The sequence below is a fragment of the Mytilus californianus genome, unplaced genomic scaffold (assembly GCF_021869535.1).
Source record: "Mytilus californianus isolate M0D057914Y unplaced genomic scaffold, xbMytCali1.0.p SCAF_17, whole genome shotgun sequence".
NCBI lineage: Eukaryota > Metazoa > Mollusca > Bivalvia > Mytilida > Mytilidae > Mytilus > Mytilus californianus.
Window position 1 is genome coordinate 8,796,135 of NW_026262659.1, and position 72,089 is coordinate 8,868,223.

The 72,089-nt window shown below is 31.8% G+C and overlaps 2 protein-coding genes and 1 long non-coding RNA gene across 3 annotated transcripts; all 3 read left to right on the top strand.

Annotated features, from left to right (window-relative positions):
* Positions 1-2,991: 2,991 nt before the first annotated feature.
* On the top strand, positions 2,992-10,747 carry LOC127726336 (toll-like receptor 4). Its single transcript, XM_052233691.1, has 2 exons — positions 2,992-3,092; positions 6,693-10,747. The coding sequence occupies exon 2, from the start codon at positions 6,693-6,695 to the stop codon at positions 9,309-9,311; it is 2,619 nt and encodes an 872-aa protein (XP_052089651.1). The 5' UTR covers positions 2,992-3,092; the 3' UTR covers positions 9,312-10,747.
* A 1,548-nt stretch (positions 10,748-12,295) lies between these two features.
* On the top strand, positions 12,296-51,944 carry LOC127726463 (chymotrypsinogen B-like). The gene is made up of 6 exons (XM_052233841.1): positions 12,296-12,364; positions 17,202-17,412; positions 19,550-19,640; positions 22,310-22,490; positions 24,048-24,181; positions 51,777-51,944. Exons 1-6 carry the CDS (start codon positions 12,319-12,321, stop codon positions 51,942-51,944), a joined length of 831 nt encoding a protein of 276 aa, XP_052089801.1. The 5' UTR covers positions 12,296-12,318.
* On the top strand, positions 34,632-46,282 carry LOC127726351 (uncharacterized). The gene is made up of 4 exons (XR_007993503.1): positions 34,632-34,756; positions 40,673-40,863; positions 41,935-42,067; positions 45,920-46,282. It is a non-coding gene; the product is annotated as an uncharacterized LOC127726351 (long non-coding RNA).
* Positions 51,945-72,089: the final 20,145 nt, after the last annotated feature.

A 72,089-nucleotide genomic window follows, 5' to 3' on the forward strand; every position in this document is an offset into this window, starting at 1 on the left:
CCACCAAATCTACATACAGTTATTCTAGAAAATGCAAGGCCCGGTTATTCTGTTGTTCCTATTTCATTTAGTAATACATCGTTACGGAAATTAGTTCTCCGAAATAATCAGTTATTTTCATTCAATGCACCGATATGCAACTTGAACAATCTGGAATATTTAGATCTTTCAGGTAATCGGGCTTCTGAAATAACACCATATGTATTTGGAGCACTACCAAAACTTAAAGTCTTATTGCTTGATAACAATGTTCTTGGCAACTCGTATATATTTCAGAAATACGATTCAATCTCTATTTTAGAAAACAAAACGGAATTAGTTTTCTTAAATATGTCATCAAATAGATTGTCTGTTTTGTTTCGCGATTTCTTCAAGAAAACTACCAGCCTCAAATATGTGTACTTAGATTGTAATTCATTTGTAGACTGGAACGTCTCAATCGAACACTTAAATAATATTGAACTGATTGACCTTAGCTTGAATGAAATCTTATACTTGTCTCAATCTGGAATGAGCTTATTGGAAAGGTCATTCTCTACCAATATAACAATTAATTTGTTGAACAATCCTTTTTAGTGTTCATGTGATTCTGTAGAATTTTACAAATGGATAACAACATACAGGTCACATTTCACATCTTTTGACAAATACAGATGCAGTTATAAAGGCAGACATTATCCTATAACGGACGTAAATAACATTTTAAAGAAAGATTGTTCATCCTACGTCGGACTAATAGTGCTATCCGTGGTTCTTATCGTATCCTTTATAGTTGTAATTTGTTCATTGTTGATTTACCGCTTCCGTTGGAAAATCCGATATTGGTATTATGTTATGAAAGGAGCGTACGGATATCATCGTCTTGAAACCGAGGATCATTTTCAGTTCGACGCTTTTGTGTCATACGCGGACAGCGATCGACACTTTCCTAAAGATGAGATGGTTGACTACTTATAAAAACAAAGAAATTTCCGGTTATGTATACATCACGGAGATTTTATTGCAGGATGTGGTATAGCAGAAAATATGACGAATGCTATCCACAACAGCAGAAAAGTTGTATGCGTACTCTTGGAGGATTTTCTTAAATCCGAATGGTGCATGTATGAATTTAATATTGCTTTGATGGAAAGGACAGTTGCAAGGCACGATCAGAACATGATAATTATGCTCAGATTAGGTCGATTGCATGGAAAGAAGATCCCCTCAGAAATAATGTACATATTAAAAGAGGATACTTATATAGAATATCCCGAGAACGAAGACGATAGAGGTATATTCTGAGATGAAGACGATAGAGGTATATTCTGGGATGAAGACGATAGAGGTATATTTTTGGATGATGACGATAGAGGTATATTCTGGGATGAAGACGATAGAGGTATATTCTGAGAACGAAAACGATAGAGGTATATTCTGGGATGAAGACGATAGAGGTATATTCTGGGATGAGGACGATAGAGGTATATTCTTGGAGGATTTTGCTGACGCCTTAAATTCATAAAAGATACAATATCAATGTCTTATAAATGAAGTTCATAGACATTAATAATAAAAGATATGTTACCTAGGAATATTTTAGGACCAATTGGCTGAAAAGGTTTCGAGATCATATATTTGAAAATATAGGACATCGTACGGTGTATATGTGTTTGAATAACGTTCACCTAAAGAAGCGAAATTTTGATGTTGAAAATAAAAAATAATCGGAGAAAAGGCTTCTTGATCATATATTTGTAAAAATAAGGCATTGTTCGGTGTATATGTGTTTGGTGCATAAAAGGAGCAAAAAACTAGCTTGTTTTTTTTTCATATTTATGGTCTCATCTGTCTTTTAGGAAATATAACAGTCAAGCGATGGGCGTACCAAATTATCAGACTAGAAGTTTTGATTAGTTTTTACAAACACAAAGTCGATGTCACTTCTGGTAGACGTTTCGTCCCCGTGGGTATCATTAGCCAGGTAGTCAGCACATTTGTGTTGCCATGAAATATAATTAATTCATTATTTTTATCTAAGTCCATAAGAATATTTTCTACTCATAGGCATGGATAGCCTATGCAGTATTTTCCAAAACTGTTTTCATTTCAATCATCTGATGAATCTTTTGTAGATGAAACGCATGTCTTGTGTACTAAATCATAAGTATCTTTGATCAATTTGTACAATGCTAAAAGAAGAACGTAAAACCAAATTTTGCATTACTACTAAAAATACTTTTTTATTATCAATTTTCTAGTTATGACATCACTAAAGTATGATAAAATGATGAAATTCAGAATTATCATAAATTTTTGGTGATGTAAGCGCCTTTTAAATATTATGAATTTATTGAACAATTATCAAGTTTTGCAACATAATATTCATTCATTCAATGTTACGTTTCCAATACATTTATAGCCTAAGCCGCAGTTGACAAGACTTTTATTGCTCTTCAAGCCCGTATTTGATTTACCTTAAAAACGTATTGATTCGCGCACGACTAATGTGTCTTTTATTGACGACACGCAGGTCTTGCGTACCAAATCATAGGACTAATATCTCTTTTAAAAATCCATTTTGTCGATGCCACTTATGTTGGACATTTCGTCCCCGAAGGTTTCACCGTTGCATCTATGTGTGCACTTCAATTATCGTGTATACCTTAGTTTACTTTATGTTTATATAAAATGTCCATCTATTCGAAATTACGATTTGTCTACCTTAGACATAGATAGCCTTAGCCGTATTTGCCACACATTATAAAGATATTCGATGTTCCATGCTTTTCAAATTCCTTGATTACTTGTTGTTCAAAACATTTTCAATAGCAGCATATATTTTACATTGATATTCATGTCAAAGGTTCCCCCCTCGGCCCCTCGTTATTTAAAATATATGAAAATTGTAGATCTATTGTGCATCTGATAATTTCAAATAGTTTTTATATCAAGGAATATAAAAGAAAATATTGTACTAGGACAACAGTCAAACATAATACTATTGAATGCCAAATTCTTCCTTATTCATAATCGCCCAAATGTATCCGTTCAAATACATCAATACATTAATAGAAGACTGCGTTTGTAAGTAATGATTAAATCAAAACAAGGTAAATATGTTTAATTTTGTATTTAGTGAGTGAAATAAAAGTTGCTCTCACATTTAATGGAATGCCATTCAAACCGAGAAATTGATTGATTAATGACCTTCTGATTACAGGCAAGGGGTAATGCAAATTTGTAATTGCATTCATTACATTTTCCCAAGTAATTGCATGTAATGTGTAATGCAGTAATTTTTGCATTACATGTACATGTAATTGTAATTTAATGCATTACTTTAGCAAAAAGTTGTGTAATTTCATGCATTACATTGCATTACATGGCATTACTTTTTTCACATACTATGTATTTTTAACAGATTGTTGGAGATTTAACAGAAGCAGAATTTAAGATTTCTTGTTTAACTAAGAACATAATCAATTGAATACTGATTTTCTATTTAATATTTATTTGTCACCATTTACATAAATTACTAGAGGGAATTTGAAGATTAAGCCTTTCCCCAGGTAGAACTTGAGAAAATGGTATAAAGACTAGAATGACCAAATTACAATTCTAAATGAATAACACAACACTGCATATCAGATTGAGTTGTTTTTTTTCAATTTATTTCATACATTTTCATACCTTTCCTGCATAAAAAAAAATTGATATTTGAAAAGCATTACTGTATTCCATTGTTGTCAAAAGATCAATGAATACCATGTCTTGATTAAATAACAGATAATTGAACATTGTTTTAAAACACTAATTAGTTCGTTTTACAATCAATCTTTTCACCATTTTGACACTTAGTCATAAATTAAGCTCTGTGTTTATTAAATAATTAGGAAAGAAATTCTCAGTAAATATTTTGATAGAAATTAAAAAAAAACAAATGTATATTTATAAAAGTAAAGTTGACATTTATTTAATAAATATCAATAATGATCAAATAATTGTTAAGAAAACAAAATGTCAAAGTGGCTTGGTACTTAAAGGTCTCCATGGTGCCAAGAAATATATCATTTGCATGATTAAAATTTAATAAATTTTTATTTATCAAGGCTAATGAACAATTTCCTAAACTGTAATATGAATAAATGTAATAAAAAAAAATATTTCAAGATATTTCTCTTAGATATTCAGAAAATTGTCAACAAAGTATTCCTGACTTTTTGTCCTATCAAATTTGTGACTTTTTGTCCTGTGACTTTCTGTCCGTTTACCTTAAATTCAATACATGGAACAGTTACTGGATATGCTAGAATCTTTTGTGACTGCATGTTGTTTTTCGAAATGTTTGATTTTTCTTTTCATTTGATAATAAATTTACAAATGTAATGTGTAATTCAATGCATTAATTTGCAAAAGTAATTGTAATATAATGCATTACTTTGATAAATGCATGTAATTGTAAATGTAATTTAATGCACGGTTTTGTCAAAGTAATTGTAATATAATGCATTACATTGCAATGTAATTCGCCCCATGCCTGTCTGATTATAACACAAGATGAGGACATATATCATGCAACAGGCGAAATAACAACCCTTATTTTCTATTAAATTAAGTAAGTTAAAAAAAAAACGGTTAAACCCACGATTATAAGTTTACGTGGATCGCAGATGAATTTCCGGCTCTGTAAATTACAAAACCGTTAAAACAGGATGTGATATCCATTTGTAATAAGGTTACTACAGGTATAGTCAAAATTCCAAATCAAATCTTTGTATTTATGATAAAGATAGGTAAACATTTTAAGTAATTTGTGGTAACGAAATCCTTGACCTAATAATTCACCAGTTTATTTACCGTTCAAACCTGGTGAGGTTCTTATTACTCAGTCGTTAGATTTCGATGTAGTAATTTGCATACTGTTGGGTTTTTGGTGGGTTTTTTTTCGTTTGTTTTTCATGGTGGTTTTAGTCAGCGAACGAGTTTAAAATAAATATACTGTAAGATTGGGCAAATAGAACATCACCGTCCATAAAACAACAGGGAACTATAATCGTGTCTTTTGTCGTATTGTTTTTTAAAAGATAATCTCGTGTGAAACTTTAATATCAAATCTAGAAAAGTACACTTTTAAGTGTTTTTGTAAAGTTTTTAATGTCAAACTCTTTGGGTAACAGCGGAAAATCTAGTGCCAATAATGACCTTTTCGGGATATAATGAAAAATGGGAACTCTGCAATGTTTCGTGACATTCAATGAGAGGCCGCTACTGATTATAAGTTCACTAGACACTTCGTAATTGTAAAATACATTGGAATTGTTTTTATTAGAAATAGAATTAATGTACAAAACGATTAAAACGGCAGATAATAAGATTTTTGTGGAAAATTGATGTGAAACGGTACCATGAAAATAAATTCCACACGTGCCAAACTCATGCTATTTTTCCACTGGCTATCTACGTCTTTTGAACGTGTCAACCCTTGGTATATGTATGCAGCCAGTTCAGTGAGGTTCAAAAAAATATCAGCACAATCGATTGATATGCATTATGTATTAATTCTTTTGAATTTAAGATTGAAATGGTAACTATATGTAAATTTCAAGCCGAAGGTTTACCGATATAACAATATTGCAACAAATCAAGATCGCACATGTATATTCAAAAGTCAAAACGTTCTAGTTTTAAAATTGCGTAAAACTCTCTTAAAGGACAACCCAGTTTGTAAACTAATTCCAACTTATCATTAACTTAGTTGTGGAAAATAGGCACATTTCGGGATTTTTTTCATTATGCTAAAGATTATTTGCAATAAGCTGAAAATAGTTGTATTGAAAGAGCTTTCAATTGTGTGTGAGCATGACTTTTCAATTCATTTTATCAATATGCAGCAAAGATAACAGCATTTCAAATTATCAATGAAACAAACTTCTAACGCATGTTTTTCTATAATAAAAAAAAAACAAGACAATATCTATTTGTATAAATATTTCTAAAAACATAAATAACAGATCGACTTTAAGAAATGAACAATTGTTGTTCGTAATAACTTTAAATCAGTGTGGTTACGGATGTAAACAAATATTTGATTTCGTTACCTTCATCAAAAATAGTATTTACTTTTCTATTGTTCCCGGGTCACCTGTTCACACAATGAGTAAATTTCCGTTTGCAAGCAAAGACATTATTTAGAGCAAACATATCATAAATGAACGTGTGTAGGATTAACACGAATCTAAACTGAGCTTGGTCATACAATTCATACATGAACAAGTCTGCTATAAAAAGGATGCAATTACTGTCCCTGAGTCTATATACAATATTTTAATTGACTACAATGTCTAAACGTAATGTATGAAATATTCCTTTCCCAAATTAAACAAAAAGCCATAAAATTAAAATAGTGCATACAAATACTGAATATATTCAGAATTAAAGAAAGTATGGTGACAGTTTTAATGTTCGAAACAAGCATTCGAGTGTCCAATAATGCTATAAATTTGAACTCGACCGTTCATCTAAAAAAACATTGATGCAATAGGTTTTGTATGGTAATTTTTCGTACTAGTTTTGTTTTTGGCTTTTGGTATTGTTTTTTCAGTTATTTTTTATTGTTATAATAGATTTATCAATCAATCGCGTGTGATAATGAGCTTTAATCGAAGAATATGATATATATTTGTTTATTCATTCCGTTTTTGTCGTTGTAGATGAAAACAAGCATGGTTATTATTTTCCTGATTTCACTTAAATCAACTTTACAGTATTCATCTAAATGTACATCAAACAATGAGTGCAGATGTATTCCACTTACAGATGGACTTTTAGCTGACTGTTCAAATTTAGGATTACTAAGGTCGCCTAAGTTTATGGAAAACGTAATATCTGTCAATCTAAGTTCTAACGTTTTAACGAGTTTACCAAGCGATGAAATCCTACCCGCAGGATTAAAATATCTAGATCTGTCATCTAATAAAATTTCGAATTTCAGTCAGGATGGGTTACCTCCATTTGTATCATTACGAGACCTGATCAGTCTTAATTTGTCGAATAATGAGTTTCCCTTAGACAGCTATACATACTTTCCAGGAGTTTTTAAGAATTTATTTGACTTGCAAATATTAGATATTTCTAATAATTCAAATGAGAATAGAAGCTACTTTTGCCCTGATGAAGTTTTTATTGATCTACGTTCACTGACAAATTTGAACATTGACGGTGTTAAAAACGTATCATTTGGGAGCAAATTTTCTGTTCTTCATAACTTGACTAGTTTAAAAGTAACAGGTCTTGCTGCTCGGGGTACAATACAAAAAGACATGTTCCAACACTTACCATTCATAAGATTTCTAGACCTTTCTTCTAGAACAGAATGGAGGAATATAGAAGATTTTGCTGTCTTAGTAATAGAGCAGGGAACATTCAAAAATCTTTCGCATCTAGAAGTTTTAGATATATCGTATAATCGTAGACTCGGATTGTGTGGATTTCGCAATGTTTCTTATGATCTTCCGTTTACATCTATTCAGATATTCAAGGCTCAATATCTTACATGCGAACGAGATGGAAGTTCTTGGTTGCTAACGAGTGATATTAAACCGTTAAATGAAACAAAGCTATTGGAACTATACATCGATGGAAATAATTTGGATAAAGCCGAGTTAACAGCTAAATTCTACTTACCCAGTTCCTTGAGAGTTTTAAGTGTAACGGACAACAGATGGGTTGTTGATGAATATGCCTACTATCATACGTTGCTAAATTTAAATAGTCTAACAACGTTTGACGCAAGTTTTCAAAACAAGCATCAAATGTCGCATTCACACAATTCTATTCGTTGCAACCATTGGCAATCGTTAAAACCGATGGAATGTCTTTGCTACAGATTGCAGGATAAGACGATTATTGACTCACAAGTCAAATCAATAACTCTTAAACAGGAGATAACGACAAAAAACATTAAACCAATCACGTCATGTAACAATATTTTTTCTGATTACACTATTGCAGCGATACCACCAAATGTAAAGACAGTTGTTCTTGAAAATGCAAGGATAGGGTATTCTATTGTTCCTATATTTTTTGCAAATAAATCGATAAGAAAATTAATCCTTCGAAATAATCAGTTATATTCATTCAATGGACCGATGTGCAACTTGACAAATCTGGAGTATTTAGATCTTTCAGGAAACCGCGCGTGTGAAATAACACCCTATGTTTTTGGAGCTCTACCAAAACTTAAAGTATTATTGCTTGATAACAATGCTCTCGGCAACTCGTATATATTTCAGAAATACGATTCAATCTCTATATTAGAAAACCAAACAAATTTAGTTTCATTAAATATGTCATCAAATAGACTTTCCGTTTTGTTTCGAGATTTCTTCAAGAAATCTACCAGCCTCAAATATGTGTACTTAGATCATAATTTATTTGTAGACTGGAACGTCTCGGTCGAACATATCAATGACCTTGAACTAATTGACCTTAGCTGGAATGAAATCTTATACTTGTCTCAATCTGGAATGGGTTTATTGGAAAAGTCGTTCTCTACCAATATAACAATTAATTTGTTGAACAATCCTTTGCAGTGTTCATGTGATTCTGCAGAATTTTGCCAATGGATAACAACATACAAGTCACATTTCATGTCTTTTGGCAAATACAGATGCAGTTATAAAGGAAGAAATTATCCTATAACGGACGTAAATAACATTTTAAAGAAAGATTGTTCATCCTACGTCGGACTAATAGTGCTATCCGTGGTTCTGATCGTAACCTTTATAGTTGTAATTTGTTCATTGTTGATTTACCGTTTTCGTTGGAAAATTCGTTATTGGTATTATGTTATGAAAGGAGCGTACGGATATCATCGTCTTGAAACCGAGGATCACTATCAATTTGACGCATTTGTATCATACGCGGACAGCGATCGACACTTCCCTAAAGATGAGATGGTGGACTACCTGGAGAAGCAAAGAAATTTCCGGTTATGTATTCATCACAGAGATTTTATAGCAGGATGTGGAATAGCAGAAAATATCACAAATGCTATTCACAACAGCAGAAAAGTTGTATGCGTACTCTCGGATGATTTTCTTCAATCCGAATGGTGCATGTATGAATTTAATATTGCTTTGATAGAAAGGACAGTCGCAAGGCACGATCAGAACATGATAATTATGCTCAGATTAGGTCGATTGCATGCAAAGAATATCCCCTCAGAAATAATGTACATATTAAAAGAGGATACTTATATAGAATATCCCGAGAACGAAGACGATAGAGGTATATTCTGGGATGATTTTGCTGACGCCTTAAATTCATAAACGATACAATATCAATGTCTTATAAATGAAGTTCATAGACATTAATAATAAAAGATCTGTTACCAAGGAATATTTTAGGACTAATTGGCTGAAAAGGTTTCGAGATCATATATTTGAAAATATAGGACATCGGACGGTGTATATGTGTTTGAATAACGTTCACCTAAAGAAGCGAAATTTGAAGTTGAAAATAAGAAAATAATCGGATATGTGCGTTTACAAGGAAAAATATCACTTCACAAAAAAAAATCATTTTGATTAAGACTATCGTTATACTGTCTCAATTTCACAACTCAATTGTGACATTTTAACTTTCGTCTACATCAATAAATGAGTTTTACACTTTTACAAATTGCTTATGTTCCTGGCTTTGGATTGCTGATCATTTAGACTGTCTAGTTCTCTCTATCTTCTCTAGTTTTTGCTCAAAACACAATATAGGGTAAAACAATCCTCGTTTATGGGCAATCACTCCTATAAAGAGTGACAGTCTACGAACTACAGTCAAACCTGCCTTAACGTTCACCTCGTTTCAGCGATCACCTGCATCTAACGGTCACTTTTAGACCCTCCCAAACGTTATATCTATATAATTTTACTCGTTTCAGCGGTCACCTGTCTAACGCGGTCAGCGGTTACCTAATTTTCACACGGAATCGTCTTTTTAACTTTTAACAACGGTCATTTTCATGTTTTAACAACCAAATATATAATCATGACGGAAAGTATATGTGTTTAGTAACGAGGTCAAAATGAGAATTGGAAACCGTTTGCAACCGAGATCGCGCAAAAAAAGATGAATTTGAGAATAATTTCTCGTCTTCCACTCCTTTAAGTTTCCATTGAAACTGTATTATCGACTTATTTCTCAACGAATATGAACTATTTCGAACGTTTTCTTCAAATTTAGAGCACTGCAATCCGCCATTTTTTTTTAATCAATGTCGAATTCTTTCAGCATTTAATCGATCTATCATAATTTTTAAGATATAAGGCAAAACGCAAAAAAAATGGTAAAAATTCGTCATCAAAGGTCAATAACTTTAATAAGGAGTTGACTAACGATTTCATCCACTAGAATGTAGAATTTGTATTGCTGATCATTTTTGCGATATAGAGTATCTCTCTATCTATTATAGTTTTCAAGATAATAGTAAAAATTAAAAATAAATAATGGTAAAACTTGTCATTTAAGAGCAATTATAACTCCTATAAGAAGTCGCATGACAGTTTTAACTTATATGGATAACTGGTAGATCTCAACATTCTGAACATTTCTGCCCATGTCAGATTTTCTCTATTTAAAACACTGGTAATGTTAAATTAAACTTCCAACTAAGTATGCTGGTAATTTGAATTTGTTGCTTGTTAATATTTAAAACTTCCAAGAATTTATAAAAGAATGTTTTTATAATAAATTTTGATAGAAAGGCCTTTGTTGGTCTTATTCTTTTAGGTTATTTAATTATGTTTTAAATATATACTGAAAAAGCGACTTTTTATGAATCGAAGAATTTGGAATCAACTCGTTAGTTAAGATGGATGGACGGCTGTTTAACGTCCAGTGGCAAATCAAATGCATATCCTGGACCATAACGTATTGACGCATTACTAGACCGACATGGTGAGCCAAATGTGTAACGTGCTATGTCACAAGGTTGACAAGAAGTCACCCAGCCGGGACACTTTATTTTTAGACTACGAGCAGACCAGTCTTTACTTCTTGCAGAGAAGCAACGATTACGAATTTCAAGGTATTTGAATTGACCCGGTCAGATTCAAATCCACGATCTTTCGCACTCCTGGCGAGCACGCTAACACTAGACCACCAAGGCGGTCCACTAGTGTAAATGTCGATTGTTAGAATTGTATTTAGTTATCTCGGACGAGTTAAAATAAAATAGCGCTGATAAATTATTTTTAAATAATTATACTCTTTGGATAATATAAATTATGAGAGCAATTAAACTGAAAGCGCCCACAAGCCTACATTTCTTGTAAAACATTGTTTGAAATTTTTATCAAAGGCTAATACCAAAAATGTCTCGGCAGCTGAGGTCGAAATTCAACGTTAATCAATGTTTTAACAGAAACGAAATATTGGCTTGTAAGCAACTAAAGACTACATTTTTGTCACAAAAAACCGAGGAAGATCTCAGGTGACATGCATTTCCGGACGCCAATATACAGATATCATTTAAATATGAAATCTTTTTTGTACAAGACTGAAATGTTGAACCGGTATTTAACATGCTAGTTCACAAAGGAACAGTCCAAATGAAAACATTTCACTCTACCCGGACACATTATTCTCATTCCGAGCCAATCTGTCTTCGCTCTTGTTTATGATTGCATCGAGTTCTACGGAGAAGCATCAAATACTAATATTATAAAGACAATGATGCGACTAGCATGGGGATCACACACGTGACCTCCTACAATCAAGGTAAGCACACTACCAGGAGAATTTAATAGGACTGTTTTCAAAGGTCAAGTGAGCAGGCAATGTAAACTGGTTTTCGGGGTAGAAATACAAGTAATGTTAAGGAATGAAGCGATCTTTTGCAAGTCATATTAAACTTAAATTCAATAACAATCAATATTAATGTTAAGTGCCATATACATCAGTACTAAACCCGACAATGTGGTAGAAATAGTAATGTGGTGCCGGTTGTATTGTTTAGTACTTAGGTACATGTACAAATGTATTTAGGAAAACAATCATCCGATGATACACCAATAACTCAAATTTTGGAATAAAAGAATGCATAAAAAAATACAATCCTGAAAACATAAACAGGGCCAGTATGTACTTTGAACATTGCAATTTTTATGAACATTGATAAATGAATAAATCAAATCAACAAGTTATTGTTATAAATAGCACGACGATCAATTATATATAACCTTGTTCTTGTTCAGATCTTAACGTTATCTTAGTACTACAAACGTGACAGACTTTCATGTATATTATGGTTATCGCTTCCGTGGTTTTAATTCCGGTAAGATGACGACATATGTATGCTGTTTAGCCTTGGTTGTTATAACTTTAGGTAAGGAACATGTAGGAATATAGAATTCCGGTAAGATGACGACTTATATCTGCTGTTTAGCCTTAGTTGTTATTACTTTAGGTGAGAAACAGGTAGGAATATAGAATTCCGGTAAGATGACGACTTATGTCTGCTGTTTAGCCTTAGTTGTTATTACTTTAGGTGAGAAACAGGTAGGAATATAGAATTCCGGTAAGATGACGACTTATGTCTGCTGTTTAGCCTTAGTTGTTATTACTTTAGGCGAGAAACAGGTAGGAATATAGAATTCCGGTAAGATGACGACTTAAGTCTGCTGTTTAGCCTTAGTTGTTATTACTTTAGGCGAGAAACAGGTAGGAATATAGAATTGCGGTAAGATGACGACTTATGTCTGCTGTTTAGCCTTAGTTGTTATTACTTTAGTCGAGAAACAGGTAGGAATATAAAACTCCGGTAAGATGACGACTTATGCCTGCAGTTTAGCCTTAGTTGTTATTACTTTAGGCGAGAAACAGGTAGGAATATAGAAATCCGGTGAGATGACGACATATGTCTGCTGTTCAGCCTTAGATGTTATTACGTTAGGTGAGAAACAGGTAGGAATATAGAATTGCGGTAAGATGACGACTTATGTCTGCTGTTTAGCCTTTGTTGTTATTACTTTAGGTGAGAAACCGGTAGGAATATAGAATTGCGGTAAGATGACGACTTATGTCTGCTGTTTAGTCTTAGTTGTTATTACTTTAGGTGAGAAACCGGTAGGAATATAGAATTCCGGTAAGATGACGACTTATGTATGCTGTTTAGCCTTAGTTGTTATTACTTTAGGTGAGAAACAGGTAGGAACATAGAATTCCGGTAAGATGACGACTTATGTCTGCTGTTTAGCCTTAGTTGTTATTACTTTCGGTGAGAAACAGGTAGGAATATAGAATTCCGGTAAGATGAAGACTTGTGCATGGTGTTTATCCTTAGTTGTTAGGAATATAGAATTCCAGTAAGATGATGACTCATGTTTACTGTTTAGCCTTAGTAGTTCTTACTCCTGGTGGGGAACACGAAGGAGTAGATTTTATCAACTCACAAGAGTGTCTTAGATCTTTAGCAACCAGACATGTCGTCTGATCTGTACATTTACCGATTGTATCCTATTCCATATTGCGACATTTTGACTGAGTATAGACATGTCAGGAATCTGATGTTCAGTAGTTGTCGTTTGTTGATGTGGTTCATAAGTGTTTCTCGTTTCTCGTTTTTTATATAGATTAGACCGTTGGTTTTCCTGTTTGAATGGTTTTACACTGGTAATTTTTTGGGGCCCTTTATAGCTTGCTGTTCGGTGTGAGCCAAGGCTCCGTGTTGAAGACCGTACTTTGACCTATAATGGTTTACTTTTATAAATTTTGACTTGGATGGAGAGTTGTCGCATTGGCACTCATACCACATCTTCTTATATCTATGTCAACCTATTAACATTTGTTAGCACCAATGATTACAAGTACTGTCAGGAAATAACGTGCGATTGCAATATCTTGTTCAAAGTGAAAATACATGAATATTGCCGAAAAATTGAGGGTCCATGGAATAAAAGCTTTAGGGGGTTTGTATTTGAATAAAAATTACATATTCGTTAAGTAAATTAATCGAATGAGGAATCGAATAACGAATGAATCATGTACTTGAAAATGGATCTATTACGATTTCGAGACAGACTCTAGGTCGGCAATTTCCATGTTTTCTATATGGACTGCGCTGCTATGTCGTTGTACATGTTTCCATAGTTATACACACTGCACAGTCAAAAATCGAAAGTGTCAAGTTGTTAATTATCGTGTTAACAATCTGATTAAGATCAGTTTAATACACATCATAGGGTAGTCCGAGCTTGTTCTAACGTCTGACGTCCTTTTTAGGACTCGCTGCGGCTGTGGGCGTCCTGACGAAATCGGGATGTTAAATTCCATGCCTCACTCAGAGTGAGTTCCATGCTTACTGCGTGTTAAAGAAACATTGCAAAAACTCTCTGATGTGATCGTATATAGCCTATTGTACAGCAAAATTAATATGCCTTCTCCATTACTGAAAAAATCAGCCTCCTGCAAACATTTGCTGCAAGTCTGTAGCGAACTTGCTGCAGACTTGCAGCGAACACAGAGTCTGTATTTGCTGCATGTTTGCTGCAAATACGCTGCAGGTCTGCCGCAAACAATTTACCATGTAAATGGGTGTTTGCTGCAGACCTGCTGCAAACATTTATATGCAAATGATTTTTTGCTGCAGACCTGCTGCAAACATTTTTATGCAAATTAATCTTTCTCCTGCGTGTTTGCTGCAGACCTGCGGCAATCATTTATATTCAAATTAATCTTTCTCCTGCGTGTTTGCTGCAAACTTGCAAGAACTATATATGTTATACAATCAACCAATGTCATGTTGTGTACACATTACATTATCTATATTACACAGCAATTCTGAAAAAGTTATGTTACATACATACATACATACTATAATTCAAATACTTTATCATTTGAAAAATTATCATAGCATAAGTTTATACTTTTTAAAAAATAATTTGAAGGTTTTTTTGTCGTTTAAGTACGTGCTGAAATGAATTGAATGCATGAATATCTAAAATTCAAAAAAGGGTCTATTTGAAATTTAGTTTGTGCATGTATACAGCTTTTTAATTTAAAATAGTCACAAGATTCAACTTGACTTATTACAAGAAAATATTTGATAAGTTATAATCTCCAAATATATTAGAGAGTACTGTATATTGCATGGTTACATACTTGAAAATGTTTTTCAAACCTTCATGCATGCAGATATTTGTGAAGGGGACGAATTTCATAAGTTTACACTTCTATGAATAATTTGTACTTACAAATAATGTCTTTGAAAACTAACCTTTTAATTTCCAAACAAAAATGCCTCCCTGAACACTAATATATATTAACATGACTCAAACACCATCAACATTTTCAAATTTCAAATCTTTATCTTCCAGGAAGTTACCAATAGGCATGCTCAGTCATTTTATGTAGTTCTTGCAATGCTCTTGCAAACATTAAGAATTGTCAAATATTTCTGCAATCTAGCTGCGAATATCCCTTATATTCTAGTTTTTCCTGCAATCTTACTGCAAACATATTTGTTTCTGCAAACTTGCCGCAAGCTTGCAGCAAAAAGCTGCAAAGTTTGCAGGAGGTTTGCAGCTAGCTGCAAACATCTGCAAACATTATTCAAAGGGTTCCTGCAAGCTTTTTGTTTGCAGCAGATCTGCTGCAAACATTTCAGTTCTGTAAGGGAGCTCTTTTTCAGAGACAGTCTTTGTCGACCTTCATGCCAATTGCCCTAGGTTGCAAAACTTTACTATCGTATTGATTGTTGATTTGTTCTCGTCCGGAATATGCATGAAATAATTGCCATAGGTTAAGCAAACATAAACCAATAAACCAATCAATCATGTTGTTGTCGCTAACCGTATATTTGTATTCAGCTTTGTTATAATCGCAGTATAGTTCTGCGTCTGAATTTGCCATTTTTATTGTTATTTTTTCTGTATATTGAAACAGGAGATGTAAGATATATACACCGATAAGACAGCAAACCAACGTAAAAAAAACCATACGACATCTAGAGGTCAGCATACAGTCTTCAATAATTAATAGGTGTCAATACAATAAATCAAGCTCTAAAAAGTACTTTTACAGAAGATATCAAAGAACTTTCATTAAATCCCAAATCTTCAAATACAAATATAACATACAACTCCTGACGAGATTCTTGATTATGTTCAGACACATTATAATGTTCCGGGGTAAACCTAGATCTTTCTTAAACTAAAACTCCACTTTTATCATAATCAGTAGAATAACAAAACGTACATTAAAGAAAATACAATAAATCACTACTGTAACAGGAAATACAATAAATCACTACTGTAACAGGAAATACAATAAATCACTACTGTAACAGGAAATACAATAAATCACTTCTGTAACAGGAAATACAATAAATCACTACTGTAACAGGAAATACAATAAATCACTACTGTAACAGGAAATACAATAAATCACTACTGTAACAGGAAAACCCATTAAATCACTACTGTAACAGGAAATACAATAAATCACTACTGTAACAGGAAAAACCATTCAATCTTATATTACGGTACAATAGGCAACAATTAACCCCAAAAACGTTAAAAAATGATACCTTATTAAAAATGTTTGCAGTCACTGAAACCAAACTCAAAGTACTTAACTGCTGTTAGGAAATTATGTCGTTCTACACTTAATATGTGTTGCTGTACTTCAATCATTACATGAAGACATGTGCAATGGCTAAATCAAATCTATACAGAAAAACAGAAGTTCATTGTATACATACATGACAACTAAAGCAAACGATTATGCTGGTTTTGTCCCAACATTATATAATAATGAAGAGAAGTGGTATGATTGATTGCCAATGAGACAACTATCCACCAGATTTAAACTGAAGTTGTGAGAAACAATAATAGGCCACCGTACGTATACTTGTAATAATAAAACTGTGAATGGAAACGGGGAATGTGTCAAAGAGACAACAACCCAACCAAAGAGCAGAAAACAGCCTAAAGCCACCATGGGGTCTTCAACACAACGAGAAAATCCCGCTCCCGGAGGCGGGCTTCAGTCTAAATCTCAATCTGTGTTTACTGCATTCTTACTGTATGCTGTATTTTGATTTCAGCATGTACATTGTGTCATGTTTTTTTATCTGATTGATGAGTCACTAAAAATATATAATGTAATAAGGAAGAAAATTTTCACAAATGTGGAACAATGATTCACGTGTATTTTTTTATCAGGAGTGACAGCAAATGGTCCTCGTCCGGCAAGGCAAAATGCCAGGAAAAATTCCAATCGAGGCTCTAGAATAATTGGTGGATCGACATCGCAGGCACATCAGTGGCCTTTTATTGCCTCCATTCAGTACCATGACGGTTATCATTTCTGTGGTGGTGTACTTATAGGTCAAAAATGGGTTCTGACTGCTGCCCATTGTACAGAGGGATTAAAGTAAACAATTTATTTAGTTCATGGTTAGAAATATGTGCATCTTAAACAGTTGAAATGTTTTCCGTGTGATCAATACGTGTTTCTATAATAACTTTCTTCAGGTACGCTCGTCATCAAAGTTCGGAAAAACCAAAAGGGTAAAAAAAGCAATCAAATCGTCTTAGGTCAATTTTGCCCCAGATAGTAGCAATCAACATTGAAGCACAATAACAAGAAATTTACAAATAAAATGCATCATTTACTTAAACACAAATGTATGTTGGTTGTGCAGCAAAACATATGTGTCGTGTGTATACATGTACTTAGTACTACATTGATTATAACGAAATGAATATGTACATCGTAGCATTTCATAACCAAAACTTATATTTTAGTCTTAGATACATTTTTTTTATTAGTTGTTATTGGCTTTGAACTAGCTGTCAGTAACTGCGAGTACTCTCAGATCTGTACTTAGTGTCCTTTTTGATGTTAGGGATGAGGGATGGATAAATACCCTGCCACGTCCGGTCTGTGTTTATGTTGAAGTTTTTCTGCTTTGTATCGATCTGATGAGTTAAGCCTTTTTCTACTGATTTTTATATTTTGTTCTTATATTGTGCTGTTACACCACTGTCCCAGGTTAGGGGAGGGTTGAGCGCTCATTAACATGTTTAACCCCGCCACATTCTTTATGTGCCTGTCTCAAGTCAGGAGTCAGTAGTTCAGTGGTTGTCGTTGGTTCACGTCTGTCATATTTGTTTTTCGTTAATTGTTTTGTTATAAATTAGGCCGTTGGTTTTCTCAATTGAATTGTTTCATATTTTTCATGTCGGGGCCTTTTATAGCCGACTATACGGTATGGGTTTTTCTCATTGTGGAAGGCCGTACGGTTGCCTATAACTGCTCACATTCACTTGATTGAACTTTGGTGTATAGTTGTCTCATTGGTAACCATACCTCATCTCCTCATTTTTATATTGTATATTTGTAAAAATTTTACACCACCGTTTCTTTCGAAAAGGTCAGAAAATATAAATTTAAAATGTCTACCCGGAGATCATTCATTTGATATATCATGCCTCGTTCGCTTTCTTCTTTGTTTTTAATTTTAAAACACTTGACAATCCTGTGCAATATCCTTAAATATGAAATCTGAAACGAACTCCTCGGGAACTTGTTTAAACTTGACCTCGCCCATAAACCATTGCTTTGGACTATGCAACGTACTCTTTTAACTCTTCATTTGATAATTATATTATTACAAGACAAACCTTTAAGGAAATAAATTAAAAAAGAAAAAAAAATATTTGAATATAAGAACTACATTCTTTTTTTTTATAGAACTTGCCCTTAGGGTCATTTTCAAAAACCTCCACACTTCGTTTGTAAATGAAAGGTGAGGATGCAATCACTGCATATAATATATTCAGGTAAAAGATCCTGTCGAAACTAGAAGGTCTGCTTTATATCCTGATCTTTTCCTCGATATTAACACAGATGGACGACTTCAAACTGAATCTATGACAAACATGATGATTTTGACTTTCCAATTGTCAACTTCCCATTTCTCAGCAGTATCATACCCTCTTCCAAATTGTATGAGGTTACTACATCTCAATTAGTACGTAACGCTCGTGCAGGTGCACACTATACGGACTAAACAGCTGTGCTCCTTACACAAAAACTGGTCCTACTGATTAATATTAAAGGAAGAACGACTGAAATCGATACTACAAAGTTTTACGTTCACCATCATGAAAAATTAAATGACCATTACGATATGCATGAGTCTGAACTCACTAGAGAAATTTGCGCGGTTTTAGATCTTTAGATACCATCATAGTCGTATAAACTGTCCTCTCCATTTAATCTTTAAAACATTTTCTGGCAAAATATTGTAAAATTTGAATGAATAATTACAGTATTCAAGCATTTATTGATTATCCAAACATCTGTTTTTTCAAAGATATATGTAGCAATTACAGATGAATTTTGAAGCAAACTGCTTATGTCGACGTTAAAGGGTCATGTTGATCATTAGTGGGGTGTGCGCTTTTCATCATTTATTTAACTTTATTAACAATTTACTGTTAGTTTCTAGTTCAAACGTTGTAAAACACGTAATTACCAAATTTCTTCGTAACAATGATTTCAGATCTGGTGATTTCCGTGTGGTACTGGGAGAACATATAATTGGTGTAAATGATAACACAGAGCAGACCATTAATGTTTCAGTCATACATAATGTTAGTACACAGAATATATCAAATAACGTTTTAGTAATAATTACTTTCGGAACACAGAACAAATCATCAATGTATCAGTAATTCATAATGTCAGTACAGCCAATAGATCAAATGCGTAGTAATTACAGAGGAGAGATCATATACATAGAAAGTACAGACAATATATCAAATGCGTAGTAATTACAGAGGAGAGATCATATACATAGAAAGTACAGACAATATATCATATGCATAGTATGTACAGACAATATATCATATGCGTAGTAATTACAGAGGAGAGATCATATACATAGAAAGTACAGACAATATATCACATGCTTAGTATGTACAGACAATATATCATATACATAGAAAGTACAGACAATATATCATAAGCGTAGTAAGTACAGACAATAGATCATATGCGTAGTAAGTACAGACAATAGATCATATGCGTAGTAAGTACAGACAATAGATCATATGCGTAGTATGTACAGATATAAGATCACATGCTTAGTGAGTACAGGCAATATATCACATGCATAGTAAGGACAGAGAATATTCATATGCGTAGCAAGTACAGCGAATAGATCATATGCGTAGTATGTACAAAGAATATATCATATGCGTAGTAAGATTAGAGAATATGTCATATGCGTAGAATGTACAGAGAATAGATCATATGCATGGTAAGTACAAAGAATATATCATATGCGTAGTAAGATTAGAGAATATGTCATATGCGTAGAATGTACAGAGAATAGATCATATGCGTAGTAGGTATAGAGGAGAGATCATATGCGTAGTAAGTACAGAGAATATATCATATGCGTAGTGAGTACAGGCAATAGATCATATGTGTGCGTAGTAAGTACACAGAATAGATCATATGCGTAGTATGTGTAGAGAATACATCATATGCGTAGTATGTACAGGGGAAAAGATTAAATGCGTTGTAAGTACTGACAATAGATAATATGCGTAGTATATACTGAAGAGAGATCATATGCATAGTAAGCACAGAGGAGAAATCATATGCGTAGTATGTTACATATTATATATAGTATGCGTAGTAGGCACAGTGAATATATCATATGCATAGCATGTACAAAGAAGATCAAAGAGTATTAACAGTTACTGCAAAGACAATAGCAACTAATAAGAAATTCATGTATCTAAAACAAATATAAAACAGTTTAAATCCAATGGATTTAGTACAAAAAAACGTCTGAAATCGTCTGATAAAACAAGACATTGTACAATGCAAAACATAGACTGACTGTAGAACTGTCTTTGTCAAGGGGTAACAAAACAAACGTGTTTTGAATAATTCAAAATTTTATTCTAAAAACAAAATCCGAAAAGTGAATCAGTAATATATATATGTAGGACTCTGAACCGCGATGGTACTCCAAATTGCGATGGTCATGCTGAAGTGCGACGGTGGCATTTTGACGTCATCTTGTTGATTGCCACGCAAAAGTGAGTTGGTGGCAACGCTAAAGTCTGGAGATGGATTACAAAAACTATATTTTCAATGTTTTTCATGTTCTTATGTCGACGTAAAAGCCGATTTGTTTGTTAGGATATTCACCTAGAGTATCATAATAAATAGTCATTACATTTCTTATCATAACTGATATGTTTTTGTTACTTTGTAAATAGGCTAGGACAAAAAAAATCCAATGTACATAAAAGCGTTTAGAAACTGACAACTACAGACGCTACATGCAAAAGTTAATGTCCATTGAAAACCAGCACTAATCTTAAACGATGAAAAACGAAGAAGCTATTAAATATCAAATACTACTTGCTAAGTCACAACGATACATGATAAACAACAAATGCATCCGGTTGATGTAAATGGGAGCACGGAAATAGATAGATCATCGTAATGTTTTACTGCAACTGGAGGAAATATGAAATTCTTGGTCAGGACACGAGATCTATCCTTTATAGTCGCTCTGGCATGGTCCTATTTCGGATTTACATCTCAAAAACTACGTTCATTGTATAAGTTAAAACGGCAGACCATCACACGTCAGCGTCCCCATCGAACTTCAAAGTCCTACATATATACAATCAGTATATATGTACACAGACCAGATGATTAAAGTAACAACTAGACATCATTGAGATGGTAGCCATCTCTGTGGGCCCCGCTGTGAAAAACATGTGGTAAAAAAATTGTATCTTTACCATAGGACATGGGGTTTTCATCTGAAACCAAAGTTTTTGACTTTGACCTTTGTCCTAGGAAGTTGTACATACATTATGACACACCCTTTGGTGTTGGTTAATACACATGTCAAGCATAAACTTTGAAATCATAACGGTTCTCAAGATATAGAGCGGACACGATCTTTATCATAGGACACGGGGTTGTCAACTGAAACCAAAATTTTTGACCTTGAACTTTGACCTAGGAAGTTGTACAAACATTATGACACACCCTCTGGTGTTGGTTAATATACATGTCAAGTATAAAGTATGAAATCATAACGGTTCTCTAGATATAGAGCGGACATAATTTATTACGGACGGACGGACAGACGGACGGACAGACAAACTGATCACTATAGGGCGACCCGCCATTCGGCGGGGTCCTAATTATGCATAAGTATGCATGTTCGCGCTAAATATCTTATATGAAAACTTTAAATAAATTTATAAAGATAGTATTTCTACAGAATCCGTTCTACAACCTACAAGCACCTGAGCATCTTTTCTACCTACCTTACGACCTATCAGTAATAGAGCTAGCACAGCCGGCAGTACTGAATGGATATGTGCGGACGATTAATCTGCCAAACTCGTGTGTAGGGTTTGATGGACAGATATGTAAGATCATCGGATGGGGAAGAACTACAAGTAAGACTATTAACTTATGTTTCATTTTTCATTGATTCATAATCTAATGCTTTGCATGTTTTTCAGTGATGGCAACACAGGATGATTATTCTGTTTAAATTTCTTAGGAATGTATTGTATTCTCAATGTTACAGGCAAACAAAAATTTGGAAACAATTCTATATTATGATATTTAGCGTAATATATTCCTGCTGACGCCAATTATGAAAGAACACTTCAAATTGACAAGTTTCTGGAAAATCTAAATGAAGGAACATTTGTAGCATAAATAAATAATTTGCATCTGAAAACAGTGAATATCTCAACTTCTATAGGAATTTAGGTTATCAAGAAGAACTCTCTTTGTGCTGATCATTCCGAAATGTTATCATAATATTAGTCTATATTTGCCGTTTTTAATAATTCTCCAACATTTATAATTTGGTCACATGTTTAGAAATACTCTACACTGTTGTTAGAATCCCAAAGCAAAATATGAATCTTTGATACTGTGAAGTGTTAAAAAGAAATAGAATATTAAAAATTAACATAGCGTCAGATGAATTCAAGGAAAATAAAATAGAGGCGAAGGATACCAAAGGGACATTCAAACTCCTAAGTCGAAAATAAACTGACAGCGCCATGGGTGAAAAAGGAAAGAAAAAAAAACAACAGGCAAACAACCTGATGTCACCAAAAGTCACGTTGCATCTCTATTAGAAATTTTTCATTGCATTTTAAACGACCATCTGGCTTAGATGCGCGTGTCTTATGTTTCAGCTGATTAAAAAAAAAAAAATAAAAAATAAGAAATTGATAAATTCAATAAACAATAGAAAAACAGGAAAAAAAACATAAAATAAAAAAGTAAGTTCTGCCTGCGATCACAGGTCTATTCATAAGTTTGGTTTTGAATAGCTTTCTATGTATTAGTAACTATGTGTATTCTTGTGTCCTTTTGTTTTGTGTTTTTCACCAACCTAACGAGTCAATATGTTTTCCCATTGTTTTCCACTATATTTTTGTTTATTGTTGTACTGTTACATCTCCTCCCCATGCTGAGGTAGGCTTGGGCTCTCAAAATATGTTTAGCCCCGCAAAATTCTGTATGTGCCTGTCAAAAGCCTGGAGCCTGTAGCACAAAGGTTTCCGTTATTTTGTATTTATCATACATTCAGCTGTTTTTGGTTTAATTTAAAATAAGCTTAAATCAAAACTTTGGTTTCACTTTTGAATAATTTCACATTTGTTATCCTGTTCTAATTTAAATAGCGAAGTAGCTTAAATTGTACGCTATAATTGCTTTGCTAACTGTTGAAGGCTGTATGTATGTATGTATGTACGTATGTATGTTCTGTATCTTCCTCCTTTAGTAGGAGCACCTCCATTGGTTACAGCTGTACTGTAACCTGTGTGTAATTGTTCACATCTTTGTCCTTTGGTCAATTGTTGATTAGTTAAGACAACTGTACACATGTGTGTGTACTTTTAAAATGTTTGCCTATATTCTTGTATTAACATTAATTTAAGTTTTCAAGAATAACTTGCTTATGATTTGATAACATATTAATTTATCAGGAGCAAGACAGACTGTCACGTTACAGGAAGGAGATGTTAATGTCATACCAATAGATGTCTGTAGAAACACGTGGGGTACTTATGTATATTATGGAAGTCTCTGTGTGTTTTCATGGGGAACAACTGCATGTCAAGTAAGTATTTTGATAATTCAGAAGAAGTGCATGTATTTTCTGATCTTGGTCTAAAAATTACGTATGAAACATTTCCCTCTTCCTTGTAAATTGTATTTACTTTTAAATCATATATTGTGTTATCACCCGTACAGCAGCTTTTGTTGTCATGGTATAGATGTTCTTCCTTTTGATTGTAAACGTTACTATGCTAAATTGGACTTGATAAAAATTCTATAAATCATTTCCTTTTCTTTAAAACAATATCGAATTAACGCCAATGGAAAAGTATACACCTATTGACTGGTTATGAGGGTAATAGCAAGTTTGTTGTCCCTGAGATACCAACTATTGCTCGAGGCGAAGCCGAGGGCAATAGTTAGTTTCAAAGGGACAACAAACTTGCTATTACCCTCATAACCAGTCATTAAGTGTTATTTTATTCATTGTAATGAACTACAAAAATAAGACATCTTGCTGAAACAACTGATGTGTTGAATTGTCTGACATCCCTCGTTTCATATTTGCCAACAGCACTGCACGCCAGAATTATGATAATACATCTTTTACAAAATCTACATTTGTATGTCATCTATTGGTATTTTTTTATTTTTTTTATTTTCTGGAAATAATTAGTCTATCCTGTCCTGTTTTTTTCGTGTTATTGAACTTGAATTCTCCTTGACAACCAATGACAATATACTTGTATGTATTGTACAGGCATATTCACTAAATTCAAATTAAATGATAATGATTATATTAGTTATATGACTTTCGGTTAAGGAACGTTAAGGGCTATTCGCCCCTGTGTTTCAAAATTACAAGCTTTAAAAATAAAACTGAGAACGGAAATGGGGAATGTGTCAAAGAGACAACAACCCGACCAAAGAGCAGTCCAAGGCCACCAACGGATCTTCAACACAGCGAGAAAATCCCGCATTCGGAGGCGGGCTTCAGCTGGCCCCTAAACAAAAATTTGTACTAGTTCAGTGAAAATGGACGTCACACTAAACTCCGAAACATATAGCCATGGTAGAATAAACAAACACACAGCAATACGCACTGTAAAACTCAGTTTAAAAGAAGTCTGAGTCCGATGTCATAATAGGTAACAGAAGATTCTAAGCAAAATGACAATGATACATAAATTAATTAATTTATAGACTGTTATAAATTATAAGTATATAAATAAAGGAAATTAAAATGCTAAAAAATTAAAGGTCCGCGTCCATGGTTTTGAGATATAAGGCATTGCAAATTTGGCGGGGAACGATTCTCTCTAGATTTTTCATACAGCTAACATTGATACTCTTTTTCCTTCAAAAACTATGAAAAAATATCAAGGATTTTATATGATTTTCAAAAACGGATTTCTGAACTAATAATGAAAAAAATTGGTGTTAGCGGGCACAATTTTTGATGGCAAAACATATGGATAAAACCAAAGTATTCCGAATATCTGACAAAAAGTAAAAATACAAGACTAGCAAACATCCTTAAGAAAATCATGATAATTCTAACTACATCGGGTCGTACATACAATGCTTAAAACAAATCTAACTGTTTAGTTTGCAGTCAATATTTTTACCGAAGTAGAAATCTACCTGTACGGAAATAATTATCTGGTTTTGTTTTGTGCAAATTACAACTAACAAATTAAGTTAAAGTATTCACGACGTAATTTAAAACCAATATATACAGAATTTTATTTGATGCATCATCAAACAAGCACACCAAAAGAGACGATCAACAATAACAGGTAACAAACGGACAGAATGTTTTAAAAGGAAGTTCCTTATCAAAAGATATCATTTAATAATAATTTATGAACTTTTTGCTGAATAGTCATATTTTTTTTCATTTTTATAATATGGCTTTTACTGGGATAAAGCAAACAGTACGGCGAGCTTGCAATAATTATGTAATATACAAACAAAGTTTCTGCACTATAAAATTAGGAGAAATGTGAATATTTCCAGTAAGACAACAGTTACTATGCACCAGAGACCAAATGACGTAGATATAAACAGCTATTCGTCACCGTACGACCTTCAACAATGCGAAAACCCCATACCGCATAATCAGCAATAACAGGCCCGGCATGACAAAATGTAAAACAATTCGAACGAAAAAACGAATAGTCCGACCCACTCACAATACAACAAACTTAAAACACGAATAGTCCGACCCACTCACAATACAACAAACTTAAAAACACAAATAATTTACAACAAACTTAGAACACAAATGATTTACAACAAACTTAAAACACAAATGATTTACTACAAACTTAGAACACAAATGATTTACAACAAACTTAAAACACAAATGATTTACAACAAACTTAAAACACAAATGATTTACAACAAACTACAAACACAAATGATTTACAACAAACTTAAAACACAAATGATTTACAACAAACTTAAAACACAAATGATTTACAACAAACTTAAAACACAAATGATTTACAACAAACTTAAAACACAAATGATTTACAACAAACTTAAAACACAAATGATTTACAACAAACTTAAAACACAAATGATTTACAACAAACTTAAAACACAAATGATTTACAACAAACTTAAAACACAAATGATTTACAACAAACTTAAAACACAAATGATTTACAACAAACTTAAAACACAAATGATTTACAACAAACTACAAACACAAATGATTTACAACAAACTTAAAACACAAATGATTTACAACAAACTTAAAACACAAATGATTTACAACAAACTTAAAACACAAATGATTTACAACAAACTTAAAACAAAAATGATTTACAACAAACTTAAAACACAAATGATTTACAACAAACTTAAAACACAAATGATTTACAACAAACTTAAAACACAAATGATTTACAACAAACTTAAAACACAAATGATTTACAACAAACTTAAAACACAAATGATTTACAACAAACTTAAAACACAAATGATTTACAACAAACTTAAAACACAAATGATTTACAACAAACTTAAAACACAAATGATTTACAACAAACTTAAAACACAAATGATTTACTACAAACTTAAAACAAAAATGATTTACAACAAACTACAAACACAAATGATTTACAACAAACTTAAAACAAAAATGATTTACAACAAACTTAAAACACAAATGATTTACAACAAACTTAAAACACAAATGATTTACAACAAACTTAAAACACAAATGATTTACAACAAACTACAAACACAAATGATTTACAACAAACTTAAAACACAAATGATTTACAACAAACTTAAAACACAAATGATTTACAACAAACTTAAAACACAAATGATTTACAACAAACTTAAAACACAAATGATTTACAACAAACTACAAACACAAATGATTTACAACAAACTTAAAACACAAATGATTTACAACAAACTTAAAACACAAATGATTTACAACAAACTTAAAACACAAATGATTTACAACAAACTTAAAACACAAATGATTTACAACAAACTACAAACACAAATGATTTACAACGAACTTAAAACACAAATGATTTACAACAAACTTAAAACACAAATGATTTACTACAAACTTAAAACAAAAATGATTTACAACAAACTACAAACACAAATGATTTACAACAAACTTAAAACACAAATGATTTACAACAAACTTAAAACACAAATGATTTACAACAAACTACAAACACAAATGATTTACAACAAACTTAAAACACAAATGATTTACAACGAACTTAAAACACAAATGATTTACAACAAACTTAAAACACAAATGATTTACTACAAACTTAAAACACAAATGATTTACAACAAACTTAAAACACAAATGATTTACAACAAACTTAAAACACAAATGATTTACAACAAACTTAAAACACAAATGATTTACAACAAACTTAAAACACAAATGATTTACAACAAACTTAAAACACAAATGATTTACAACAAACTACAAACACAAATGATTTACAACAAACTTAAAACACAAATGATTTACAACAAACTTAAAACACAAATGATTTACTACAAACTTAAAAAACTTAAAACACAAATGATATACAACAAACTACAAACACAAATGATTTACAACAAACTACAAACACAAATGATTTACAACAAACTTAAAACAAAAATGATTTACAACAAACTTAAAACACAAATGATTTACAACAAACTTAAAACACAAATGATTTACTACAAACTTAAAAAACTTAAAACACAAATGATATACAACAAACTACAAACACAAATGATTTACAACAAACTACAAACACAAATGATTTACAACAAACTTAAAACAAAAATGATTTACAACAAACTTAAAACACAAATGATTTACTACAAACTTAAAACACAAATGATTTACAACAAACTACAAACACAAATGATTTACAACAAACTACAAACACAAATGATTTACAACAAACTACAAACACAAATGATTTACAACAAACTTAAAACACAAATGATTTACAACAAACTTAAAAAACTTAAAACACAAATGATATACAACAAACTACAAACACAAATGATTTACAACAAACTACAAACACAAATGATTTACAACAAACTTAAAACACAAATGATTTACTACAAACTTAAAACACAAATGATTTACAACAAACTACAAACACAAATGATTTACAACAAACTTAAAACACAAATGATTTACAACGAACTTAAAACACAAATGATTTACAACAAACTTAAAACACAAATGATTTACTACAAACTTAAAAAACTTAAAACACAAATGATATACAACAAACTACAAACACAAATGATTTACAACAAACTACAAACACAAATGATTTACAACAAACTTAAAACACAAATGATTTACAACAAACTTAAAACACAAATGATTTACAACAAACTTAAAACACAAATGATTTACAACAAACTACAAACACAAATGATTTACAACAAACTTAAAACACAAATGATTTACAACAAACTACAAACACAAATGATTTACAACAAACTTAAAACACAAATGATTTACAACAAACTTAAAACACAAATGATTTACAACAAACTTAAAACACAAATGATTTACAACAAACTTAAAACACAAATGATTTACAACAAACTTAAAACACAAATGATTTACAACAAACTTAAAACACAAATGATTTACAACAAACTTAAAACACAAATGATTTACAACAAACTACAAACACAAATGATTTACAACGAACTTAAAACACAAATGATTTACAACAAACTTAAAACACAAATGATTTACTACAAACTTAAAACAAAAATGATTTACAACAAACTACAAACACAAATGATTTACAACAAACTTAAAACACAAATGATTTACAACAAACTTAAAACACAAATGATTTACAACAAACTTAAAACACAAATGATTTACAACAAACTACAAACACAAATGATTTACAACAAACTACAAACACAAATGATTTACAACAAACTTAAAACACAAATGATTTACAACAAACTTAAAACACAAATGATTTACTACAAACTTAAAAAACTTAAAACACAAATGATATACAACAAACTACAAACACAAATGATTTACAACAAACTACAAACACAAATGATTTACAACAAACTTAAAACAAAAATGATTTACAACAAACTTAAAACACAAATGATTTACAACAAACTTAAAACACAAATGATTTACTACAAACTTAAAAAACTTAAAACACAAATGATATACAACAAACTACAAACACAAATGATTTACAACAAACTACAAACACAAATGATTTACAACAAACTTAAAACACAAATGATTTACTACAAACTTAAAACACAAATGATTTACAACAAACTACAAACACAAATGATTTACAACAAACTACAAACACAAATGATTTACAACAAACTTAAAACACAAATGATTTACAACAAACTACAAACACAAATGATTTACAACAAACTTAAAACACAAATGATTTACAACGAACTTAAAACACAAATGATTTACAACAAACTTAAAACACAAATGATTTACAACAAACTTAAAACACAAATGATTTACTACAAACTACAAACACAAATGATTTACAACAAACTACAAACACAAATGATTTACAACAAACTTAAAACACAAATGATTTACTACAAACTTAAAACACAAATGATTTACAACAAACTACAAACACAAATGATTTACAACAAACTACAAACACAAATGATTTACAACAAACTACAAACACAAATGATTTACAACAAACTTAAAACACAAATGATTTACTACAAACTTAAAACACAAATGATTTACAACAAACTTAAAACACAAATGATTTACAACAAACTTAAAACACAAATGATTTACTACAAACTTAAAAAACTTAAAACACAAATGATATACAACAAACTACAAACACAAATGATTTACAACAAACTACAAACACAAATGATTTACAACAAACTTAAAACACAAATGATTTACTACAAACTTAAAACACAAATGATTTACAACAAACTACAAACACAAATGATTTACAACAAACTACAAACACAAATGATTTACAACAAACTTAAAACACAAATGATTTACAACAAACTACAAACACAAATGATTTACAACAAACTTAAAACACAAATGATTTACAACGAACTTAAAACACAAATGATTTACAACAAACTTAAAACACAAATGATTTACAACAAACTTAAAACACAAATGATTTACTACAAACTACAAACACAAATGATTTACAACAAACTACAAACACAAATGATTTACAACAAACTTAAAACACAAATGATTTACTACAAACTTAAAACACAAATGATTTACAACAAACTACAAACACAAATGATTTACAACAAACTACAAACACAAATGATTTACAACAAACTACAAACACAAATGATTTACAACAAACTTAAAACACAAATGATTTACTACAAACTTAAAACACAAATGATTTACAACAAACTTAAAACACAAATGATTTACAACAAACTTAAAACACAAATGATTTACTACAAACTTAAAAAACTTAAAACACAAATGATATACAACAAACTACAAACACAAATGATTTACAACAAACTACAAACACAAATGATTTACAACAAACTTAAAACACAAATGATTTACTACAAACTTAAAACACAAATGATTTACAACAAACTACAAACACAAATGATTTACAACAAACTACAAACACAAATGATTTACAACAAACTACAAACACAAATGATTTACAACAAACTTAAAACACAAATGATTTACAACAAACTTAAAACACAAATGATTTACTACAAACTTAAAACACAAATGATTTACAACAAACTACAAACACAAATGATTTACAACAAACTACAAACACAAATGATTTACAACAAACTACAAACACAAATGATTTACAACAAACTTAAAACACAAATGATTTACAACAAACTTAAAACACAAATGATTTACAACAAACTACAAACACAAATGATTTACAACAAACTTAAAACACAAATGATTTACAACAAACTTAAAACACAAATGATTTACAACAAACTTAAAACACAAATGATTTACAACAAACTACAAACACAAATGATTTACAACAAACTACAAACACAAATGATTTACAACAAACTACAAACACAAATGATTTACAACAAACTTAAAACACAAATGATTTACAACAAACTTAAAACACAAATGATTTACTACAAACTTAAAAAACTTAAAACACAAATGATATACACAGGCAAATTTTGTTCACGTGAATTTCACGTGAGTCTCATTTCACGTGAAAGTCACGTAAAATTCACGTGAGTTTCACATGAATTTCACGTGAATTTTTGCTCACGTGAATATCACGTGAATTTTTAATGTGAATTTCACGTGAACAGTTTTCACGTGAAATTCACATGAAATTCACGTGAAACTCACATGATCTGACTTACGTGAATTTAACGTGAACTTGTTAACGTGAAACTCATGTGAAATTCATGTGAATTTCACATAAACTTTTTTTCACGTGAAATTCACGTGATCTCACTCACATGAAATTCACATGATTTGACTCACGTGAATTTCACATGATCTGACTAACGTGAAATTCACGTGAAATTCACGTGAAATTCATTTGATCTGACTGGAGCTAATTTTTTATATAATGTGCTTACGTGGTTGGTTTTGCACAAGATAAAATCACTTTTTAAAATAATTAAGTGTGTGCACTAATTATTGCCATTTTGACATAATCGCCAAAATGTAAAAATAATTATTGAAGAAGAATTAGAATAAGAATATAGATATTTTATTTGTTTGAAATACAAAAATTAACAAATTCTAACAAAATTTCACAATAAACATTTTAAAAACATACTCAGGAGAACATTTTTACAAGCACTTTAATATAATTTACATAAAAGGGGGACATATAACCATCAAATGATTAATATTTATCTTTTTATTTCGCATGAATTATCTCCCTTGGATTAGATGCAACTACAAAAAGATCAGTGTTGGTTTTGAGTTGTATTTTCTGTCACTGTTTATATTAATCTCTAGTAGAGCAATAAGGGTAGAATTTGTATCTTTGATTTCAAATTCCTAGATACCTAGATTATATTGATGGGCTAATATTGATTTATCAGTATATTTCTATTATTATTTATCAGTAAACTTAATTTCTTTCACACATTGAAAGTTTTCTTTGTTTTTGTCCTCTTATAAAATATGGGAGGTAAATCCAGCTTATGAAATAGATTCCTGTTACTGTAATTCATTTAATATCCTTTACTTTCCATAATTGCAAAGAAAAAAAATAATAATGAATATGAATTGAATATCAGTTACTTCAAAACCTGAGTTATCTCCCTTTTTTGCTGTGTATTAAACTTTTCCTCAAACTTATAAGTCAAGTACAATTTTGAGCTTTGAACCACACATTAGTTTAACAATAGGACATATGAATAAAAATATGAAAGTGTGCTGAAAAGAATTTTATTGGGCCAAATGTTGTCAATAAATGTAAAATTGAATGTTTATCAAAGTATATATATTGGAAGTGCAGTATATTTTTAAAACTGCTTTGCTTTCAGAAATATGAAAAATGTTTGATTTAATGAGTATTACAAAAGCGGTAAATGCTAACTACTCCCTCATCTAAAAAAAAGGAAGAAAAAAGAAAATATCTTCTCTCAGGGATTGCATGTGTATCAACTGGATTGCAATTTATGTGTTGGTACACTTCAAAATATTTTATAAACCTTTTTATGATGATCAAGATTTCTCAATTTTTCCTTTTGAGTTAATGAGTTGTCAGGGTTTGTCAATCAATGGGAAAAATTTTAAACTAAATATTAATTTTATAATTTCAGTAGTAACTAGGTAGGGATTTATTCTAATTTTATGTTGTGTTTTTTTTTACATTGAGTCTATGGGAGTAACATTCAGACTTAACAGTGCTTAATGAAAAATGACAAAAAAATCTTTAGGGTAGGCTATTATTAAGACTAAAAAGTAGGGTAGTTAGGGTAACGGTGAGTGGAACCACGCATATATCATAGGCGAATCCAGGGGGCTCTGCCACCCCCCCCCCTTTTGTGGGAAAAATTTTGGTTGATTATATAGGGAATCACTGAAGCATGACTGGAGCGGCCCCCCCTTAGGTCAGTTAGTGCCCCCCCCACCCTATGAAAAGTTCTGGATCTGCCAATGTATATTTTTATTTGGCTTATTAATAAGTATGTTTTAAGAAGATAATTAAGGATTGTCTGAAATAATTTGTTAATTTATAGCGAATGGTTGGTTAAATTTACAACTTTGATAGATCTGATATTATTTATTAAAAAAAAACTACAGTCTTGAAATATGTGAAACCAGGAATTTTACACCTAAAAATGCTGTATATTTAAATTTTCAAATATTTTTAATTATCTTTTAAAATTTATAGATAATAAACATATTTAAAGTCCTATATAGTGTCCCAGGCAAATGCATTAATGTGCTATGTATGTTATCGAAAATTATTGATTGACATTAAATTATTACCAGAGGCATATATACTAAATAATGTCTCTAATATTATTTAGCTGTAATAAATGTGAGGGTATGATTGCCAATTAGACAGGCTGTTAATTGGATTAAACATATATATTCTTCAACTAAATGAAATAACTTCATTGAAATTATATCAAACAATATAGTTTATATTATATTAAAATATATCAAATAGTTTTAAGGGTTAAACTTTATGCTCCACTAAAGGGGTGCTCCTATGTAAAGGATGCTTGTAAACAAAAGAATTTGTTATTTGTTCATTTATATGTCTTACTTAGTCAGGACTTTAAGCAGTAAATATCATTTTAAAACTGAATTGAGTCAGTAAAGTCGGGAAGCTGATTATGCTAAGAAATATTGGATATTGGTCTATTAAATGGGGAAACCAGCATGTACCTATTTGCACATGGATAACTATTCTTCGTGACGATATCCGGGACCGGAGATCGGTTTTTAAAACGCTTGAAAGATTCAGATGAATGATGCAAAAGAAGACGCCGGTAGCCAACTGACAACAACTTGAACAAGTACTTGTTTCTGTTTATTTAACGAGACAAACACAATCAAGGAGTTATGAACGTATAGATACTCGAGGAAATAATACAGGTAACTCAAATAAATGATTTAATAGTGCAGAAAGAAACAGAAATACAGAGCTCCAGATAAGCTGCGTATTTGCGTGATCACGCAATAAAAATAATTAAAAACCCAATGCAATTGCCCATTGCAGGGTTCAATAACCCAATTAATTCAAAGGAAAACCCAATTATATGCCAAAAACATGGGTTTTTAACGCTTTTATTCGCTATCGTTTGCGTTATTTACCCTTACTTGATTACAGTCGTCGCGTAAATCTATTTTTATAATATTTATAATTGGAGATGTCCTTTCGTTCTAAAAATAGAGCCCTGCATCAAGTAGCTGTAATGGGTCCCTGTTGAAATTTTCCGTTGCTCAAAAGGTACACGTGTTTATGAAAAGATTTCGATCTTCTCGGCGTTTATCCAATTAGCGTGTGACATGCTGTCATTTTTTTTCGAATTGCTCGGGATTTATCGCAACATACAATGAATTAAAACGAAAGTAAATGTCCGGTAAAAATATTGAATAGAAGCATGTTTTCGGCTTCTTTTTGATAGCTGAGGGAAAGTTATGATGATAACAAGACTCAGCTAGTGATTTTAGGAAGCGGCCATAACGAGAACATTGCTAGAGCGATAAACACGGGGTTCCGTCAAAAACGAAATCAGTTGGAAAAAGTGAAAGGCCAAATCAATTATGACATGATATGTAGTTTGAAAGCATTGGAAACCAAAAGTTCTGATAAGGGACAACTTAACCCAGATTTATGTAAATTGAATTAAACGAAAACAGTTTATATATTATTTTTTTCATTTTAGTTGATGAGTGAATACACATATATCCGTTTTTTTACGTCAATGCAGCTGGACACTTTTTTTGTTTTGGTCTAATTGTTCTAGATGCTTAAGATAGTTGTCTTATTGGCAAGTGCAGTATAACATTGTCATTTATTTACTTGATGTTGCAGAATTATTTGTAAGAATGTGGTCTCCGTCATTATAAACCACCCTATAAACCTCAAGGTTTTGGGGTATATCTTAAATCTGGAAACTACTTTTTTATTTTTATTAAAAAGTAGATCTGGCAAATAGGTGAAAGGACTGGCAAAACTTTCTTACAGCACCTAATTTTCACATATATTACACAAAAATCTAAACACTTAGCCACACCTACCCCAACTATAATTAAACTGTAGGGTGATCATATGGGATCTAGAAAGGCAATTAGTTCCTGTCCAACTAGTGACCGTGACCAGCTGCAGTTTACATAAGTTTTGAGAAAATACAAAACTGACAGAACGTTTAAAACGGGACACAAATTAAATGTTCAATTGCTCGTCAGTAAATAAACCAAATAAAACAGCTAGCACATATTCTACAAAGAAAGAAACACATTTTAGATGGAAACACATCTGGGGTTGAAATAATGTGAATATAACATGATTAAATATTCAATATTGTGTTGATGAAAAAACCCAATACATTAAGGAGCTTGGTGGTGAAAAACCCAATTTGATATTTGCTTGAGGGGTGAATTGGAATTGATAATGCAATTAAAAAACTTTATCACCCAATTACATAAAAAAATGGTGGGTAAAAACCCCAATTTGTGAATTCTTATCTGGAGCTCTGGAAATAGTGAGAATGTTTTTCAACTTTTGACCTGTCAGATCAGTTCACAGTTGTAAAACTCCGTTTAAAATAAACACTCATTAGACACACACACATGTATACTCAAAAGTTGATACAAAACAAGAAACTCGATATTGATTTGATATTTATACATTGTATATAGTTTTACCATGACAAATTTACAGATCAAGTTCAATATTTATTCTGTTGAGATGTTTTTCTTTGCATTATGCATAGCAGATTACATGTAGCTATGGTCCTTGGACTTGGAAAATTCATGCAAATAATCTGTTTTTCACTTTGTTTGTTTGTTATACTTGGATATATTGATTTGCTAATTGTCATGAATCATGATTGTTGTATAGTTTTACCATGACAAGTTGCATATACAATAATGAATTTAGGGCCCAAAAACTAAGATTTTCTGGTTTCCATACATTAATTTGAATATAATATAAAAATAAGAAGATGTGGTATAATTGCCAATTAGACAACTCTCCATCCGAGATCAAATGACATAGAAGTAAATAACTACAGGTCACGGTACGGCCTTCAATTATGAGCAAATCCCATACATTTCTATGGATCTCTATGAAATTGAACTTCAAGGTTCATACCAAAAAAAGGAAGGTTGGGATTGATTTTGGAGGGTTATGGCCTTAACCATTCAGGAGTTAGCATGGTAAGGCCAGGGTTTTTTAATTTGTTGGTTCGGTCGGTCGAGAATAAAAAGAAAAATAATATCTTTCAAGACAGAAAAAATATATTTCACCTTACTAACAAAATGTTTGGTTTGCTATCTTGTCATCGCTTAAATTCTAGTTCCATGAATAATTATTGCTCAGCTGTTATAAACATAAATATACAATATATGTACATTGTCGGAAAATATATAATTTATTTGTACAAGCTTTAGAAACAGGACGAAAAGCGAGGCTCGCCAAGCTTTTCTCCTGTTTCGTAGCGAGTACAAATACATTTTATATTTTCCGACAATGTACACATTGTTTTTATACTGAAATTTACACCCAAAACTTGAAACTTTAGTTGTTAAAATCTAAATCATTGTCTCTAATTATTCAAAGAAATCGATAGTTTGAACACGGACCGAGAAGAGGACCCTAAAATGAACTGGTACGCAAAAAGAAATATCCACATAACTGCTTGCTCAACATACAAGTACAAATAAAGCAAAAATTTATTTGTGTACCTGTTATTTGTACATTAGTTAGCTGATTGCAGGATAAAATGCATGCCATCATCATACAATTTCCAAATAGGGGGGTTATGTCCAAGGTCATACAATTTCCAAAAAGGTGGGTTATGTCCAAGGACATAGACAAATTAAATCGTTATTTCATGAACAAGAAAAAACAGTTCCACCAATTTCAGGAAGACAATACATCAACTGTCAAGATGAAGAACAGGAATAAAAGCCCTGTTCATTGATAATTTTCTATGTTTTCTATGTATTGTGTGCGATTTTGTCCCATGTATATTTACTCCATATCCTTTCATTTTCTATTGGTGAATAATGATCTTCAAGCACGAAAACTAATACATGAAAATTGCAAACACATCGTACGAAAATAAGCTTTACCATTCTTGTCAAAAACATAACAGACTTGTCCACTGGAAAGACAAAGATATCAGATTCATGAGTTGTCATGCATTCCCATTTTTGATATCCAAATGGACGTTTTTTTTTTATTATCTATGAAACAAGAAAATTCCAAATTGTTTGTGAATATCTATAATTTAACTTGAAACTATGAGATGATACATCTTACAGATTTATGAAAAAAAAAGGGAAACAAACTTATTGTAATTGGTTTTAAATACAGGTTTCGCTCCGCCGCAAAATTATTTGCGCAAACAACATTTTAAGGTCAATTACATGTATGATTGACTTGTCTATTTTTAGATACAACACAATGTGTTATCAATTCTGTTAGTCATGTTAGTGTTTGATGCATTTCATAAAAAAGAAAATTTGTATTTATATTTCAGGGATAAGGTTTTAAGGTTTTTGTAAGGGTCAGCGGGAATAAAAAGCATGAAATGTCAATTTTATTTTTATTCTGCAAATCAGAAAAATAGGGTCGGCGGATCCGTAAACCAACAAATAAAAAAGCCCTGGCCTAAGGGGCCTAAACAATACTTTTCTAATACACTGTACAAGTTACCTATTTCTTGACCAATTTCAATGAAGTTGAATGCAAAGTCTTGAATTTTTCAGGTACTTTAATATGCTGAATTAAACTTATCTTGTATTTTAGAGTTTGAATATTTGGATCTGTTTTTAATCAGTCAAGGGACTTACTTTAATGAGTGATTTTCTAAATCACTGATTCAAGTGACATTATGTCCACAAATGTTGGAAGTAAGAGTTGTCATTCTTCAGTAATCACCAATTTAAGTTGTACATGTACAAATAAATCACTAGACTAACATTTATTGTAGCTTTAAATGTATAATACATGGGCTTATTATGTTGCTAAAATTACCAGAACCAACATCTGTGTTTATAGACTGTCCAGTCATGTCAAGTGATAACCTTGTACTGAATCTGGGATATTGACATGAAAATCACTTGTTTAAGTATCATACCTCAATTTATTTTAAAAAATCACTTCTTTAAGTATTATTATTTTAATTACCCCCCCCCCCCCCCCCCTAATTTCAACATCCCTGAACAGTGAAATTTTGATGGTGAACAGTAAAATTTTATTATTTGTTAAGAAAGGAAAGTTCATTTATTTCAATTTTACTAATAATTAGATATAAACTAAAACTGTATGTTTAAAATGTTGGTAAAACTACAAATTGACAAAATTTCTTATTTGCAACATTTTTGTACTTAAATGAGTGATTCATAAATCAGTTATTTCAGAACAACCGGGCCCTGACTGTTAATTGGTCCACATTGTGATCTAAATTGTCAAAACTTAAACTTTGTTGGATGCCATCAAAAATTGAATTATTGATTTTTTTTTTAATATGCAGAATCTAACCGTGTATATACATTTTGTGTATTTGGATTTTTAATTTTGGGTCTGGTTTTCAAATTTGTCTTCATAAAGGCAAGGGTCATGTTTAAAGCATCTGATCTGTATGAAGAATGGTAGGTCCATGACTTGTAATCTAAAAATAAGTCCCCTCCTACATGTCCTAGAAAAGACAGGTCCCGGACCTCAGACTTGCACTATTTTGAACCCATGCATAAATTAAAGGTCCAAAGGGCAAAAAATTTAACTTTAATTTGTATATTGGTATGACGTCGGCGTCGTCCGAAGACACATTGGTTTACGCACTCTTACTTTAGTTTAAGTGTATGGATCTCTCTGACATTGTACCACAAGGTTCCATATCACAAAGAGAATGCAGGAATTGATTTTGGGGGTAATTGCCTCCAAATTTTAGGAATTAGGGGCCAAAAAGGGGCAAAAAACAAGCATTTTTCTAGTTTCATGACAATAACTTGTGTGTAAGTGTATGGATCTCTCTGACATTGTACCACAAGGTTCCATATCACAAAGGGAATGCTGGGATTGATTTTGGGGGTAATTGCCTCCAAATTTTAGGAATTAGGGGCCAAAAAGGGGCAAAAAACAAGCATTTCTCTAGTTTCATGACAATAACTTGTGTGTAAGTGTATGGATCTTTATGAAATTGTACTACAAGGTTCCATATCACAAAGGGAAAGCTGGGTTTGAGTTTTGGGGTAATTGCCCTAAACATTTAAGAATTAGGGGCCAAAAAACAAGCATTTTTCTAGTTCCCAGACAATAACTTGTGTGTAAGTGTATGGATCTCTCTGAAATTGTACTGCAAGGTACCATACCACAAAAGGAAGGCTGGGATTGAGTTTGGGGGTGATGAATCATAAGGGGGTTCAAAATATTTGGGGGGGGGGGATTTTTTTTTCCTTTTTTTTCTTTAAAATTTTCCATTTTAAATTTGTTAAATCTGATTTATACATGTATATAAAAGGAAATAATAATGATATGGTTTGAATAGGTTAATTAAAATTTTTTAAGTTCTAAGACCACATTCATTCTGTGTCAGAACCTATGCTGTGTCAAATATTTAATTACAATCCAAATTTAGTGCTGTATCAAGCTTGAATGTTGTGTCCATACTTGTCCCAACTCTTCAGGGTTCGACCTCTGCGGTCGTATCAAGCTGCGCCCCAGCGGAGCATTTTATTCTTTATTGTTCTAAATGATGTTAATAGCCACTTCAATCCATTGCTTTTTGATACTTGATAATACATGCTGTTAATAAAGCACTGTTTTCCTCCTTTCAGCAGTACATTGTATTACAACAAATGGACAGAGGAGTTGACTATTGATAGTGACTGATAATGGACTGGAGTAACCTAGCGTCCAATGACTCTGAACATGCCTGACAGTACTGGCATTTGTACATGTATGTCGACAGCCAATTCTAAGTAACCTTAAACGTATACATTGTATATACAAAAGACCTACAATAATGGTATGTGCATCTATGGGGGACTTATATTTCACTGTTGTCACACAGTGTTGTGTGGCTTTATTACTGGTCAGACTATCTATTCTTTACTATTATAAAGTTCAAATATCATGTACATGATTATGACTTGCATTGTATAAATTATGATGCAGCATGATATCTTTTTGACCTACATTTTTGTCGAGCCTTCGACTTTTGTCGAAAAAGCGAGACATAGCGATCCTACATTCCGTCGTCGGTGGCAGCGGTGTCCACATATATATTCACTCTGTGGTTAAATTTTTTGAAATTTTAATAACTTCCTTAAACTATCCTGGATTTCTACCAAACTTGGACAGAAGCTTGTTTATGATCATAAGATAGTATCCAGAAGTAAATTTAAAAAAAAAAATCCTGTTTTTCCGTATTTTACTTATAAATGGACTTAGTTTTTCTGCCAGGAAACATTACATTCACTCTGTGGTTAAAGTTTTTAAAATTTTAATAACTTTCTTAAACTATCCTGGATTTGTACCAAACATAAACAGAAGTTTGTTTATGATCAAAAGCTAGTATCTAGAAGGAAATTTTTATTAAAATTTTGTACTTGTTTTTCCATATTTTACTTATAAATGGACTTAGTTTTTCTTCCAGTTCACATTACATACAGTCTGCAGTTAAATTTTTTTAAACATTTATTAGATTCATAAACTATCCTGGATTTTTACCAAACTTGGATAGAAGCTTCTTACAATAAAAAAATTGTATTGAGAGGAATATTTTTATTAAATTTTTTCCTCATCTCATTTTCGTTGAGCCTGCGATTTACAGCAAAAGTAGGCGAGACACTGGGTTCCACGGAACCCTTACAAATTTTATGTCTCACTGATTTATTAAGTACATTGTATATGTATGAATTCAGATTGTGGTACATCATGTACATGCACAGTACTTAGTTTTGAGTCTTGCACAAATACATTGCCATTGGAGTTAAAATAAATTTGATCGCAGACAATGACAGAGTGTTTTGAACATTGCCTCATAGTGTTGATCAGGATACCTTTATATTAAATCAATAAAATTTTATTGTCACAGATTGAAAATAGCTCATGAGATGTCAGTGGAATGGAAGTAATACACATCATATGTTTCAATGAAATTAACATGATTAATGATGGGATAAGACGTAGAGGAGATCCTATAGCTACAGTACATGTACATGTAACTGGTATGTATATTTGTTACAGTATTAATAGTCCAAATGGTATAACAATAACGAAAATACTGAATTCCAAGGCAATTTCAAAAAAGGGAAGTCCATGCATATGGCAGTGGCTGCTGGGTTTTACTATTTGTATTATTAAGCGTTACAATGTATATTTCATAGGGTAGTAGACTTGGATGTTTCATAAATTGTATACAGATGCCTTTTGTTACAATGTTTCTGTCCTTCATATGTTGGTTGGCCATGTTAGATCACATTTTAATGGTTCAGCGACTGCTTGAAAAAAACTTAAGGTTTTTATACGACCGCAAAAATTAAAAATCGTATATTGGTATCACGTTGTCGTCGTCCACCCCCCTTTTTTTTTTGAAAACTTGTAAACAGTCAGGATCCCCACCCCGAAACCATATATATTCTTGTATGGGACAATATAACAAATCAAATGAAATAAAAGGCCAGTCCCCTGGGGTCACCCCACCCCATCCTGTTTGAGAACTTGTAAACGGTCGAGATCCCCACCCCTAATTCATATATATTCTTGTATGGGACAATAAAACAAATCAAATGAAATATAGGGAAAGTCCATGGGGGTAACCCCCAACCCCCTTCTTTTTGATAACTTGTAAATGGTCGAGATCCCCACCCCTAAACCATATAGATTCTTGAATGGGACAATAAAACAAATCAAATGAAATTGAGGGAAAGTCCCCTGGGGTAACCCCCACCCCCCTTCTTTTTGAAAACTTGTAAATTGTCAAGATCCCCAACCCGAAACCATATATATTCTTGTATGGGACAATAAAACCAATCAAATGAAATATAAGGTGAGTCCCCTTGGGTCACCCCCACCCCCCTCCTGTTTTAGAACTTGTAAACGGTCGAGCTTTTCATTATTAATAAGATAATACCACATTGAGGTCCAAAGGGTCCTAAATTAAACTTTTGTTTAATTTCATCAAAAATTGAATTCTTTGGTTCTTTGATATGCTGTTTCTAACAATGTTTGAGTGTTAAATCATATCTAATTTTAGAGAACTTAGTCATCACTGGTTGTTGTTATTATATTATTGATTATAATTTGAAAAATTGCTTCGAATTTCATATCTTATTTTAGAGAACTATTTATCCAGTTTGAGTTATTTCCATTTGCACAGAAAATATTATGGATAAAATTAACCTGTGTTTCATTTCAACATAAATTAAATATATATATAGGGTTCTTTCAAATGCTGAATCTAAACTCTATTTAAATATTAGATTTTTAGGCCCAGTTTTCAAGTTGGTCCAAATCAGAGTCCAAAATTAAACTTTGTTTGATTCAACAAAAATTGAATTTATGGGGTTCTTTGAAATGCTGAATCTAACCATATATTGAGAGATTTTGGATTGTGGGCTCCTTTATCAAATTGGTCCACATTGAGGTCCAAAGGGTCCTAGATTAAACTTTTGTCTGATTTCATCAAAAATTGAATTTAGGGGTTCTTTGATATGCTGATTCTAATATGTACTTAGATTTTGGATATTGGACCATAATAGGTATTTAAATGTCCAATTTCAAATATATCAGTTCTTTGACTACATTCATTTTGTGTCACAAACCTATGATTTGTCGAATATTCAATCACAATCCAAATTCAGAGCTGTTTTAAGTTTAAATGTAGTGTCCATACTTGCTCAACTGTTCAGGGTTCGACCTCTGCAGGAAAATCCGGTTTGCTGTCTCTCTGACAGCCTCTTGTTTGACAATATTCTGGTCTCAAAGCAAAATATATAGATTCAGTGTAAGACTTTTAGTTTTTAGGGACAACATCAAAAGACCAATATGTAGGACAAAGCAAAAAATGTTTCAGTTTGCAGAAAAACCTTTTATACCTGTCAATTATGTTTTTTTTTCAAATTAAGTTAAGAGGGGGCTGATTATCATTGATATAACTATGTCAAGTCAGTTTTTATAACACATTTCAATTACAACTTGATGTAGTTCCTAACTGGGATACAATTTAAAGTAGTTTGTAATAGACAAAAGGTCCTTAAATATAATAAAACTCGAAGTTTAAAACATAATTACTAAATTACAAATAGAATGCAACACTAATAGAATAGTCATAAAGAAGGGCAATCAATGAACAAAAGACAAACCCGGGAACAGATAAAACACAAAACGACAAACATTATAGACAATCAACAATGAAAAATAAAAATAAATGAGAAAAATGGATCTCAAAATACAGGGGCTACGTCAGAGGGTGAACAGAACTTGCTTCTTGCAAGACACTTGCCGTGAAAACAATTTGATATGAAGACAAGCTTTTGTTTTGAAATTTCCAACATGAGGCATTTGCCTCAATGTAGTTACGGCCCTGTAATAAAAGTGAGGTAAATGTTCACGAGACAATATACCTCAAGTGAAATGAAACCCATTTTCAAACATTTCAAATACATTAATATTTATATTATTAAAAGATTTGGGAAGTTTTTCCCGAAAAAAATATAAAAAAAAACGAATTTTGGAAGAATCTGGTGGGTGCCATCTCATACTTCAAAATAGCATTTATAAAATGGCTTAAAAGACCTGCCAAGTTATTTTCAATACATTGTAAGTCAGGTTATTTATTTTCAAACTACCACAGAACAAACCATTTATTTTTATTATTATCAAGGCTGAGTTATTTATTTTCAAAATGGTCAAATGACCTGATAAGGAGTTATTGCCCTTTTAAGTCAAATTTAACAATTTTCCGTAATTTTTTTTAATTTACAAAAGTCTTCTCCTGAAACAACAGAGACAAATAAACCAAACTTGGCCACAATCATCATTAGGGTATCTAGTTTTTAAAAACATGGCAGATATGGCTAAAAATAGAACATAGAGGGAAAATGCAGTTTTTGACTTATATCTCTGAAACTAAAGCAAAAGTATAACGGTTACATTATTTCATGCATCAATTGTAAATAAAAATATCAGGTGAGAGATACAGGCTCCTTGGAACCTCTAGTTTGGTGTATGCAATAATTGTACATGTTGTAAGGTGCACATGTCTGTCTGGCTTGGTTTATCTGAACTTGACCTTAATATTTGCTTGACAGTATATTTTCATGAATCATTGGTAATGTTAAGTTTATTTGATACTTATCGTAAACTTATAATTATTCTTATATCTTTAGGACAAGCACCATAAAACAGTGGGGACATAAAAATACCTGGAGTCCGTCTATCCCTTTGGCCTTATAAGCGCTCTCACTTGCATGTCTTGTACAATTCTTGTCAAATTTTTATGAAACTTATTTTGATTGGTTATATCAACAATGTCTGACAAGTTTTAAAATCAGTGCCAATCAATCATTTTTAAAAGAGTTATGCCCCTTGGAAACATTAATTATTTGGAAAATTGCATTGTTAGGGCTTTTGTGTACAATTCTTGCCAGAATTTTATGAAATTAATATTAAATAGGTTTATATCATCAGAATGATCATAGCATTTTGATTTTCATCTGTAATGTTTACAAATTCCAGGTTTCATGGCAAATTTCAACCATTATAAACCTCCACAACCTCCATAGCAGAGGTAATCAAAAAGTAGTGCAGCAACAAACAACAACTATTAATATTCCACTCCAGTTTATCTGACACACAATATACATGTATGATTATATACATAGATATAAGAAGATGTGGTATGAGTGCCAATGAGACAACTCTCCATCCAAGTCACAATTTATAAAAGTATATATATATATGTACCCGGTAAGTTTGGATATTAAATTGATGTTATCATTTTTGCTTGAATGGTAAGGCAATATTTGATTTGATGTATATTTTACAAAATAATATATACTGGGTTTTTTTTATTACAGCAAATGTATTCCAAGAGTTTATGGCTGATTATGCAACTACAGGATTTTATCATTGAAGCAACATCTTAGAAGGATAAGTGCAAATGTATGAAGGAAGCCTTGTGTACAAATACATGTAGCAATTACATGCAGGAGAGAACACTTAAACATTACTAACATGTTGTCATGATATTGGAGTGGTGCATTCTAGAAATCTAAACACCTGGAATTAAATATTGTGTATATTTTTTTTCAACCACAAGTACTTTCAGCATATAATACAATTCATATTCAAATTATTGTGTCAACATGACAGTTACTGTCTAAAAATGGAAAATGCTTGTTTTAAAATGAATTTTATATAAATATTTTAAATAACAAGAATTTTTAGCTTATTGTGCAGCCAAACTTTGAGATCTTTTAATGGTATATGCCTGTTGTTTGTCAACATTTATTTTCTTTTTGACTTAGGCTTAAGATCAGTGTTAATATGAAAAACTGAAAACCATATATGAAATAAGAAGGAAATGGTTGTAAATAACAGCAAGACTTTCAATATGGTATATCAAATATATTTCACAGAACTTTCTATTTCAGTTTATTAATACAATGAGATATGAGGTATAAATCAATCAGACAGTAACACAACAACAAAAACACATGAAAGACATTAAGGTGCTAACATAGTCCTCAACAATAGACAGGTGTCTAAACAATATGTCATGATCTGTTTAATTGATCAGAGTACATGAGTATGTGGCAGGGTGAACTACCTTTTTTCTTCAAAACTCTCATAAGAAGAATTGGCATCTTTTGCAAGTAAGACTTTTTCATAATGTGATTGGAATGTCTCAAAACTGATGAACACAAAAAGACTTATACATACATATTAAAAATGAAATATACATCAGTGCATACATCTTCTTTAAATGAATCACCTTCCATACATCAAATTAAAAAAAATATTGAGACTTGAATACAACAAAAAATGTTGTAGGAGTGAACTATGGTGCCCTGGATATTTGTTTGTCTTCTTGGTTTTATTGAATCTATCTGCTGCTAATTGAAGATATTGTGAGTTGGAGTTGATGAATAAATATTATTTGTATTGTTTAGGACCAAGAAATTTAAGATACAAAGAGAAAGTAAAATAGAATGGAAGTATGAATACATCCTCAAGACCAAGAAGAATGTTTATTTATATCAAAATAGAATGTGTACTAGATTAGCATTTACTTATCTAAAATATGCTCAAATACTGTGAAATTTGTGTGATTGAGACTCAATTCACCTTAATTTCATTTAAAAAAAATAATGTGAAAGCTCGATTCACATTAATTTCACGTGAAAAAATTAACGTGAATTTCACGTGAAAGCTCGATTCACGTTAATTTCATGTGAAAAATTTCACGTGAATATCACGTGAAAGCTCGATTCACGTGAAATTCACGTAAATTTAACGTGAGTTTCACGTGAAAAATTTCACGTGAGTTTCATGTATAAGCTCGTTTGAGGTGAATTTCACGTGAAAAATTTCATGTGAAATTCACGTGATTTTCACGTGAAATTTACGTGAACAAAATTTGCCTGTGTACAACAAACTACAAACACAAATGATTTACAACAAACTACAAACACAAATGATTTACAACAAACTTAAAACAAAAATGATTTACAACAAACTTAAAACACAAATGATTTACAACAAACTTAAAACACAAATGATTTACTACAAACTTAAAAAACTTAAAACACAAATGATATACAACAAACTACAAACACAAATGATTTACAACAAACTACAAACACAAATGATTTACAACAAACTTAAAACACAAATGATTTACAACAAACTTAAAACACAAATGATTTACAACAAACTTAAAACACAAATGATTTACAACAAACTACAAACACAAATGATTTACAACAAACTTAAAACACAAATGATTTACAACAAACTACAAACACAAATGATTTACAACAAACTTAAAACACAAATGATTTACAACAAACTTAAAACAAAAATGATTTACAACAAACTACAAACACAAATGATTTACAACAAACTTAAAACACAAATGATTTACAACAAACTTAAAACACAAATGATTTACAACAAACTTAAAACACAAATGATTTACAACAAACTACAAACACAAATGATTTACAACAAACTTAAAACACAAATGATTTACAACAAACTTAAAACACAAATGATTTACAACAAACTTAAAACACAAATGATTTACAACAAACTACAAACACAAATGATTTACAACAAACTTAAAACACAAATGATTTACAACAAACTACAAACACAAATGATTTACAACAAACTTAAAACACAAATGATTTACAACAAACTACAAACACAAATGATTTACAACAAACTTAAAACACAAATGATTTACAACAAACTACAAACACAAATGATATACAACAAACTTAAAACACAAATGATATACAACAAACTACAAACACAAATGATTTACAACAAACTACAAACACAAATGATTTACAACAAACTTAAAACACAAATGATTTACAACAAACTTAAAACACAAATGATTTACAACAAACTTAAAACACAAATGATTTACAACAAACTTAAAACACAAATGATTTACAACAAACTTAAAACACAAATGATTTACAACAAACTACAAACACAAATGATTTACAACAAACTACAAACACAAATGATTTACAACAAACTTAAAACACAAATGATTTACAACAAACTTAAAACACAAATGATTTACAACAAACTTAAAACACAAATGATTTACAACAAACTTAAAACACAAATGATTTACAACAAACTTAAAACACAAATGATTTACAACAAACTTAAAACACAAATGATTTACAACAAACTACAAACACAAATGATTTACAACAAACTTAAAACACAAATGATTTACAACAAACTTAAAACACAAATGATTTACAACAAACTACAAACACAAATGATTTACAACAAACTACAAACACAAATGATTTACAACAAACTTAAAACACAAATGATTTACAACAAACTTAAAACACAAATGATTTACTACAAACTTAAAAAACTTAAAACACAAATGATATACAACAAACTACAAACACAAATGATTTACAACAAACTACAAACACAAATGATTTACAACAAACTACAAACACAAATGATTTACAACAAACTTAAAACACAAATGATTTACAACAAACTACAAACACAAATGATTTACAACAAACTTAAAACACAAATGATTTACAACAAACTTAAAACACAAATGATTTACAACAAACTACAAACACAAATGATTTACAACAAACTACAAACACAAATGATTTACAACAAACTTAAAACACAAATGATTTACAACAAACTTAAAACACAAATGATTTACTACAAACTTAAAAAACTTAAAACACAAATGATATACAACAAACTACAAACACAAATGATTTACAACAAACTACAAACACAAATGATTTACAACAAACTACAAACACAAATGATTTACAACAAACTTAAAACACAAATGATTTACAACAAACTTAAAACACAAATGATTTACAACAAACTTAAAACACAAATGATTTACAACAAACTACAAACACAAATGATTTACAACAAACTACAAACACAAATGATTTACAACAAACTTAAAACACAAATGATTTACAACAAACTTAAAACACAAATGATTTACAACAAACTACAAACACAAATGATTTACAACAAACTTAAAACACAAATGATTTACAACAAACTTAAAACACAAATGATTTACAACAAACTACAAACACAAATGATTTACAACAAACTACAAACACAAATGATTTACAACAAACTTAAAACACAAATGATTTACAACAAACTTAAAACACAAATGATTTACTACAAACTTAAAAAACTTAAAACACAAATGATATACAACAAACTACAAACACAAATGATTTACAACAAACTACAAACACAAATGATTTACAACAAACTACAAACACAAATGATTTACAACAAACTTAAAACACAAATGATTTACAACAAACTTAAAACACAAATGATTTACAACAAACTTAAAACACAAATGATTTACAACAAACTTAAAACACAAATGATTTACAACAAACTACAAACACAAATGATTTACAACAAACTTAAAACACAAATGATTTACAACAAACTTAAAACACAAATGATTTACAACAAACTTAAAACACAAATGATTTACAACAAACTTAAAACACAAATGATTTACAACAAACTTAAAACACAAATGATTTACAACAAACTTAAAACACAAATGATTTACAACAAACTTAAAACACAAATGATTTACAACAAACTTAAAACACAAATGATTTACAACAAACTTAAAACACAAATGATTTACAACAAACTTAAAACACAAATGATTTACAACAAACTTCAAACACAAATGATTTACAACAAACTACAAACACAAATGATTTACAACAAACTTAAAACACAAATGATTTACAACAAACTTAAAACACAAATGATTTACAACAAACTTAAAACACAAATGATTTACAACAAACTTAAAACACAAATGATTTACAACAAACTACAAACACAAATGATTTACAACAAACTTAAAACACAAATGATTTACAACAAACTTAAAACACAAATGATTTACAACAAACTTAAAACACAAATGATTTACAACAAACTTAAAACACAAATGATTTACAACAAACTACAAACACAAATGATTTACAACAAACTTAAAACACAAATGATTTACAACAAACTTAAAACACAAATGATTTACAACAAACTTAAAACACAAATGATTTACAACAAACTTAAAACACAAATGATTTACAACAAACTTCAAACACAAATGATTTACAACAAACTACAAACACAAATGATTTACAACAAACTTCAAACACAAATGATTTACAACAAACTTAAAACACAAATGATTTACAACAAACTTAAAACACAAATGATTTACAACAAACTACAAACACAAATGATTTACAACAAACTTAAAACACAAATGATTTACAACAAACTTAAAACACAAATGATATACAACAAACTTAAAACACAAATGATTTACAACAAACTACAAACACAAATGATTTACAACAAACTTAAAACACAAATGATTTACAACAAACTTAAAACACAAATGATTTACAACAAACTTAAAACACAAATGATTTACAACAAACTACAAACACAAATGATTTACAACAAACTTAAAACACAAATGATTTACAACAAACTTAAAACACAAATGATTTACAACAAACTTAAAACACAAATGATTTACAACAAACTACAAACACAAATGATTTACAACGAACTTAAAACACAAATGATTTACAACAAACTTAAAACACAAATGATTTACTACAAACTTAAAACAAAAATGATTTACAACAAACTACAAACACAAATGATTTACAACAAACTTAAAACACAAATGATTTACAACAAACTTAAAACACAAATGATTTACAACAAACTTAAAACACAAATGATTTACAACAAACTTAAAACACAAATTATTTACAGCAACAAAAGACAAATGATTTACAGCAACAAAAGACAACCATGAACCGCAGGTTCCCGACCCGGGACATGCACACTTACTAGTTCTTTTATAATAACCTCAAACAGTTCAGTATTTATGCATATTAATGCATACGACTGTTTGTTCTACATTATTTTAATGCTTGCAGACGGGCTCTTTACCCGAAACACATATAACACATTTGGTAATCAAGCAGATTTTAACAAAAGAACTAATAAGAACGTTTTACGAACCTAGCTTTTACATGTAACATGTTATGTTTTATTATGTAAAAGTTTTAGTTACCTTAGAACGATTGAAATTGTTTTCAGGGAGACAGTGGTGGTCCTTTGGCATGTCTTGGGACAGATGGGTACACTTTAGCCGGGATATCATCATGGGGAGATACAGACTGCGGTGATTATCCCTCCATTTACACACAGGTAGCTGAACATTTGGGATGGATCCACGATATCATGGACTACCACGGTTCTTCTTAATAAAAAGAGAACAAAAAAGAAAAAAAGATACATGGCTGTCATAAATTGACTTCAAAAAGGACACGTTTCGATATCTTCCATGAAATAATTATTGGTCTAAATGATATACAGTATTTTAAGTGAAGCTATCATGATTTTTATCAGAAATATGCCTGTCTTACCATCAGTACAGATATTTCGTATCGATCAACTATCATATCATAAAGCCTACATATATGACAGCGATCAACTATCATATCATAAAGCCTACATATATGACAGACAGCAACCACCGACAATCACTGAATTATAGGCTGCTTACTAGAGACAGGTATATAAATAATGTGGCGGGGTTAAACATGTTTGTGAGCGTTCAACCTCCCCCATACCTAAGACTACCTCCCCATACCTAAGACTATGGTGTAACAGAACAACATAAGAACAAATTGTCAAAATCAGTTGAAAATTTCTTGACTCACCAGATTGGCACAAAACACAAAAACAACTAACCTAAAGATAAAAAACACCCAGTACTGATCTACCAGTAAAAGCACGGTTACAGAAAGCTAATTCAAAGCACGTTACAACGTATAAATAAATCGTGTTCATCCAGACTATATATGTATCAGTTAGTACACTTCTAACGGATTTAGTGTAAAAACGTCATAAACAGCCTGAGAAAAGCATGTCCGTGTGCAATCCCAAGATAGAAGTACATTGTATCGGCAGTATTTACATGTAGGACCATAAGTTTTTATAACTCATAGCAATACATATTTCGCTATGTTTTAATTTACGGGCTCTATACACAACAATACCGAACAAATAGGAATGTGACATACTGTTTGTGATAAAAAAAAATCTACAGAAACAGATAAAATTCCAAACCAAATCTTTGTATCGATGAAAGAATTCAGTAAAAGATTTTCGGTAATTTGTGGTAACGAAATCCCTGATTTAATGATTTACCAGTTATACATATGTTATACGTCCAATGAAATCTGAAAAACGCCACTACAGACATGGGCATACCGAACGAGTTTTAGAAATAAACAATTCGTAAAAAGGAACCAAAAGAACATCGCCGTCCGAGGAAAACACACATTAACAATAGTCTATTTTGTCGTAAAGGTTTGTATGGATTTTCTTATTTGATATTGAAATATCCAAATCTAGGAACGGAAAATTAGTGTTGATATTATTTGGTTTATTCAAAGTCAGTTTCCTTGGGTAAATGTCCGCAGTATGATTATATTTATTGATTGTTGGTTGCTTAACATCCAGAGGGAAATATGTCATGCATGTTTAGGACGAGAACAAATGAGGGCATATTGAATAGGGACAGAAATTTTGCCTAGCAAAAGGCCACCTACGGACCCCTCAAAGAGTTATTGCAAAGCTTCTAAACGTACAGAGAGCGTGGTACTCTCTCTTATTCAAGTAATGGAAATGTTATTTCATTGAACATTTGAATGAAATATAGATGGATCTTTCCTGAGTTTGGCTATTAACTGCGATTCAAAACAATATAGGAACAAGTCTGCTGTTAAATAAGTCGATCTGTGCACAAAGGAATACTTACAACCTGTCAATATACTTTATTGCCGGAACATATATAGATGTTGTCAAGTTTTGACTACGGTTATCAATTTTCCTACCGAAGGTCGGTGGTTCTCTCCGGGCACTCCGGCTTCCTCCTCCAATCAAAACTATCCGCCACAAAATAGCACAATAGTGCTGAAAGTGGCGTTAAAAATCAATCAATCAAAGTCACAGTGAGGCCTTCAACAAGGAGCAAAAAAACTTTCACCTCCCTGCAAGTTTAAGACGGCCCCTAGCACCGGTTTGAGCGGAATTCTTTGCAAAATAATTCAGATAGACTTTGTTAGATGTTACACCACCAAATCGGGCCCGGTCAAAAAGAACATACTGTTGAGTAGTACATATATAAAACAAAATAGTTCCTACGCATAGGTGTAAATATTATAACAAAAACAGACTATCCACCGTGTAGAACGCCACATACGAGGTGTCGGCTATGTTTGACACGGGATGGCGGTTTTAATGCGGAGAAAAACGATCAAGGTAACTTAAAGTACAAGTATCAAGATTTCTTTTTTGAGAATTGTTAGTACCAAATAATGTACTGCACGGAAGGAATCGAACCATAATCTATTTCCAGCAAGCAGAAGCAGACGTTTTCACTGCTCTGTTTTCTCAAACACCTCTCCATAGTTTTCCATGTTGCAGATTTTGAGGCTTCATATGCAAGTTTCAGGATAAAAAACTACTTTTGACGATTTTTTCCCGTATGATTTATATAGAAATGAATTCTTATCATGGAATTTATCCAAAAGCCAGCTTCTTAGTTAAAATTTATTGGTTTTAAAACTAGTTTTTCATCAAAATATAATGTGTCGCTCGGGGTGTCAGATTTAGCATCACAAGGGGTAGAGGCATGTATTTAAAAAAAGAATAGATTTGCATATAATTCGGCCTTTATCTGATACTTTGTAATTCAAAAACACCTGCTCTGTTATGATGACAGATTACAAATTTAAGGTATTTCATTTTCTTAACTTTTATCTAAAAAAAATAATAACCTTATAATGAATCGGTTACACGCTTTTGCATTCATATATGGTTATTTTGTGTAATAGCTTGATTTTATTATATAAGTCTTTAATATGTTGTATTTTGTATAAGGGATCATTATTTTCCTAGATTCTAGTATTTACTATTGTGTATTATTTTCAGGACACATAGATTATGATTATTTATGTACTGTAGATGTTAGATATATATAACCTGGTTCCACAGATTGGTAAGGGTCATATTATATTGTACCTATATGTCAGTTAACTTGAGTTCGATAATAGATATTAAACATTACAGTAGTGCATACGAACTTAATAGCTAGAATACATTAGTGAACAGATAATAACCTTTGTATGTTAAAGGTTTTATGAATGACACTCGTTTATGAAGTACGATACATTCGACTTGTTTATAATACGCTTGGTTGATTATAATGATATGCTATTTGATACGACTTATTAGATACATGTATTTGTATTTAGAAATATAATTGCAAGTTTGTTGCATATTATGAATGTCACTGCATTCTTGATACTCAGTATAGTTTATTGTATATGGAATAGAATATTTCATACGATCTTGTAACATTGTTATTTACACCAGTTTAATTTTTGTATGATTCTAGTATAAGACTTTAATAAGACTATGATATTGATAAATGTGATAATTATATGCTATTGTTATTGCAGGGTTATTTTCCCTACGTTTACTTGTAAAATAAAGTGATGTCAAAGAACCCTCGACTTTATGGAAACCCTGTAAAACAAGACTATTATAATGGCGTCCAACGTGGTTTTTCTGGTAGATCAGACGTGTTTGGTGAATAATGAAGAGAATGAAGAATTATTTGTATTTTGGCAATACACGATACCCGTAGATGTCGCTACACATCAGTGATTACCGATTGACAATAGATGTTACTTTTAAACTGAGTTGTATTTAATGTACCGGTGTGTGTTTTGACTTTATAACTAAACATCATTTAGTAACACTTTTGATATATACTAATTAGTTGATTGACATTGAAAATATTCTTTATTGGTATTGTAACTGTGTTTATATAAACATTGACTGTGTCACTTGAATTTTTTTTTTTTAAATAACTTTCTTTGATTTTTTTCGTTAATTATGAAAAGTTGTCGCTGTATTTGGAAGTAAATTTTTGTTGTCAAATTTTCATTCAGAATTTGATAATGTAATTAGCTTTCGAACACATTTACAGTTAGTTACACCCCAGTTCTATTGTTATACTTCATAGTTTCTATTTCTGAAACAAGTGTATATTGAATAGATCTATTGTTACGAATAACAATGGATTTTGACAACAGGGTGTGACGAGCGGGGTTTCTGGAAACCCCTGCTTCTAAATCTCGAATGCACAGTCCATTGTTATTCATAACAATAGCAATTGTTTTTTTTACTTGCATGAACATAAGAGATTACTAATAGTGTTCACTACAAGTTGTTTCAAAACATATAAAAAAACATATTTTCAGGAAATTCCAATAGCGAAATAAATATTTAGCATCTATTTTGAATTAAAAAAAACCATTTAAATATGCCTTTGCTTGAAGCTACAATTTTAATCCCATAAGGCAATGTCTTAAAGAATATACATGTAAAGAAATTTATTTGAATTATACATTAAAAACATATAGTTTTCATTTGGATTAATAAAACTGAGAACTGAGAATGAAAATGGGGAACATGTCAAAGAGACAACAACCCGACCAAAGAGCAGACAACAGCCGAAGGCCACCAATGGGTCTTCAACGCAGCGAGAAAATCCAGCACCCGGAGGTGGTCCTCAGCTGGCCCCTAAATAAAATTGTGTACTAGTTCAGTGAAAATGGACGTCACACTAAACTCCAAAACATATAAATGAACTAAAATTAAAAAAACATACAAGAAGTCTTAATCATAAAATAAATATTAATGTTTGGATTGTTGAAGACTAATGATGGCACCCAGGGGCGGATCCAGCCATTTTTAAAAGAGGATGCCAACCCAGGATTAAAGGGGGGGAATTCAGCCATTTGTCCCATTCAAAAGCATTGATTGTTAAAAAAGGGGGGTTTCAACCCCCGGAACCCCCCCCCCTCCTTTTTGGATTGTCCAAAAAAGGGGGTTCCTACATATGCAATCTGTATTTTTGTATGTTAAGCGTTTCCGGTCGTCGAGTTTCTAATCCAAACACACCTATGATCCCTCAGTATGAATGTTTGTGTAATGTTGAGAAGAAGGGGGGCTTTTTTTGATAAAACCGTAACATGTGAAATACATTTATGAATTTGATTACCTTCATCAAACTGATACATGTAAGTACTTTGGGTTATAAATATTGCACTTCTGCAAAATCCAACGCCTGACTCAAAATGTCGTCCGTCTTATACCCGTCCATATTGACAACTGCATACAAGGATCATGATGTATTTTTTATAATAAGAATGCACGATACGGCCAACCTTGACCTGCTGATCCATATTAGCACATGGAATTAACGGGAATATGCAAAACGGCAACTTTGACATTTGTAAAATCTACTAACTTGTCAAAGTTTGAATGAAGATCGTCAAAGTAAGGTTACTAGTGGGGTTTCAATCATTTAAAAAAAAACTTTTCTTTTTTTTAATCATGGTTTGATATCGTCAATAAAAATGCTATCTGTTCTTTTTCATCTAATATTCCATGTAAACAAATATAGGGTTTAGCATCGGGTGTAAGTTAGTTATACACTTCGGGATACGGCGTGTCTGGATAAGAAACCCCTCCGGCCTCCGGCCGTCGGGGTTTCTTATCCAGACACACCTATCCCTCAGTGTATAACTATTACTTAACTTGCATTAAAATTTTAAAAAAGTGTGACACATAGGTAGAATAGTAAACAGTTGCTACTGTTTGTAATTGATATATATATATATTATATTTGACTTTGTAAGTACATACATTGTGTTGATATTTGTACATTGAAATAATTTGCATATTATTGTGCACATAATAAATAGATTCATAACTGCCCAATCCCCACTCCTGTAAGTTAGGATTGTTGCAAAGACCAGAGACACGACAAATACTCTTTTACTCGTAAAGTTCCACAGAGCTTTGCTGTCGCAGATATTTACCTATAAAATTTGAAGGTAAGTGAAAAATATAAGTACAGAAGTAACTGCCTGGAGTAACTTGTACATTTGAAGTAGTAGGTATAAAGCACTAAGGAACTAGAAGTATACATATTTATAGTTGAGTAAGTATACGTGTTGTTTGATTGATAGGTTCTGGCTATTTGGGGTACTTGATAGGTGTCTACATTGTGTTGTATAGGTAGATCTGTTGCTTCGATTCTTGTTGTTGACTGATTAGTTCTTTAATATATTTTAAGTTTCAGGACTTTTAGTGATTTCATTGATGATACAGTGATATTATTTACAGCAGCAGTACCAGTTGCTACTTTACATTATATTGTATTATATATATTTGCTTATATAGTTACATATAGTTTTTTTTAAATCATATGTAGCAGTTAGTCGTACTCAGTTAGGAATAAATTACACACATTTTGGTGAGTATTAGTTGTGTGTGATTTTCAGAGGCATAGCTGGGTAGGAACTTTAAGAAAGGTACGTGCGTGTATATTGATACTACTTGTATTTGTTTTCCTTATACATATTCATTGGTTTTTAGCTGTGAGGTATTGTTAGCCACTGTGTATATTATATTTTTATATAGTATTTCTGAGATCCATTTCGTATTATTTTTGTATACTTATAGTAATCAGAGTTTTGATTTCAGTATATTGATTTACCATTGCGGAGTTGCATTTGTCACCTTATCTGTTTATTTTCAGATGAGTTAGTCATTTCAGTCTTTTACTATATTACTCTATATTTATTAAGGCACTGTTGTCGAGTTTGTTGAAACTTAATCATAATTTTGATTTCAGACCTTTGTAGTAGTTAGAGTTACTTATCTTATTCTTTTTACAGGATATTCATTTAGATTTCCAGATTATCTTATATCATATTTGGATTTGCATTAATTCTATATTTACTATTTTCTGTAGATTAGACATTAGACTGCAGATATTAATCTTATTTTTTTTTCTTCTTAGATTTCAGGTTCTTAACTTATTTGTTTTTTTTTCCTATTTAATTTCAGAATCTTTATTTCTGTTATAGGCACTTAAAACATTTTGTTTATTTTATTTATTCCAGATGATTTCTTTGTATTTTAGGATAAATTAACAATATTCATATATTTGTTTCTTTTAGGATATTTGTTTTTTTTTTTCTTTCAGATACTTTGTTCCTATTGTAGGTACTTAACATCCTTATTTTGTTTTAGCACTAATTTTTGGTATATATTTGTATTCATTTCAGACATATTTTTTTTTCTTTTAGGAACTTAATATTTTTTGTTTTTGTTTCAGAAGATTTTGTTTATTTCAGATTTTATCTCAGCATTTTATTTCTATAGTTTAGGTACTATCATTTTGTACGGCATGTCGGATTATCTATCCAAGGATGAGATCAGCAATATTGTTTTGGCCTTCAAGGAGATGGACCTCAAACCATGCGCTCAGACACCAGATGATTTTAAAACCTGGATGGAAGACTATAAAGACACAGATGATGATTTATGGAATGTCTCCTTACCACGGACATCAGCATTTTGCGGAGATGCAAAGACTGGTACACCATATGACCTATGGAGATATGAGGTACAGTGTCTCATCAAGACAGGACATACACATGAAACTATCACGATGGCCATTAGACGTTCTTTGCGTGGAGATGCTAGCAAGGTTCCCATGCGACTTGGTCCGGAAGCAACCATTGACGACATCATTGATAAGATGGACAGCATATACGGATCTGTTTATCCACCTGAAGCTTTACTTGGCCAATTCTACACGGCCAGACAGCAAGATGACGAAGACGTTGCAACATGGGCTTGTCGATTAGAGGAGATACTAAGCAAAGCCAAGAACAGAAAGAATGTGACCGAGGAAAACATCAACGACATGCTTACATCCAAGTTCTTTGATGGATTGAGACCGGAGATGAAGAATATTGTCCGCTACAAGAAAGATACCATCACAGATTTTCATTCCTTACTGAAAGCTACAAGAGAAATAGAGAATCAACATAACATCAAGCCATCTTTGAAAAAGTAACCATCTATACATGCTACTAGTAAATCAACAACAACAACAGTAGAAAACAGGAATTCAGCAGCTTACAGCTTTGGTGAAACAACTCTCACAAGATGTCAAGGCTTTGAAGGAAGATAGAAATTGTGACCAACCATCTACTAACATCCAATGGTCAAGAAGAGATACATCATGGACACCATACCACCCAGACGAAACAACCATATACAGACCAGTAGAACAACACAGAAGACGCAAACAGAATGATTTCACCTGTTGGCGCTGCAGGCAGCCAGGACAATACGCCGTAGACTGCACTGTACGACTTGATCATTCAAGAAAGACACAGCGTGCTCTGAACCTCCAACAAACGTTCATCATGAAACAATCAACACAACAAACTAAACAAAAATCTTCCACATCAGGACTACTTGGTTCATCAAATGAAGTTACTATTACTATAAATGGAATTAATACAACAGCACTTCTCGACACAGGTTCAACTTTATCAACGATAAGCGAGAGTTTTTACAATCAGCATCTATATTCAACACCATTGCAGTCACTCAGCATCCTTTTGATTATAGAATGTGCCGATTGACAACGCCTACCTTACAAAGGATACATTAAAGCTGATTTGCAACTTCAAGGAGCAGATGACAACAAGATTCAACCTGGTTTATTCCTCATCATACCAGACAGCGAATACCATAAACAAGTACCTCTGCTCATCGGAACAAACATCTTATCTGAAGTTATGAAGGACATCAAACAAGAACATGGTACACGTTTTCTACAAGATGCTAACCTGATGACACCATACTATTTAGCATTCAGATGTATGACTTTAAGAGAGAAAGAACTGGAAAGACAACATAACCGTTTGGCACTGGTGAAATCAGCAGAGAAAAAGCCGATTATCATACAACCTAACACAGAAGTAGTTATCAAAGGCTACATGGACAAGATGTTACCGTATCCATCCACCGTTTCCATGCTGTATGCAACTTCAAACTCAGTAATACCTAACGACTTAGATATTGTACCAGCTGTAATCCATACGACCAGAATCAACGAGATGATATTCCAGTTCACATTTCGAACATTTCTACAAGAACAGTAACCGTTCCACCTAGAGCTCTTTTATGTGATCTTCAACCAGTAACCAGAACAACAGAACAAGTAAAACCAGATGACAACAATCAAATTGATATCTTCAAAGATATACATTTACCAGACGATATGAAACCAGATGAACTTCAACGAGGAAAGAACTTGATAGACCGATACAACAACATATTCTCCAAGAGCGACACAGATATTGGTTATACGTCGTTAGTGAAACACCGAATAGATTTAATAGATAACACTCCATTTAAACAACGACATCGACGAATACCACCGTCAGTGCTAGAAGAAGTCAGAGATCATCTTCAGCAATTACTGTCAGCAGGCATCATTAGGCGTTCACATTCACCATGGTCGTCTAACGTCGTCTTAGTAAGGAAGAAAGATGGGAAACTCCGCATGTGTGTTGATTATCGTCAATTGAACCAGCTGACCATCAAAGACGCCTACGCACTTCCGAGAATTGAAGAAATCCTTGACTCGCTAGGTGGAAATAACATATTTACCGTGCTTGATATGTAGTCAGGTTATCATCAAGTGGAGTTAAAGGAGGAGCACAAACAACGAACAGTTTTCACTGTAGGACCACTTGGTTTCTTCGAATTCAACCGATTGCCATTTGGGTTAGCGAATTCACCAGCTACATATCAGAGATGGATGGAAGAATGCCTTGGTGACTTACATGCAAGAATTTGTTTCATCTATTTAGAAGATCTAATCATCTTTTCGAAAACCTTGGACGAACATCTAGATCGCCTCGAGAGAGTTTTCCAGCGTCTCCGAGAAGTTGGCCTAAAGTTATCTCCGAAGAAGTGTTCTTTCTTCCAACGAAAGGTGAAATACATTGGTCACATCGTATCAGAGAAAGGAGTTGAGCCAGATCTGATAAGATCGACAAAGTCACTAATTGCCCAAGACCAACAACACCCGAAGAAGTCCGCCAATTCCTAGGCTTCGTTGGCTACTACAGGAAGTTCATCAAACAACTTCTCAAAGATTGCTCGCCCTTTGACGGATTTGATGCCTACAACAGGAAAAAAGATTAAAGGAAAGAAACCGAAGAAAAATCATAAGCAATAACCATGGCAATGGAATAAAGAACAGGAAAAAGCCTTCCAACAGTTGAAAAGTCATCTTGCATCACCACCAATACTAAGCTTTCCAGACTCCGAACATCCATTTGAGCTGCACACCGACGCTTGTATTAATGGACTTGGAGCTGTTCTTTATCAGACACAGGAAGGAAAACAGCGAGTATTAGCTTATGCCAGCAGAGGCTTGTCAAAATCAGAAAGAAACTATCCAGTACACAAACAAGAATTTCTGGCGTTAAAATGGGCCGTCACAGAGAAATTTAAGGATTACCTATATGGCCAGAAGTTTACAGTTTACACAGATAACAACAATGAACAGTTGGGGCAAGTATGGACACAACATTCAAGCTTGATACAGCTCTGAATTTGGATTGTGATTAAATTTTTGACACAGCATAGGTTTCTGACACAGAATGAATGTGGTCTAAGAACTTAAAAATTTTAAATTGGACATTCACCTATTATGGTCCAATATCCAAAATCTAAATACATGGTTAGATTCAGCATATCAAAGAACCCCAAGAATTCAATTTTTGATGAAATCAAACAAAGTTTAATTTTGGACCATTTTGACCTCAATGTGGACAAAGTTGATAACGGAGCCCAAAAATCAAAAATCCAAATACGTGGTTAGATTCATCATATCAAAGAACCCCATATATTCAATGTTTGTTGAAATCAAACAAAGTTTAATTTTGGACCCCGATTTGGACCAACTTGAAAACTGGGCCCATAATAAAAAATCTAAATACATGTATAGATTCAGCATATCAAAGAACCCTAAGAATTCAATTTTTGTAAAAATCAAACTAAGTTTAATTTTGGACCCTTTGGACCTTAATGTAGACCAATTTGAAAACGGAACCAAAAATTAAGAATCTAAATACACGGTTAGATTCGGCATATCAAAGAACCCCAATAATTCAATTTTTGATGAAATCAAACAAAGTTTAATTTTGGACCCTTTGGACCTCAATGTGGACCAATTTAAAAACGGGGCCCAAAATCCAAGAACTTAATACACGGTTAGATTCAGCATATTAAAGAACCCCAAGAATTCAAGAATAAAACCCCATTGAAATTGGTCAAGAAATAAGCAATTTATACGAAGTATCTTCTTTTGCACAATACTGTGCAATTGAATATTTCTTGCTATTGCGCAATACTGTACAATTGACAATTTCTTGCTATTGCGCAATATTGTGCAATTGGATATTTCTTGCTATTGGGCAATACTGTGCAATTGAAGATTTCTTGCTATTGTGCAATACTGTGCAGTTGAAAATTTCTTGCTATTGCACAATACTTATTATATAATAATTTACACATCCTGTTTGGTGTGTATCTCCTACCATATCATTATTATTTGCTTTTAAATATAAATCAGAAATAACCAACTTAAAATGGAAAATTTTAAAAGAAAAAATAGAGGAAAAAAAGAAAAAAAAGGAAACCCCCCCCCAAAAAAATGTTTTGAACCCCCTTATGATTCATCACCCCCAAACTCAATACCTTGCAGTACAATTTCAGAGAGATCCATACACTTGAACACAAGTTATTGTCTGGAAACTAGAAAAATGCTTATTTTTGGCCCCTTTTTGGCCCCAAATTCCTAAACGTTTAGGGCAATAACCCCCAAACTCAAACCCAGCTTTCCCTTTGTGATATGGAACCTTGTAGTACAATTTCAGAAAGATCCATACACTTACACACAAGTTATTGTCCTGAAACTAGAAAAATGCTTGTTTTTTGCCCCTAATTCCTAAAATATTGAGGCAATTACCCCCATCATCAATCCAAGCCTTCCCTTTGTGGTATGGTACCTTGCAGTACAATTTCAGAGATATCCATACACTTGAACACAAGTTATTGTCTGGAAACTAGAAAAATGCTTATTTTTGGCCCCTTTTTGGCCCCCAATTCCTAAACGTTCCGGGCAATTACCCCCAAACTCAATTCCAGCTTTCCCTTTGTGATATGGAACCTTAAGTTGTAGTACAATTTCAGAAATATCCAAACACTTACACACAAGTTATTGTCATGAAACTAGAAAAATGCTTGTTTTTTGCCCCTTTTTTGGCCCCTAATTCCTAAAATTTTGAGGCAATTACCCCCAAAATCAATTCCAGCCTTCCCTTTGTGATATGGAACCTTGTGGTACAATGTCAGAGAGATCCATACACTTACACACAAGTTATTGTCTGGAAGTTACAAAAATGCTTATTTTGGCCCCTTTTTGGCCCCAAATTCCTTAACTGTTGGTACCATAACCCCCAAAATCAATCCCAACCTTCCTTTTGTGGTATTGAACCTTATGGTAAAATTTCATAGAGATCCATTCACTTAAACTAAAGTTATAGTGCGAAAACTAATGTGTCTTCGGACGACGACGACGACGCCGGACGACGACGACGACGACGACGCCAACGTCATACCAATATACGACCGCAAAATTTTTGCGGTCGTATAAAAACATGTTTTATAAACTGACAAACATGTGAATCTAGCTACATGTCTCAAAATAATCGCAATTTTGTATGTAGCAAAAGGATTGATTACAAAAATAATTTATTCCAAACCAATCACCATGACGAAATAATAATTAAAAGTAGCATGAGTTTCATGACGAAGCATAAAACAATACAGAGATCATAGACCAAGCTACTACGACCTCTACAAAAAAAGTAGCATGAGTTTCATGACGAAGCATAAAACAATACCTACTACATAATAACATATTTGCAAAAGTAAATACACAGAGGTCATAGACCAAGCTACTAGACCTCTGCAAAAACAATACACAGAGGGCATAAGTACAAGCAACCTCGCCCTCTGCAAAAATTAAAATATCGTCCACATTACCCAAACAGGGAAAGACAGGTAATTTGGTTCGTAATAAATAAGTATTGGGTTGCGATATAGGTAAGAGACATATCCTTTTTATACCGTTAACATTAAGCAAACAAGGTACACCTGCATAAATTAAAATACTAACAATTATAGCGATTAGGCTAACTTGCAAAATTATAAGCTCCAAACAAACCACCGTGACGAGATTTAAGAAAGTAGCATGAGTTTCGTGACATAGCATAAAACAATGAACACTAAATAAAACATAATCGCAAAAGGAAAAATACACAGAGGTCATAAGTACAAGCAACCAAGCTCTCTGCACCAATTGAAATATCGTCCACCTTACCCAAACAAGTAAGGCAAATGGGTTTGTAGCCCAATAAATAATAGCATAGCCTTAAAACTTAAACTGTCTTGCTCTTTCATATGAGAGTGTTTAAATGTATGGAATCGTGAATAACATCGTATATAAGTTTGTAACTTTGCATTCTATCATGTATGGTATTATTATCGTTATGCAAAAAAAAAAAAAGAAATGTATTTGTAGTTAAATTTAAATGAACCATGAATCCTACAGATACACAAAGCGGATATACGTTCTACAAACATTAGGATGCTATTAAGGATTCCGTAACTTGTAAAATTACAACATCGGGTTAATCATCAGCTATCATTTTTTTATAAGTATGGTAAATAATTATATTTTGATCGCAAACGCACAGTTCAAAACAAGGCATTTCTATAAATGAGTTACAACTGCCAGGAGCATATTTATCAGCTCGAAAGGATTAAATTGTATGATTGAAATTGTTTGAAAACAAACAAAAAAAATCATAATAAGTTGAAATTTACTGATGCAGAAAAAAATTGGTATCGTTTAAATTATAATTTGAATATTAATAACTTAAAAATTACTGAAAAAAATTTAACATTATCAAAGTAATGTGAATGAAAAGAAAGAAAAAAAACATTTAAATTTGATATAACTCAAATCTTTAGCTAACGTGCTTACAACATTTAAGTTAAAATACACTTGTGACGTAAATCTTTTGTTACTCTCCGTTATTTTTCAGGAATGGAGGGTTATTTTTTATTGTTCATCTTTATTCATCTGGACGTTTTGCCCTTTGGATATTTCCATGGGCACTTTCTTAACATATAAACATCAATACCCGCAGTTTGTTTTCCGAATTTCTGTCACAGATAGTATCCAAGCGGGTAAAACGAATATTATCCATTGCGTGCCATTCCTCTTCTGTGCATCTACAAAATATTAACTGTGTTAACTCAGTTGAATTCTTTTATAATATTGAACACATTAACATTATTCAATAATGAAAAAACAAAAAAGAAAAAAAGATTTATTTCACTTAAAGATTTCCTTTTAATTTTACTGTTTAAATATCCATCTCCTTAAAATTTAAATTGTTATTGGATTTTGTACAGCAAAAATCGTTTGCTGCATTTTAACATATACGTTAAAAACAGAAGCGTTACTCAGATAGATTCTACAATGGTATTGTGGTTTAATAGTAAAAATAGTTAAAGAAACTGAAATGATCAAAATGGCGTCTAAGGTATTTTATTCAAATGTTCGTTGTTATAATTTGAATGTACTAATTAATATAATATGAGGTGGTATGGATAAAATTTGAATAAGACTTCTGTTAAATATTGGGCAGTTTGTATTCAATTTTCGACCGAAACGCGTAACATAATCAAATTCATTCACATTCAGTTGATCTTGAAATGTTTATATGAAATTAAAAGTAGTTTTTCACTTAAGTTAAAGACACACAAAACGGAATCCAGAAATGTTTGTAATCATGCAAATTTTGTTAAACACGTTTTTGTTTCCTATTTGATAATAGGGAAGAATGAAAAATACTTTCAATTTGCTTGGATTGCTGTTAAAGGCTCATCTGAAAAAGCGTAATTTTTTTGTTCATTGTAATAAGCAAAGGGAAATGCACGAAACACTGTTTTCTTGTTTGATTTAATTTTATCCAGTAGAATGGTTTAAACTATAGAATTACATTTTGTTCCGAAATGACTTGTTATCGAGCACACCATTATAGACGGGTTTATCTATAGTTTATTGCTTCGCATCATGGTGCGGAGCTATTAGTTTCAGTCGATATACACGCCATCTTGAAATAATAACTTATCACATATAGATTCTGATTGGTTGCTTTATGATGCGGCTGAGATACAGCAACCAGCTATTGGCTTTTTGAGATAAAGAATTACAGACTTTTCTCGTCTCAAGATAAGACATCAAATGCCGGAAAATTAATTATGTGTATTTCAGTTCCGATCAACTGTCATTAATTCATGTTCGTTTTATTATGCATATATTGCACACTGAAATTCAATATTGAACTATCAATTATTAATACGTGTTTATTTGCTTTGTTAATCTGCAATATTCACGATTTGTTTTGCTAAACAATGTTCCTATACAATGTTTACAAAAATGCATTATCTGTATTTTATAACTTCTGCCAATCTAGGCACACCTCCAGAGAGGCACACCTCCATGCAGAGTCGTGTCTATTTGTAAATATAAATATATATACAAAAATTGATATTCCAAGTCTAAGACATCCATTTTATATCAATCAATATCTAAAAATACCATACCACATTTCCAATACTAAATCCACAACCACATGCACACATATTACCTTAAATTAGGATAGAGAGAAACAGTCCACAGCTTTTTAGAAAGCTCAAACTTGTCTATAACTAGCATAGCATAGAAACATGGGCGCATCCATTAACCTCTCACGTGACCGATCCGCCATTACGATCGTGAAAAATAAAGCACATGCATAATCAAAACATTTTCGATTTTTTGTTTACATTTGCATTTCTTTCATTTTCTGATTTATTTTATTATGGAGAGTGTCGGTAATTATATAAAAAAAAGTGGAGGCAATTCTTGTGCAGATATGGAACTGAAAAATCAACACAACGAGTTGCACAATGCCCTTGTTTGATTCAATATAAGTTGAATATAATGTGATGCCTTCTGAAGAGCTAAAAAATATTTGTGTGAATCAAAGCTTTAAATAGAAAATCTTCGCATAAACTGGTTTTTGTATATTTCGAGCATTTCAAGTTTCTGGATGGGTCGCCGATTGCACAAAATCTGTTTCCTAACTAAACTTAATATGAAAGTATAGTTACACCTAGCAGACAAATGTTGACACAGTCTTGAACCGACTACGAAAAAAACTTGAATTAATCTATTGAAATGAATCCGATAACGATAGTGCGTCTTCCTTTTTTGTCAAGAAGCTCTACACATTTCTTTAGATAATAACAAGGAAACCTATCCCGAGGCTACATGTAGTTTTAACATAGCTTATCATGTAATTGTAAGCAAATCAACCCGGTATGAAGAGAGGAACTTTTTAATTAATGACGATTATCTTTTTGCTGCAAAATGGACAGACATTCAGACATTCAGATAACATCAACTCAGTCAAATATATTGTTAACAGAAGATAACAGAGTTCAATTTAAGTAAAAGGGGGATGACATCAGCATGATTGACAGTTACGCCTTATTGTATACTTGTGTAACTAAGGACGTTTTCTTTACTTTAGTGGAATAACCATACGAGTTTAATTTTGAACTTAATATTACAGATCAGCTGTTTCTCGTACTGATGAGGTTAACACTTAATTTGATATTTGGTAGTTGGGACGTCGCTTTCGTATTTCAGTAAGCTTGTAAATTATTTTATTCTTGGGTGTCAGTTCTTGCTGAAAACCTTAAAGGTTTTACAAACAGCTGTATCCATATACAAATCCCAGTAAAACTTAATATTTCCCTTGCCTATATGCTTCGACTCAATGCCGGTCCATATATGCATAGCCCTTTGTGCTTTATGTATATATTCACTTCACTTGCTTTATACAACGAATACAGTAATGTCTGTTGAAACTTGATTTGACCTTTCTTCAGTAGTTTGTGCTGTGCATAGATTATAAAATTTTACGCATTTATATATTAGAAAGGATTTTTCAAAGGTCTTGGTAATCAAATAGTTTATTAGAAATTTCGGAAGCGTAGCTATAATCCGACACTCCGAATTTCCGACCGTCCAGTAGTCCGACGGTCCGATTTGAGTTTACACTTTGGCGTCTTTTTGTGGTTAAATGCCATTCATTTATTCTAAGCACAGGATCATGATGTTTTACTATGCATACTAGTAGTTTTATGTTTTACAGGGCGATCGAGCTAACTTTATGCAAAAGAAATTGGGGGCAATACCTTATAACTATATGATTACATGGGAAAGTTCAAAACTTCCTAAGCCTATTTTAATCGCAAAGTTAAATCCACAGTATGGCTCGACGCATCGACAGCATAGCACAATTCATGTGTGCGGAGACAAAAATAAGACGAAAAAGTCGCTCAATATTTTTAGCAGTATACGAACCACAAGCACAAAACTCTCGTCTCTGTGAAAAGTAAATTCAAACGTTACATGTCCATTGGTATATTTTTTCCAGAGACAAGTAACCGCGCGTTGGACGAAACGGGCTGTCGAATTATAGGACTTTCAGACTTGAGGATTGTCGAATTTTAGGACTGTCTGATAATAGGACTGACCACAGAAATTACTGTGATTTGATAAAATTGCACCTTGTTCTTCTGGTATCACATTCGACCCGGCAAGACCGGACATTCTCATCAGGTATCTTAGCCCAATATATTTTTATTTACTATAATTATCAATTATGATTACCAAGTAATTATAATCGATATCAGACCTGAAATTAGTATACTTTATTTAATATATTATGTCCCAGGTGTAACGCATCAGTTTCATTTTTAGGGCACGACAACTGGCCTGCAATACACTTATAATTTGAATGTCCATTCCTTATCTAAGTACTTTATTATTTATAGCATTTATAATTTTGCCGAGGTCATGTACGCCTTCGCATTCTTGTGTTTACGTTAATTAAGCAATTATAGGCGGTCTAGGAAATAGATGTTTAGCTTGTTTATAATTTTTCTAGACTGTAATGACGACCGCTACTACGACGACACCTAGGAGACGCATCACAAACTAAGGCAGATAATCGGAAAAACCTGTCTATTAGTTAAATCACTTACACTAAAGTGTTACATACCTAGAAATTTATTCAAGTTGTACCATTTCATTTACCTTAGGCGACTCTACATCCAATATTTATGAAACGAAAGACACATATAATCCATTAACATCTATGCATAGATCTTAAGTTTTTCTCTCCCGAAATTCCACTTAAAAACACAAATAAATATCCTTTTAATCCCACTACAAGAAAGACGTGCGTATCCAATGACTTAAAACATAAATCTGGATGAACTTTTTTCAAGGTATAATATATGATACCTCGTTTAGTGAATAGATGGTTAGCTTCGTCTTAAAATTTTGCCTGTGAAGTATTGGGTACAACACGGGAAAATGAAAAGAAAACCATAACAAAATGAAATAAAATTCTTAAAAAATGTATACTCTTAAGATTCATTCTTAATATTTAAGCTGTATTTTAAGTTAGCGAAGGTCCAAATAACTGTCCATTCATGGGAAATAATGGGCGTCGGCCCTAAGGGCCCCCGCTTCATTATTTCCAAGGAATGGACAGTTATTTGGACTTTCACTATAACATAACTGGATCCGCGGTTGGTAAGAATAGTATTTTCAAATATGACAATACAATTAAAACACTAAGGTCAAATTAACCTTAAATTTTCATATATTTTAATATAAAAGACATTTTATTCGAACATTTAAGTTTTTGTTAATTGGCTCATTAAATGAAAACGTATTTGATGTAAAGAGCTGGAATCAAATATTTGTTGTGAAAAAATCAAATTAGTTGTAACACAAATTTAGAATATATTGAGTTGAACTGTAAATAAGCAAAAAGATACTTCCTCACTAAAAGATAACATAATTTACATTCATACTGACAATTATGAAACGTCTACAATTTCTACCATTTCATTGTATTTGTTGTGTCATTTAATGTCTAAAACACAATTTACTAAGATTTCCCATAATATAATAAAGTCCCCACAAAACAAAGACCTATCCATAAATGAAATGCCTAAAAAGGAAGTCATGCATTAATTATAAACATTGCACTGACGATGAAACGAATTCTTAATTAAAGGCAATCTAGAGATTATTTGAGCCTTGAGAACTTTATAATATTCTAGGTTTGTAAGAAAATGATAATCCCTTTCTTCATGATAAGTAATTGCTAACGCTCGTACATTCTCATGAAAAAAGGGATAATCATCTCTTCCATATACATAGGGCGACGTTTATCTTTTTAAATATATTTTCCATGTGTTTCTTTTTGTCATAACAGTTGTTAAATGATTTAGTGTATTTAAATTTTGTCTTTCAGAATCAATTAACACTAGCTAACTTCCACGTTTGTTTACCTTTTCTTTCATCACGGTGTTTATCTCGTACTTGCGCGTTGCGAGAGGTTTTCGTGGTTAAGGGCACTACATATGGAGACACTAATGGCGAATTCGAGTAATGGAAGACAATAATTCAATAGCAATACATTTCTGATAAGTTTTGATAAGATAAAGGATTTTCTTTTAAAAGAAAATCAATGTACACTTGTTTTATAGTTAAACTTAGCAATTCAAGAATATAAATAATATTTTGATTTTGAAGTGTCAATTGACTTTAAGCTGCTTGAAACACTAAAATTAGTCAATGAAAGTCTTAACAAATGTAACATTTTGTAATGCATAACTATTTGAAGTGTCAATACAAGTATGTGTTCTTTATACAATAATTTTTATAGTTTAATTAATTAGTCGATGAGAATAAAAATATTTATGCATGTTATCAGATAAAATCAAATTGTAATCTTATCAATCTCATCAGTAAATTCAATCACCCATCGGTTATAAAAAGTCGAAATTCTGTAAGTAAATATACGTCATCAAAGACCGGCCATTTTGGATTTGAAAAGTTATGGGGTAAGTGAAGTATTTCAGGGCGAATCTACAGTGTTTATAAACAACAACAAAAATGCCGCATCACCCTATGTTTTGATTGTTGCAAAAGATGTGACTAAAAATGTCTTTTAATGAGTATCATCTGAAAGCTTCTGATTTCAAAAGGTAAATCAGGTATTTCTGTTAACTTAAGAGATAGGTTTACACTGAAGTCGATGGGACATTGGTTTCACCGAATTTTCCAATTAAAGCTTCAATTGCGTTGTCGATAGTCAAACACTCTATAAATCGATCATGGTTTTCTGCAAACAAGTTGTAAATACATTTGTTTCTGAAATATCAAATCAAAAC

What these genes read in the sequence shown, in the direction of transcription:
- LOC127726463 (XM_052233841.1), top strand. Translation starts at nt 12,319, where the DNA reads ATGACGACATATGTATGCTGTTTAGCCTTGGTTGTTATAACTTTAG. An exon ending in ATGTTTCAGTCATACATAAT is followed by an intron (nt 19,641 to 22,309) that starts GTTAGTACACAG and finishes GTATTTCTACAG; the next exon opens with AATCCGTTCTACAACCTACA. An exon ending in CGGATGGGGAAGAACTACAA is followed by an intron (nt 22,491 to 24,047) that starts GTAAGACTATTA and finishes TTAATTTATCAG; the next exon opens with GAGCAAGACAGACTGTCACG.
- LOC127726336 (XM_052233691.1), top strand. Translation starts at nt 6,693, where the DNA reads ATGAAAACAAGCATGGTTATTATTTTCCTGATTTCACTTAAATCAACT.